The 72,089-nt window shown below is 40.9% G+C and overlaps 4 protein-coding genes across 9 annotated transcripts in view; 2 read left to right on the top strand and 2 right to left on the bottom strand.

Moving 5' to 3' along the window:
* Window positions 1-7,055, bottom strand: part of LOC123765275 (translation machinery-associated protein 16) — a 9,116-nt gene extending 2,061 nt beyond the window's left edge. The window contains exons 1-3 of one of the 2 annotated variants that reach the window (XM_045753806.2): window positions 6,917-7,055; window positions 1,742-1,833; window positions 1,298-1,438 (exon numbers count right to left, since the gene is read on the bottom strand). In XM_045753806.2, the coding sequence (XP_045609762.1) occupies window positions 1,298-1,438; window positions 1,742-1,833; window positions 6,917-6,970 (287 nt within the window). In that variant the 5' untranslated portion in view covers window positions 6,971-7,055. Of the gene's footprint in view, window positions 1-1,297; window positions 1,439-1,741; window positions 1,834-5,103; window positions 5,261-6,916 lie in introns of those variants that run through there. The other variant, XM_045753808.2, reaches the window with a different exon arrangement.
* Window positions 7,056-31,025: 23,970 nt separating this feature from the next.
* Window positions 31,026-38,151, top strand: LOC123765274 (peptidyl-prolyl cis-trans isomerase). Its single transcript, XM_045753805.2, has 2 exons — window positions 31,026-31,185; window positions 37,468-38,151. The coding sequence occupies exons 1-2, from the start codon at window positions 31,117-31,119 to the stop codon at window positions 37,891-37,893; spliced, it is 495 nt and encodes a 164-aa protein (XP_045609761.1). The 5' UTR covers window positions 31,026-31,116; the 3' UTR covers window positions 37,894-38,151.
* A 3,411-nt stretch (window positions 38,152-41,562) lies between these two features.
* On the top strand, window positions 41,563-58,553 carry LOC123765273 (methionine-R-sulfoxide reductase B1-like). Of its 2 annotated transcripts, none has more exons than XM_045753804.2 (4): window positions 41,563-42,006; window positions 45,214-45,356; window positions 51,450-51,567; window positions 55,223-58,553. In XM_045753804.2, exons 1-4 carry the CDS (start codon window positions 41,952-41,954, stop codon window positions 55,276-55,278), a joined length of 372 nt encoding a protein of 123 aa, XP_045609760.1. In that variant the 5' UTR covers window positions 41,563-41,951; the 3' UTR covers window positions 55,279-58,553. The 2 variants fall into 2 exon arrangements, with proteins under 2 accessions (XP_045609760.1, XP_045609759.1); XM_045753803.2 differs by lacking the exon at window positions 45,214-45,356 and adding an exon at window positions 50,333-50,481 and having other exon boundaries at window positions 41,733-42,006.
* Window positions 58,554-62,228: 3,675 nt separating this feature from the next.
* LOC123765271 (WD repeat-containing protein 18) overlaps window positions 62,229-72,089 on the bottom strand; it is a 17,098-nt gene continuing 7,237 nt past the window's right edge. For all 4 annotated transcript variants that reach the window (XM_045753799.2, XM_045753800.2, XM_045753801.2 and 1 more), the window contains exons 5-9: window positions 71,941-72,089; window positions 68,858-69,097; window positions 66,404-66,646; window positions 64,523-64,680; window positions 62,229-62,428 (exon numbers count right to left, since the gene is read on the bottom strand). The exon at window positions 71,941-72,089 is cut by the window's right edge and continues 90 nt beyond it. In XM_045753799.2, the coding sequence (XP_045609755.1) occupies window positions 62,287-62,428; window positions 64,523-64,680; window positions 66,404-66,646; window positions 68,858-69,097; window positions 71,941-72,089 (932 nt within the window). In that variant the 3' untranslated portion in view covers window positions 62,229-62,286. The remainder of the gene's footprint in view (window positions 62,429-64,522; window positions 64,681-66,403; window positions 66,647-68,857; window positions 69,098-71,940) is intronic.

Here is a 72,089-nt window from a genome sequence, read left to right as displayed (position 1 = left end):
AAGGATCTACTAGGATTAGTAAGTATGGGGGGTTATAGTTTATTTTCGAGTAGGGTATTGATCTATTTAAAACCTTTAAATACATTTATATCCTCCACTTTGTTACACCCTTTAATCCATTTACATGCAGTAATATTCAAACATGGGGAGTATATCTAAAAACCAGTTGAGTCTGAATAATGTGTGTTGTTATAGTTTGTCAGGAGTGCAAATGTTACTATGCAGTTGATAATTCTGAGGTGCTCTTCTTTTCTGGTGCCTTTTCTATCTTGTCCTGGGTAGATTTAGTATCCCCAGACTCCTTGCCTCTATTGAGGGGGAGGGGCCACATTCTGGAGGAGGGTACTTTAGTGCCTGGAGCTGACCATGTGGGTAGCTTGGGGATCCATCGAAGGGACCCCTCACAGAAAATAACTAATGTATCTAGCTACAATACTTTGTTTACATACATACATATACTGTATATATATAATATATATTTTTTTTCAACCTGCCCCATGCATATAATTTTGCTCTTAAAAAATGTATTTCCTGTCAATGTCTATACCTGTATCATAAAATATTTACACATTATCATTCAGTGAGACCCTATTGTCATTACATATAATAAATCACTAATAACATCGAATAAACATTGATATCCTGCCTCATGGTCACTGGGACTGTGGTGGGGGCAAGATAGTATGGCAATGTATTCTTCTTACCATGGTTAGGTGGGCACTGATTATTTCCCAAGTTCATCTAATCAAGATCAATCACTATCACCAGAGACCTCTGATGGTCAAATTGCCTAGTAAACATTTGCAGGCTTTTTTTTACTTTTCCCCGTGTCTTGGTGCTCACAAACTTAGTCTGCACACGTCCCATAAAACTCTGAATTCAAAGGCTAACCCTGCAGTGGAAGGGTTAAAGCCGGAGAAGCACTGTTGGATCTGACCAATAATTGAACGAGTGATTACACAAACAGCTTCACCCCTTCACTGGTGACACTTTGATAAGTGTAACAGGCTTACTAGTCCCAACAATGGTATATTAGAAGTGAAAACAATATGACCTTAGGAGTATCGGAGTGATTGCCTTTCCTCAAGACTGACTGAATACATTTGTGTTACCAAGAAAAAAGATCTACTGTATACAGTGCCTGTAAAATATATGAATACACACACAAAAGTACATTTGACAATTATGCAAGTACTGTATACGCACAAGTGCATAAGAAATTTATGAAAATACACACTACAGTATACTACTGTATATACATTGTTACATGTAAACACACCTGTACTATAATACATACTTTTGAATTAATTCAAGTACATCTTTGGGTGTAAATTCCTCTAGTTGTTGATCCATATTTTCTTTGAACCAAGCCAATTTATCTCCCAGAAACTGAAGCTTTACATTGCTTTCTCCCTTCCGCTTCTGGAGCTTTAAGTCTCTGGAAAGGATAATTTGTACATTATATAATACATTAGAGAGTACTCGGTACCACCAATACAAATGTATCAATACACCACTAATTCTATAAATACTCTACTTTTATTCATACACACCACTGTACTACAGTTGTGCATATGAACTACTTGTGTGTACAGTTGTGTGCATGAACTGTACTACTTGCAATTTACTATTACAGTACATGTATATAACTTTGTATGAATTACGGGCTCACCATAGCCCGTGCTACATGGATATTTCGTTCCGAGTAGCTAAATCTAAAACAAACAACTTTGTATAATACCTGCTGACTTTTTTAGACAACTGCTTTGCCTTTCTGCTCTTTGGATGTATAATTTTCTTGTTTTCCTTGATAACATTCAATTTTGGCTTACCCTGTGAACAAAAAGTAAAAATATGTATACTGTATGTATTTGAAAATTAATCAGAAATGAACCTTATTTGAAAGTGACATTATTTATTAGTTTATTAAATAATTATATATTTATATTTAAGATATTATTAAAGGTCCTACTGGGAGTGGAATCTTGTGGCCAATTTTGGGTGTCAAGAGCCTTGTAAAGGAAAAGAAACAAATCTGCAGAAGAAATCATCACCGGGTATTCAATTTGGTTTGACTTTAACATACAGTATATACAGTATATCAATGTGTATATTGCTAAAGTATTTCAATGTGTTCTAAGGATGAGGATTGCCTCCAAGTCAAAACAAGTGGGATGGTAATTAAAAAGATGCATTAAAATACAGTAAAAGAAAGAAAAACAAAAAACAGAAACTACAGGGTAAAAAACCAACATTGAATGAAATGAAAAGCCTCTTTCTAGATAAGCCCTGGTGGCTCCCTGAAGCTATTTGACTGAGATGACTCCCAACTACTAGGTTGCATCAGTCATAGAGTTCTGGTTGGCCTACCGGGGACCAGAGCTAGAACTTGGCAGCCTCACAGAGGCGCAGAGAGCAGGTGGCATTCCGCCACTCCACCAGGAAAGCATCCAGGATGTTAGTGAACCAATACAGACCACTGCTGTGTTGAAAGAGACTGAAGCCTCAAAACTGCCAAACAAACTACCCCAAACAATGTAAACAAATGATTGAATCTTTCAAAGTTATCACAAGCTCATTAGCACTGGCTAATGAGCTCGTGCTCATTAGCCAAACTGCCAAACAAACTCGGTGAGTTTGGCAGTTTTGAGGCTTCAGTCTCTTTCAACCCACCAGTGGTCTATATTGATTTGCTGACTTTCTGGATGCTTTGAGGGTAAGGTGGCAAAATGTCACCTACTCTTTGCCTCTGTGAAGGGGAGCCATGTTCTGGCTCTGGTCCCTGATAGACTAAACAGAACTTCACAGCTAATACAATCTAGTAGTTGGAAGTTAGCTCATTGAGATAGCTTCAGAGAGCCACAGTGGACTCCCACAGAAAAGAAACAACAGTCACTATGATTATTTATAAGCTGATAAAATGTATCCGATAACCAACTGGAACTGCAGCATAAGTGTAGTCATAACTTACCATAAAGAATTAATTTTGTTCCAGGCTCATACTGTATTATTAATGTTGAATGATAGTTGTAAATGCAGACATACAGTGTTTAAACAGATGAACACACAAAAGTAAGTTAGATAGGTTATGCTAAAGAGATTTGATAGAGTAACTAAAGAATGATTAGGTTATTTTAGAATAGCAACATGTTAATCAAGCAGAAAAGGAGGCAATCTAACAAGTGTCTATAGACACTTGTTAAATTCTTAGTAAAACAAGCAAGCAGTGAGCCACAACCAGGTCCTAATGGTATGCCTGCAAAACAAGAGAGTACATCCCAGAAATGTCATCACTACAGTTATAATGAAAGGGGACTCCCTTTCCAAACACGAACGCCTCCTCCCTGCTTCCTCACTGTCTTCCATACGCCAACAAGAGTCTCAATAAAGGTAAGATATACCTGTATATACTGTAGTACAAAATATAAATACTATAGTAGTACTGTATGTATAAAATGTATTTTTATGTTAATATTTTTGGGGGTGTGGAACAGATTAATTCTATTTACAGTACATTATTTCTCAGGGGGAAAATTTGTTTCTGTTTTTGAACCGTCTCTGGGAATGGATTATATTTGAAAACGGAGGTACCACTGAATATGTACTGTACTATATTAGGTCTCAGAGAGTGTATATTAGGCCAAGGATGATTAGGTTAGGCTAGGTTTTATTAGCAACAAATACAAAACCTTTTCCTCGTTTGTCCAAATTATATAATACCAAATTCTACTTCCTACTTGTCCATTACATCAATGTACTGTATATATGATGGTCCACATCATTATTATAGGTACTATCTGAACAGGAGGATGGGCTGTCGGTCTGGACTTGAGCTCAATGGGTGCTGCTTTACAGTAATTGAATTAAGGTCCATGGAGCATTTAATTATTTGAATTAAGATCTATGGAGCATTGCATTATTTGAATCAAGGTCCATGGAGCTTGCTTTATAGGAATTAAGGTCTTTGGAGCATTGCATTATTTGAATTAAGGTCTATGGAATATTGCATTAGTTGAATTAAGGTCTATGGAGCATTGCATTATTTAAATCAAGAAGGTCCATGGAGCATTGCTTTATAGGAATTAAGGTCCCTGGAACATTGCATTATTTGAATTAAGTTCCATGGAGCATTGCATTATTTGAATTCAGGCCCATGGGGTGCTATGCTATTTGGACTAAAGCCCCTGGGATGCTGTATGTTTTTTAATTGAAACTCACAGTACTGTTATTTGTGTTTAATGCCAGGTAATATAACTTGTCTAACCTGTAAAGAGCTTGCTGTTTTTTTGCACAGCTGAAACTTGTTTACTGGAATGGAAATCAATATCCCAAAAATTAAGCCAAGTGGCAAAACTAAATGCCTTGTCACATACTACCCTGGCAGAGCAAGAGCCAGATGCCTTCAACGACCACAAAACACTTCAGCAGTTTTCAGGACTCGCCGACCTGTGGCAACTCTCGGCCAAGCCGGCACGAACCACACCCAAAGATTTAGCCAGAAAATGCCCAAAAATGCAATCAACTCTCCTGTGATCATTGGTGATACATGCACCTATATGCACCAAGCACCTTATCAATTGCATCATGGGGAGGGTCAGTAATTCGACCCCTAGTGGGAGGGGGGAACCTCGAAATAAGCCTAACATGTACTGTATGTATAAACTGGCTGTTTGCAGATTTGGCAGTTCCCGTGGTGTAGTGGTTAAGACGCTCGCCTGGCGTTTCGCGAGAGCTTTGTCCTGGGTTTGTATCCTGGCCGGGGTCCATGGAGGTCGGGGAGGATTTACTGGGCGCTAATCCTTAGCTGTAGCCTCTGTTTAACTCAACAGTAAAATGGGTACCTGATTGTTAAAAGATTTTTCGCGGGGTCGTATTCCGGGGAACATAGGATTAAGGACTGCCCGAAACGCTACGCATACTAGTGGCTGTACAAGAATGTAAGAACTCTTGTATATATAAATAAATAAATAAATAAATACAATTAATTAACTGCAACACATTTTCCCCTGGCCTCTAGGCGGAGGTGCTTGCAAAACGTCATGGTTGAACTATGCTCCCACTATTTTAATGGTTTACAACTTGATGAGAATGACATTGACTTGCCATTTTGATTAAACACGGCTTCTCGTGTGGCCAAGGGAAGTCTTCTTTATGCTACGTGCACCTTAGGCAAGGAAACTACCACACGTGGAACGGTTTGTTTATATTTTGACGCTCACGAACGCAGGGACTGAATGTGTGTGCTGATGACGTCACCCGACACCTTCCCTCATACCCTGACACCAGTGATTATACGTTCTAAAAATAAATAATAATAACAATAACAATAATGATAATAATAATAAGAAGAATGCACAAAGAAATCACATTAACGTGATGAATCAATGAGAAAATCCGCAAGTACCCAGTAAAATCTTGGAATTCATTGGAGTATCCAGAGCATAGCTTTTTAAATCCTCTATACAGTTCCTACTGATTTTCTCAACAACAAAAATAGATAATTGGGAGGGGGGTAGAAATAGCTTAAGCTACTCTATCCCTTTGAGATATATTTTTGTCTTGTCTCAATAAACATATTTGAACGTGACCTTGAACTTGAATAAATAATTATAATCAGTGACAGTAATTTCAGAGATAATAATAATAATAATAATAATAATCTTTATTTAGGTAAGGTACATACATAAAGAGATTTACAAAGTTTGTTGGCTTTATAGATAGAGCTAGTACATACAATGCCTAAAGCCACTATTACGCAAAGCGTTTCGGGCAGGAAAAACATTAATGACTACAGCTTAAAACTAATGGGTAAAAAGAAAAGATGTGATGAGTACATATAAAAAATAGAGGTAAAAGAGGGGGGAACATTGTTGAAAAAGCAGCACAAATACAATTACAAATTATTACAGAAAATTACATTCAAACAGCGTTGATTTGAAAAACAAAAAAACAAAAAATATACATGGGTTGACAACAGGGGGGTAAGGTGGGTTACATGGAATTTATTAGGTATAGCTTCGTTTTTAACTTAAACTGGTTGAGAGAGGTACAGTCTTTAACATGGTTGGGAAGGTCATTCCACATTCTGGGCCCCTTGATTTGTAGAGCATTTCTGGTTTGATTTAGTCGTACTCTAGGAATATCAAAACTGTATTTATTTCTGGTGTGGTGCTCATGGGTTCTGTTACAACCTTCTATGAAGCTTTTGAGATCAGGATTGGCATTATAGTTTAGCGTTTTATATATGTATAATACACATGAGAGAATGTGCAGTGACTTAATGTCACTGCACACTGCACAATGTCACTAATAATATAAATTATTTAATAATATTAAATAATATAAATTTGTAACAAATTAGATGGCAAATTCCTTGGCCAAATAACTCTATATTTGTTATATAGGGTATAACAAATTATACCCTTGTATAAATAACTCTATAACAGAGAGAAATCACTAACGTGTTATATCAATGTCACCTAAGTTTCGCGTCATCTAAGAGCTTCAATTGATTTTCGCATTGATATATATCATTGATATATATTTCTCTCTGTTTAATTGATGTTGCGGCGTACGGTGTTGACCTATTTTACCCACACCCGGGTGTCACGTAGAACTTGCTACGGCTTCAGGAGAGGCCTCCAGACTTCTTGTCGATTCAGTAGAATCCCAGGTTGTATAACTTTTAGCACGGCAGGGGTGGTACAGTGGTAGAGGTTGCGACTGGCGGTACGTTGGTTGCGAGTTCGAGTCACCTAAGAGTTTCAGTTGATTTTCTCATTGATATATATATATATATCATGTTAGTGATATCTCTCTGTGTAATTGATGTTGGGACGTGCCTACTTAACCCACACCCGGGGGCCAAATAATAGTAATAATAATAATAATACAAATAACAATAATAATAATTTACCTGAATTGACCTGCGGGTGGCCTCGACGAAGACATGAACCCAGCGGCTTGTCATAGATTCCCCATTTGTACTAATAGCCACATATGCACTCGTCTACTTGAGTGAAAAACCTACAGAGTGGCCCACCTGCATTCTTCTACTGGAGACGGACACCTACAGAGGAAATGTCAGCACTGTGGAGAAATGCCCGACAGACCACTGGAACATTATCTAACACAGTGCACAGTTACAAACCCATTAAGATTTCAACTTAGATTCAACAGAGCAGAAGAAGTTGTTAAACACATATGGCAAAATCTTACTGAAGCGACCATACGAGTCATAAATATTCATACTCCGCCCAAGTAAAACAGAAACAAGCAACACTTAGTGGGCCAGCCAGAGGCTTAGGGCCCACGCAGGAATATCCCTGAAAAAATAAACCTACAGAGGGCCCCATTTGCATTCTTCTACTGGAGAGGGACACCTACAGAGGGCCCCATCTGCACTCTTCTACTGGAGAGGGACACCTACAGAGGGCCCCACCTGCACTCTTCTACTGGAGAGGGACACCTACAGAGGCTACACCTGCCCTCTACTGTCGTGACTGTGGCAACAAAGCCTGGTTGCTCCAATTTATTAATCATTATTAAAATGAAAATTATTCATGGTGCTGGTCGCGAATCTCTCGTTTTTACACACCTGTATGGATCTGTGTGTGTGTGTGTGTGTGTGTGTGTGTGTGTGTGTGTGTGTGTGTGTGTGTGTGTGTGTGTGTGTGTGTGTGTGTGTGTGTGTGTGTGTACTCACCTATTTGTGCTTGCGGGAGTTGAGCTCTGTCTCTTTGGTCCCGCCTCTCAACTATCAATCAACTGGTGTACAGGTTCCTGAGTCTATCGGGCTCTGTCATATCTACACTTGAAACTGTGTATGGAGTCAGCCTCCACCACATCACTGCCTAATGCATTCCATTTGTCAACTACTCTGACACTAAAAAAATTCTTTCCAATATCTCTGTGGCTCATTTGGGCACTCAGTTTCCACCTGTGTCCCCTAGTGCGTGTGCCCCTTGTGTTAAATAGCCTGTCTTTATCTACCCTGTCAATTCCTCTGAGAATCTTGTACGTGGTGATCATATCCCCCCTAACTCTTCTGTCTTCTAGCGACGTGAGGTTTAATTCCCGTAGTCTCTTCTCGTAGCTCATACCTCTCAGCCCGGGTACTAGTCTGGTGGCAAACCTTTGAACTTTTTCAAGTTTGGTCTTATGCTTGCCTAGATATGGACTCCTTGCCTGGGCTGCATACTCCAGGATTGGTCTGACATAGGTGGTATACAAAGTTCTGAATGATTCCTTGCACAAGTGTCTAAATGCCGTTCTTATGTTAGCCAACCTGGCATATGCTGCTGATGTTATCCTCTTGATATGGGCTTCAGGGGACAGGTCTGGCGTGATATAAACCCCCAGGTCTCTCTCTCTCTCTCTGACTCTTGAAGAATTTCATCTCCCAAATGATACCTTGTAACTGGCCTCCTGCTCCCTACACCTATCTTCATTACATTACATTTGCTTGGGTTAAACTCTAACAACCATTTGTTCGACTATTCCTTTAGTTTATCTAGGTCTTCTTGTGTGTGTGTGTGTGTGTGTGTGTGTGTGTGTGTGTGTGTGTGTGTGTGTGTGTGTGTGTGTGTGTGTGTGTGTGTGTGTGTGTGTTGCAACAGGTGGGGCAGTGTGAAGAGTACCATCACCAGGTGCGGCTATAGAAGATACAGGTGCTGGAGCTGTTGTAGCAGCCACATATGGGGCAAGAGGAGCAATAGCAGCAACAGATGGGGCAGTAGGAGGCGAAGAAGCAACAGGTGGGGGCATGAGGGGGCAGCTGTGTGTAGTGGGAGTATTGTGCTTGCGAGAGTGCCCTCTCCCCCTCCACCACGGCACCAACACCCGGTCTGGTGGACCTTGTCTATGTTTCCTACACAACTAAATAGTATCCTACACCCAATACATCAGAGTAAACACACACACATAAACATCCAAAGGGTATCATCAGCGGCATATGCTAGACAGGCCAACATAAGAACTGCCTTTAGAACTGGCAGTTCTAAAGGCAGTTTAGAAACAATGACCTTAGAAACAAAGTAGATGAGAACACTGCCACCGTGAATATTATAAAAAATTCTTTTGCAAAGTGGTAGACAGTTGGAACAAACTAAGTGAGAGGTGGTCAGGCTAGGCTACTGATTTATTTAAATGTCGCCTTATATTATTATATTGAAAACTTATTAATTAATCAGTACAAAATACAAATGTGTGATATGTTTCCCTATCAAGGTAGGTTTTTGGAGATGTATTTTTAGTTAATAGGTTGTGTAGGAATGTGAACTGTAATCTCTAAATACCATTGTTGAGTAACGATAAGACTTTAGTGAATAATATTATTTAAGTTGTAAGTTAATTTACGTAAATTATAAAGAATTAACATATTACTGAATCTATGGGTTAAGCCTTTTGTCAGTGCAGCTAGCCATTAGCGGTGTGAATTATTAATGCTTCACTAGGCGTTGCGATGTTGTCGGTTTTCAACTCTGTTAGACATAGAGCACCTGCAGGGAAGTGCTGTTTATTATTAGAATGTATTGATTATGAAATATAGGAAAGTTTGTGACTAGCTAGCGGAGTTAATTGATATTGTAATTATAGTGACAACTTGTCTATAACTGATGGTTAGAGTAAGCTGGCAACTAGTATAGAGTCGCCGCCAGCTAGGCTACTCCTAGAATTCAAGTTAATGGTGTGCAGAATTTCATCAGAGTATTTCATACGAGTTGCACATCATGACCACCCTAAGTGCACTTTTCACTCGGTTGTTGTTGCTGTTAGGAGTAGGCAATAAAGAAGCGCCCTCTAGTTAGCATATTCAGTGTCTAGGAATTATTATTAATTAATGAACTAAAGTGCTGCCGGCCATTTGCCTGAGGACCACCATCGGTTTTACGGCTTTGGCAGGTAGGTGGTTCTATGGGTTTATAATTGTATAATAATTAATACAGGTATGGGAGATAAATACAGGTATGGGATACATGAGAATTGCATACATGGATGGGAATTAATACAGGTATGGGAGATAAATTCAGGTATGGGATAAATGGGAATTGCATACATGGATGGGAATTAATACAGGTATGGGAGATAAATACAGGTATGGGATAAATGGGAATTGCATACATGGATGGGAATTAATAAAGGTATGAGAGAGACACATCTGTTTTCTGCCTTACATTGTGATTTGTTGAGCTTGAAGCCGTTGTTCTTTGTGTGGGTTACATCTGATGTTGCCAAGAAGTGGTCTGGATCAGTATCCTTCAAATTGTTCAGTATTTTAAAAAGTTTCGATGAGCTCATTTTCTAGTTTGCAGTGTTATTTGCATTTGTATTTTGTATCCTGTGGCCCACAGTGTTGGTGCACGTGTACTGAACAGTGTTGGTGCACGTGTACTAAACAGTGTTGGTGCACGTGTACTGGACAGTGTTGGTGCACGTGTACTGAAGTGTTGGTGCACGTGTACTGAACAGTGTTGGTGCACGTGTACTGAACAGTGTTGTGCAGGTAAATTAAACAGTGTTTGTGCAGGTGTGCTGAGTATAACAGTTTAGGGGTTGCGAAGAAATTTATGAGTGGGTGATAAAAGTATATGGACGGAGGCCGCGTCTCTCACCTGCTCACCTTTAACTGAACAAGTTAACAGGTGTGCTACCTGTAGCGCGTATGCGCACGCACACACACACACACACACACACATACACACATACACACACACACACACACACACACACACACACACACACACACACACACACACACACACACACACACACACACACACACACACACACACACACACCTAAATTAATTCAGCCTAAATTGTTGCATAGCCACATTAGGAGAAAAACAACAGTAAAGGAACAGGTTATGAGATTAAGGATAGGGGCGGAAGGATTCACTACAAATGACAAGGAAGTGTGTGAGGAATTGAATAAGAAATTCCAGGAGGTCTTCACCTTAGAACAAGGAGAAATTCCAGAGGTAAGTGAGGGAATAGCTAACCAGGAACCACTGGAAGAGTTTGAGATTACCAGTGGGGAAGTAAGGAAGTGTTTACTAGAGTTGGACGTGACGAAGGCTATAGGCCCAGATGGAATCTCCCCTTGGGTTCTAAAGGAAGGAGCAAGAGAACTGAGCCTACCACTCTCCATAGTGTATAACAAATCACTGGCAACAGGGGAACTGCCAGATATTTGGAAAGCAGCTAACGTAGTCCCGATATACAAGAAAGGGGATAGACAGGAGGCACTGAACTACAGGCCAGTGTCCCTAACCTGCATACCATGCAAGCTGATGGAGAAGATTGTGCGAAAAAAACTAGTGGAGCATCTGGAGCGAAGGAACTTTGTAACACAGCATCAACATGGGTTCAGGGATGGCAGGTCCTGCCTCACAGGGTTACTTGAATTCTACGACCAGGCAACAAAAATAAGGCAAGAAAGAGAAGGGTGGGCAGACTGCATATTTTTGGATTGTCAGAAAGCCTTTGATACAGTACCACACAAGAGGCTAGTGCGAAAGTTGGAGATGCAGGCTGGAGTGAGAGGGAAGGTACTCCGGTGGATAGAGGAATACCTAAGCAACAGGAGACAACGAGTCTGTGTGAGGGGTGAGGCCTCAGATTGGCGAGACGTCACAAGTGGAGTCCCGCAGGGGTCAGTCCTTGGACCTATACTGTTTCTGGTATATGTAAATGATCTCCCAGAGGGTATAGATTCGTTCCTTTCAATGTTTGCCGACGATGCAAAAATTATGAGGAGGATTGAAACAGAGGACGATAGTAGGAGGCTACAAGATGACCTGGATAGACTGAGTGAATGGTCCAACAAATGGCTGTTGAAGTTCAACCCGAGTAAATGCAAAGTAATGAAACTAGGCAGTGGAAACAGGAGGCCAGGCACAGGATACAGAATAGGAGATGAAGTACTTAATGAAACAGACAGAGAGAAAGATCTAGGAGTTGATATCACACCAAACCTGTCTCCTGAAGCCCACATAAAGAGAATAACGTCTGCGGCATATGCGAGGCTGGCTAACATCAGAACGGCGTTCAGGAACCTGTGTAAGGAATCATTCAGAATCTTGTACACCACATATGTAAGACCAATCCTGGAGTATGCGGCCCCAGCATGGAGCCCGTACCTTGTCAAGCACAAGACGAAGCTGGAAAAAGTCCAAAGGTATGCTACTAGACTAGTCCCAGAACTAAGAGGCATGAGTTATGAGGAAAGGCTGCGGGAAATGCACCTCACGACACTGGAAGACAGAAGAGTAAGGGGGGACATGATCACAACCTACAAAATCCTCAGGGGAATCGACCGGGTAAACAAGGATGAACTATTCAACACTGGTGGGACGCGAACAAGGGGACACAGGTGGAAGCTGAGTACCCAAATGAGCCACAGAGACGTTAGAAAGAACTTTTTCAGTGTCAGAGTAGTTAGTAAATGGAATGCATTAGGAAGTGATGTGGTGGAGGCTGACTCCATACACAGTTTCAAATGTAGATATGATAGAGCCCAATAGGCTCAGGAATCTGTACACCAGTTGATTGACGGTTGAGAGGCGGGACCAAAGAGCCAGAGCTCAACCCCCGCAAGCACAATTAGGTGAGTACAATTAGGTGAGTACACACACACACTATATCCTGAGGCACATATAAATAGGATAACGACAGCAGTGTACTCTACACTGGCAAAAGTTAGAACATCATTCAGAAACCTAAGTAAGGAGGCATTTAGGGCGCTTTACACTGCCTACGTGAGGCCAGTCTTTGAGTATGCCGCCTCATCATGGAGTCCCCATCTGAAGAAGCATATAATGAAACTGGAAAAGGTTCAGAGGTTTGCAACGAGACTCGTCCCAGAGCTACGAGGGATGGGGTATGAGGAGCGCCTGAGGGAACTGTGCCTTACGACACTAGAAAGAAGAAGGGAGAGGGGGGACATGATAGGAACGTATAAGATACTCAGAGGGATTGACAGAATGGACATAGACGAAATGTTCACACGGAATAGTAACAGAACGAGGGGACATGGATGGAAGCTTGAAACTCAGATGAGTCACAGAGATGTTAGGAAGTTTTCTTTTAGCGTGAGAGTAGTGGGAAAATGGAATGCACTTCAGGAACAGGTTGTGGAAGCAAATACTATTCATAATTTTAAAACCAGGTATGATAGGTAAATGGGACAGGAGTCATTGCTGTAAACAACCGCCGATGCTCGAAAGGCGGGATCCAAGAGTCAATGCTCGATCCTGCAGACACAACTAGGTGAGTACAACTAGGTGAGTACACACACAAGAAGCAGCAGAAGCAGGCTGGCGTATCGGAAAGAGTCCTAAGGTGGGTCAGAGAGTATCTCTCAGGAAGGAAACAGAGGGTTACAGTGCAACCTGTCCTCTTACAAAGAACGTCGCATTTCGATCGTATGCGTTACATAAAACCAACAATTATTGTACTAGAAAATGGAAGCGCTTGGCGAAAGTGACGTACTGTCCCGTTTTCTGTTTTGAGTCCTCTGGTAGGTTAGGGGAGGACAATTTAAATTGACCGTTTTCCTAACGTTGGAGGACCTAAGGAGGATAGGCTGTACAGTAAGGGCGTTACGAGGGGTCGGTTCTAGGGCCCAAACTGTTTCAATGTTTGCAGATGATGCAAAACTGATGAGAAGAGTCAGGACAGAGATAGATCGTGAGGCATTACAACAGGATTTGAACATACTCCAAAAGAGTGGTCTGGAAAATGGTTGCAAGAGTTTAACCCAGCCAAATGCAGGGTTATAAGGACAGGAGGAGGAGTGCGAAGGCCAGTTCAGTAATATAGGATGAAGGGAAGACAAATTCTCCAATCAGAAAATGAGAAAGAACCTGGGAGTGGACACCGCCACATCTGATGCCAGTGTAGGTGGGAGTGGTGTAGGTGGGAGAGGTATAGGCGGGACGCTGTACGTGGGAGAGGTGCAGGTAGGAGTCGTGTAGGTGGGATTTGTGAAGGTAGGAGCTGTGTAGGTGGGAGAGGAGTGCATGCTGGTGGTCGTGTGATAATATTAGCCCAGGAATACTGGGCGTGGCAGGCAGTGTTATGGCCAGAGTAAAGGGCTCCACCCTTCCCGTCACGCTAACACACCTCCCGTCACGCTAACACACCTCCCGTCACGCTAACACACCTCCCGTCACGCTAACAGGTCTACCGTCACGCTAACAGGTCTACCGTCACGCTAACACACCTCCCGTCACGCTAACACACCTCCCGTCACGCTAACACACCTCCCGTCACGCTAACAGACCTCCCGTCACGCTAACAGGTCTACCGTCACGCTAACAGGTCTACCGTCACGCTAACAGGTCTACCGTTACGCTTCCAGACTTTCCTTCATGGTGACAATTCCCTCCTGTCACGTAGAAATCCTCCCGTCACTGTAGAAATCCTCCCGTCAGTGTAGAAATCCTCCCGTCACTGTAGAAATCCTCCCGTCACTGCAGAAACGCTCGATCCATAGGTATATAACAAGCAGCAGCCGCACGTACAAGCAGAGGTGTTGTTGCAGGTGTTGTTGCAGATGTTGTTGCAGGTGTTGTTGCAGATGTTGTTGCAGGTGTTGTTGCAGATGTTGTTGCAGGAGTAACGGTGGCTGGTGGCAACTCCCCCCCGCCCCCGCCCCTCCCCCCCCGCGAGGGCCCCCCGGCGCCACTGCTGCATCACCGCCAGTACACAGTAATACTGAGTCACCACCACGGACAGAAGCACCACCACCACCACCACAGAGAGAAGCAGCAGCACCACCACCACCACCACAGACAGAAGCACCAAGATCCCCCATATACAGAAGCACCACGTCCACACCACAGACAGAAGCACCACCACCGCAAACTGAAGCCGTACCACTACAGACAGAAGCACCACCCCCACCACCACAGACTGAAGCAGCACCACCACCACAAACAGAAGCACAAACACCACCTCAGACAGAAGCACCACCACACCTTAGACAGAAGCACCACCACACCTCAGACAGAAGCACCACCACACCTCAGACAGAAGCACCACCACACCTTAGACAGAAGCACCACCACACCTCAGACAGAAGCACCACCACACCTCAGACAGAAGCACCACCACACCACAGACAGAAGCACCACCACCACCACAGACAGAAGCACCACCACCACCACAGACAGCAGCACCACCACACCACAGACAGAAGCAGAGGTTGGCAACCCCTGACAACAGGGTGGGCAGTAGTGCGTGTGTGTGTGTGTGTGGCGGCCCACCACACAGGAATGTCCAAATGGAGACCACCGGAGACACTACTGGCACTGACCCTACCCCCCCCCCCTCCCCTGTGCCAGGGCCACGTGGCACTCAGTCCTCTACAGTCTATAATATTAATAATACCACCACCATTCACCGAGGAGTTCCAACGTGTATTGATCCATTGTTTCCAAGTCGCCCAGAGTGCCCCACGCACATGGCCGTGCAAAATTTGATAATAGATTTTTGCATTTGTAAAAATGTTTAAACTAACGTATAAAACGTGATCTATTGTTGAAGGAACGTATTGAGGGAAAAGCCAAAGTTCCTCAAGACAAATTGTAATAATGACCTAATAATAATATTTTATTTACAAGATGTACCGAGGATAAGATTGAAGAGGCTACCTGGCAGGTGTTTGTATATATGACAAAGACTAATTAGCCGCAACGTCTCCTCCCATAATTTAAAATAATGAGTGAATTGAATTTTACATCTCTGAAGTAATATTTAATAATATATGAGAAGTAAATTAATATATATGAATGGTTAAAGAAACTTAAGTAAATTATAATGCAATTAAGTGCACTAAGAGTAATAATTACCTTCCTACATGCCCCAGCATGTAGGAAAGTAATTAGTTGCTTTCCACCTAGTTAAAGAGCACGTCTGTCTCACCAGCCGTTACCGGACCACTGCCACCGGGACCAAGGAGCCAAAGCTCAACCCCTGGCAAGCACAACTAGGTGAGCACCGGCTCTCAACAAACCACTACTGTATAGCCATCATATCAAATATACTGACAAGCTAAACACAGTTTGGACAACTTCGGTCTGAAGTTAAACCATCAACAGTACATTTCCTTATGCACTTTATCTGCACATATTATTACGATAAATATTCACTTGATAAATATTCCTGTGTAATCTATAGATATAGATCACAGGGTAATATAAAACATGACTTTAGTCTACTCAGCTTATACTTTCATTACATATCCTTCATTTGTTCATCCTTTTTGTTGTTTTAAGATTCAGCTACTGGAAACAAAAAGTTCCAAGTAGCACGGGCTATAGTGAGCCCCTAGTAGACTTACCTGGCACAAGAGCGGGACTGTAACTTGTTCTTCACCCTTATATAATCCGATGAAAATCGTCTATTTGTCGATGCCGTACAAAGCAAGACAGTACTCGCGCTCAAAATTTAGCTTGAAAAAATGCGTTGCAATGATAGGGAACTCGTGGCAAGCCGCCAGCTTCCTGTCCCTGTCGAAGCCACTAGAGATAGACTAAAGTATTGCCCTAAACAGTATTATTTAAACCAACATGCTAATGTAACCCCCTGACTGCATAGGCTATATTCATGCATTGTCCGTCATGCGCATTAAAAAAATCCTTTTAACATTGTAAAACATATATTTCTGATGCCAGGGGAACTTTTTAAAAATATTCTAATTATTTTAGTTTGGCCATAGTGAGGTAAAGAAATGTTGCTGCTCCCTTGAACGTTGCCTATTGAACAGACATGCAACAGGAAGACTGCACCATCCCATTCCTTGTTGAAACAGATGAGACAGTTGCAGCCCATACGTGCAACACCATCGTTACTGATAATATCATACTGATAACCACGTACCCGACATGATAGCGCCGCCTGGCTGAGACCTGTCACAGAGCGAACCAGCAAAAAGCCTAACATCCCCAGATAACGATCGAAGACCCCCAAACCCACTCCTACCCAAGACAAGGCTGAGGTTCTAGTACGACCTCCACGCCCCACAGACAATGTGATGACACCTTAAATGGGTCCAACTGAAACATACTCTACAGAACAAGGTTAAATACAACCGGTCGTTGTTGTTGTTGTTTTAGATTTAGATTAGCTACTCAGAAAGAAATGTCCATGTAGCACGGGGTATGGTGAGCCCGTAAGGTTACAACCGGTCATATCTGTATGATTGCTTGATTGATAAAGATTAAGCCACCCAAGAGGTGGCACGGGCATGAATAGCCCGTAAGTGGTACATTTTTTTTTTCTCAGTATTCTGAGGTTGCATTTAACCATCAAGCTGTCATCGCGGGGGAGGATACTGCTTCACAGTCTTTATGAGGGTGTCCAGCTGCTGAACACCTTTGTTGACCAGGAGAGTGGCTGTGTTGATGCTCTCAGGGTGGCCACTGCATGATTCAGGAACTCTTAAAGCTCTTCTAAGGTCATTGGTTGCTTCACATTCCAGAAGATAGTGAAGTAATGGCTTTTCTGTGACAGTTTGGCAGAAGATGCACTCTCTCTGTCGGGGTTCACCAATTTCCCAGTTGCATCTGTAACCTAGACGTAGTCTATATAGCCTAACTGCTATTTCCCTGTGGATTCCTTTTGGGATATTTAACCTTTCTAATTTGGTTGCCTGAAGATACCATGTTGCAGATGGCGAACCTTCAGCTTATCTGTATGGTTATGCATGGTTGGTAGAATGCTCTATGCCTCTCGGGTGGGTTGAAATGAATGAAGAGAGTCAGGCGGCGGCATCACACCTCTCCATGTCTTCACAGGCGTCTTGAGGTCTAGGTTAGGTAGAAATAGCCTAAGCTACTCTAACTCTTTGAGATTTGTTTTTCTTGTCTCAATAAACATACTTGAACTTGAACTCTTTGAGGTCAAATGTGCTGGTCGTCGTGATAAAGGTTATCTTGAGATTATCTTTAGATGATTTCGGGGTTTAGCGCCCCCGCGGCCCGGTCCTCGACCAGGCCTCCTTTTTGTTACCCCCCCCCCCCCCACAGGAAGCAGCCCGTAGCAGCTGTCTAACTCCCAGGTAGCTATTTACTGCTAGGTAACAGGGGCATCAGGGTGCAAGAAACATTTTGTATTTTCTCCACCTCCACCGGGGATCGAACGGAACCTCAGGACTATGAATCCGAAGCGCTGTCCACCCAGCTGTCAGGCGCCCTTGAAGAGAAAGGCTCATGTTTTGAAGCCAATCCGTATAAAAAACTGACTTTCCAACCTTCAGACCTTGCACGCAATTGTGTGCAAGGTCTGAAGATCTTTCCCCCCCTTCCCACTCTTTCCCTCTCATCTTCCCATTTTACCCCTTTCTCCCCACCATCCCACCCCTCTCTCCCCCCTCATCCCTACACTCTCTCCCCTCCAACCTTGAACAGACATTTTCATTTATAAACATGGAGGAAGATTACCCAGCTGCTCCCGGGTCTCTTCCCCCCTCTTAATTTCCACCCATTTTACCTCTTAAACACTCTTCATCCTATTTCCCCCCTTGCCCCCCCTCTCGTCCCCATACCCTTGGTGCCCCATTTCGCCCCTCCACTCTTCATTCCCCCATCCTACCCCTCCCCATCCCAACTTCTCTCTCTTCCATTCTCTCAGAAAATATATGATTAATAAGCACTGAAACAACAGAGGAATCACATCAAATATTTCACACATGATTCCATATAAATTGCATGGAGGTTTCTATAAATACGAATATTTCTTAAATCATTTAACATAGGCTGACCCCGACCAGCCAATGTTCGTCCCATACCCCAGACCACTGCCCCTGTAAAGTTGGGTGAGGCTAGCGCCAAGCATCTGGCCTCCAAATTTGGGCAGACACAGACATTCTTATAATAAACAGAGAGAGAGAGAGAGAGAGAGAGAGAGAGAGAGAGAGAGAGAGAGAGAGAGAGAGAGAGAGAGAGAGAGAGAGAGAGAGAGAGAGAGAGAGAGAGAGAGAGAGAGAGAGAGAGAGAGAGAGAGAGAGAGAGAGAGAGAGGGGGGGGGGGGGCACATAGTCCTCAGACCCTGCCGGATATCCCTTCCAGTAGATTCAGATTATTCAAATTTTGTAAATGTAAGATGTAAACAAAACATTGTGAAGTCAGCAAAAACAAATTATCATAACTTATATATTTACATCTCTTTCTGTCTGTCTGTCTCTACGACTCTGACGTCCATACTCTCCCCAGACCACTAGCGGCGGGAATCTGGCCTTATCCACTATTATCTCCCTCACCACCCCGAACCCTCAACCACGATAACACATATCAGAACACCATTCTACTGCCATAGTTACTATTGTTAGGGTGGTTGTGGTACTGGTGTGGGTACTGGTGTTGGGGGTGGTTGTGGGTACTGGTGTTGGGGGGTGGTTGTGGTATTGGTGTGGGTACTGTTGGTGGGGTGGTTGTGGTACTGGTGTGGGTACTGTTGTTGGGGGTGGTTGTGGTAATGATATAACTCCACTAAGATATATAGAGTTATTTTGTAGAACTTCAGATTGCATTACGGGAAGCAAGACTATAGGATCAGGTACTACAATGAGGCTGTTAGCTACTTCTTTGTATTACTTTTAAGTAACACGCACGTTGATTGAGAAGGCAGGTGCGTATCTTCCTTCATTAATTATTATTATTATTTTTCCGGGATGGAGAAATGTCAAAGAAATACTTAATTTCTGTCTGAACATTCATAGATGCTGCAATAGTTGATACATTCAGGATTGGAATACCTGTGTACTACACCGGCAGCCTGAGAAAAAAAGAGCAGTGAGGAACATAACAGCTGTTTTTAATACTATGCCGAGTGTTTGTTTTAACATTTTTGTTATATGATGTATAAGAGAGTTGACGTTTATTGTAGATATTTAGGCCAAGAAATCTCACCACATTTAAGAAAAAACGGAGTTTAAAAGACATGATAATATAAGATTCTACTGGAATCTTATATTATCATGGAATAAGGTTAATAAAGACAATATGTTCATTGTAAGGTCTGAGGTGCAGAAAAGTCACAGAGATGTTGAAGTCATTGACGAAATGGAATGAACTAATTGGGAAAATAGTACAAGCCAATACAGTAAATATTATTTGGAAATTTAGGCCTCGGCCCACGTACTGGAACAGGATCCGTTATTCAGCGTCGTGTTTTGCACAGAACGCGTTTCCTCAACAATTTTACGTCCTAACGGTGCACAGTTACTGCTGACTGCACAAGAGTGGAGTGATGGAGTGCAGTTGTCCTACCTGCTTAGAACATGAACCCGGATTATCTGGCTTTCGGGGTATGTTAACCACCTAAAACGAGTGGATTTGTATCGTCGTTCACTTTAGTCTGATAATAAAGGGTAAGCTAGGATGGCCCTCATGATGTTACAACACGAGAGGTATATAATATCTAACTTCTTTACTTGTTTGTAAAGTAAACTATACACTCTCAGGTTTGTGTACAGATATTTTTAACCAAATGTCACATTACCTATTGCTTAGCGTTGGTATTTAACTCCTAATCCATTACTATCCATCGTTAGCAGCAGCTGGTTTAAAGATACCTCAGATTTCTGGGTCTGTAACTCTAGGACTCCACTACACCATCGTAAATATATATAAATATATATATATATATATATATATATATATATATATATATATATATATATATATATATATATATATATATATATATATATACAAACCCTGGAAGCAATACTTATAAGAAAAAAAAGACCAACATTAAATAAACAACATAACGACTTCGCTTAGCAAACACTCACACCCAGACCTCACCAAACATCACCACATACATCACTGGTCAAACACCACTGGAGGGAGAACTTACTGTGGAGAAACTCAATACATTGTGCACATTCCTTTACATGCTGCTATGGCGGTATATCCACTCACAGGATGAGTGGTGCTGCCCAATAAACTCGCCCCTCGGGGCAAAATTTACAAAAAAAATTAAATTGTGCACATTTTTCTGAAGCAGATACAATTACATAAATTAGAGATGGACATGACTGGATATATAATATAATATATAGGGGAAAATATAATGAATGTATATATTTATTTATATATACAAGAGTTCTTACATTCTTGTACAGCCACTAGCACACATAGCGTTTCAGGGGGGGGGGGGCGGACCACCATAAAAGCCAAAACGTGTATGAATACACTCTGGCTTCTGTGCCCCGACACACTGAATTATTATTATCATACGTGTGCTCTACTAGGCCTAGGAATATTTTACTACTATCTAAAAGCTAAGAAGGTACGAATTCTGACCACTGACGATCATCACAATAGGTACTATCTAAACAGGAGGATGGGTTAATTTTAATGCTGGCGTCAAGGGGAGGCGTCCGCAACTGCAGCCGGCACCAGCCAGGCTAGACTACTAAACTTACATCAAGTGCTCCATTCTTCCTCTCCCACACGAAAGAGGGAAGACGAGTGAAGGGACGCCCCAGTGGTACACAGGAGGGGAAGAGAAATACGAAAGCTTGCAAAACACACCACATAGAATTCTCATCTTTAATCTCGCTCAATCATGTGTTAATAGGGGGGTAGAAATAGCCTAAGCTACTCTATCCTTTTGAGATGTATTTCTTTCTTGTCTCAATAAACATACTTGAACTTGAACGTGTGTTAATATATAATCAACCACATATATAGAGCAATCGCCACCCAGTTTAAAATATTTTGACAATATTGACGGAAACAGGCCGATATAAGGAGTAAACAGGAAGGTGTTTTTTCAGGGATATTCCCACACAGCCCTAAGCCTATGGCTGGCCATAATGCAATGGCCACAACATAGAGTTACGGAACGTGTGACACTTAATAGATGTTGCTGCAAAATGAGGCAGACGCAGCCAGATTTCGTGGTCGTGGTGATTAGAAAAGCAGCAGAACGGTAACCTAGGCTGCTTTATAAGGTCATTCATTCATCATGCAGTTTACCAGCCGTGTTGGTGGACGAGCAAACAATCGCGCCATGCGCTACCTTCCTCCATCTCCAGAGTCAGAGAGAGAACTTTCGTATATTATTTAATCATTGAGAGTTTAAGGCTCTCAAGGATTAAGGCACGCTTAACATCAACGTGGTCAGGAGTGTAACACCAACGTGATCAGCAGTGTAAGATGAGGGAGGACAGGGATGTGAGACTAAGGATGACAGGTTCGCCAGGGCAGGGCATCCACTCTTTAAGGTGTAACTCGGACAGCTTTAGGTTGAGAATCTCCGCCATGGGACTCTCCCCCTCCTTCCCTTCCCCCCCCCCCCTCTCTCTCTCTCTCTCTCTCTCTCTCTCTCTCTCTCTCTCTCTCTCTCTCTCTCTCTCTCTCTCTCTCTCTCTCTCTCTCTCTCTCTCTCTCTCTCTCTCTCTCTCTCTTCTCTCTCTCTCTCTCTCTCTCTCTCTCTCTCTCTCTCTCTCCCTCTCTCTCTCTCTCTTTGTTTAAAATACGAGAAAGATTCAATAAGAATGGTTTTGATGTTCCTATTGAAACTGAAGCTAGCTCATATGAAGCCGGACCCTAGCAACTCATTTTATTTCATGTGTGTGTTAATGGCTGAGTGCCTTGCATTGCAGTTTCAGTCTTTTGATTTTCTACGAACAGTTGGGGGGGAATCGTGAGAACATTGCTTTGTATGTAGCAGCAAGACCACTTACATCTCTCCGACGTTGAAAGCTCTGACGTATTGACTAGTCCCTCCAGAATGGGTCAAGACTGGAAACCTTTCGCTCAGTTCTCTACCTTTTTCAGAATTCGGATAACTGATAGGAGGCAGGTCACCCCAGAAGGGTGGTACATACTAAAGATTGGAGCAAACATGCGCTTCATGTAAGAAGGTTTTATAAGATCTTCTGTCAAAAATAAATTTAAATGTTTAAGGATATAAGTTTCTTCGCTGCCTTGTTTGCGAAGCTCAACACGAGGCTCTTCGCGGTTCTTAAAGATTCACATTTCATGAAAGATTCCCATGTCATTAAATATTCACATGTCAAATTCATCACCGAGCACTAGGGTTTTCCAACTGCCCAAGTGCCTGTCCCTGGTTCAATGCCAGGCAGTCTAGTTATGATCATCGCCAGTGTTTTCTCTGCACCAAATATAACCTGCCATTCTCTACTCCAGAAAAAAAATTGCTGCAAGTTGTCATTATTGAGCCTTGTAGCAGCCAGAATTTCCTCTTTTGTATATGTAAAGGCTAGAGTGTAGGTGTTAGACCACACTAGAGTTTCAGAAATGAGGAGTAGCAAATCGTTGAAGTTGACATTCCACAACCAGGGGTCACGCACACTTCCCTGTTGTATTCCGACATTAGTAGCGTAGCTTTCAAATCATATTCCATTAAGACCTACTCATAGAGTCTGTTCTTGACATAGTCTCTAATTAACTGTAAGATGGAGCCAAAGATATCCACTACCAGTGCATGAAGTTTAACAAGTAGACCAAGGTGCCATACCTGGTTAAAAGCAGGTAAAAGCACCTGTCATTAATGATCCTCGTAGCATTTGACATTTTTTTCTTTTCCATGTATAAAGAATAGAGTCATCAACATAGGTCTGAGCTTCAGGGATGGCCAGGCAGACTACAATACAGTATCTTGACTAACAGTGAAGCGGCTTTCAGATTCTGCTCCATTGAGTGCTACCCTCAGAGTTCATTCTTGAAGTTATCACGTTATTAGCTGTGCTTGAAGCTTTGCTAGTAAGCTACAATGCTATACGCGATCAAAGGTACCTGTAATGTCCAGTGCAACAACTCCTCTGGTCATGAACTCATCCAATGACTGATGCTGTTCAGTAGAGAGATTTTGTAAACGATCAGCAGCAGAACTACCTTTTTCTTCTACCATATTGCCGACCACATAGCAACCATGATGGTTGCTATGACCAAATTCGACCAAAGCAAGATTGTCCAATGACCAATCCTGTCCAATGACCAACTGTCCTGTCTGACAATGACCAACTGTCCTGTCTGACAGTGACCAACTGTCCTGTCTGACAGTGACCAACTGTCCTGTCTGACAGTGACCAACTGTCCTGTCTGACAGTGACCAACTGTCCTGTCTGACAGTGACCAACTGTCCTGTCTGACAGTGACCAACTGTCCTGTCTGACAATGACCAACTGTCCTGTCTGACAGTGACCAACTGTCCTGTCTGACAGTGACCAAAGCTGGACCAAATTCGTGGAATTAGTTGAGTCCACACAACTGTGTAAGTCTTGGACTGACTTTACCGCCCCCCCTCCCTCCTGCCTTACTTATGTCGAGTGTTTAAAGGAGATGGTGAGCTTCAGCCTGTTAAATAACCACTTCAGACAACTTTGACACTGTGCCTGACTCAAGATGTGAAAGTTGTCGTTCACGATCATGGAGTTGCATCTTGCAGCCCCATCGTTCAGGTTTAGTGGCGGGATTGTATCCTCAGATGAATATCACTGTCGATCTTTAGCCAGAGTCCACCAGACCTTGAATCCAACTCTTCCTGTTGTAAGTTTTCTTCGAGTTTCTGATACCCATTTGGATATACTTTGACACCGCTGCTAGTATTCCATAACATCGTCTATGAACGTTCTTTTTGTGATCTGAAGATTAAATTTTAAACCTCTCTCTCTCTCTCTCTCTCTCTCTCTCTCTCTCTCTCTCTCTCTCTCTCTCTCTCTCTCTCTCTCTCTCTCTCTCTCTCTCTTTCTCTCTGACTTTCTCCACAAGTTTGTAAATCAGCCACCTGTGTGCCAGTGTCAATGGTTTTATGACAGTCAAGGAAGATGCAGTCGGCTCTTCCAATTACATTATGCTTAATTAATATCATCTTATTGTAAAACTCCGGCAAGTTAGTCAGGCAAGACTTCGCTTCCAAGCACCCAAGTTATCGAATTGAGACAATATACCATGCGGAGAGACTGTCTCACGTAGTTCCTCTCGTCAGGGCTGTTTGTCCGAGTCGAAAAACTGGAATAAAAAGCTGTCCTTGCTTTTCATAGATCCATGGATCTCCAAATTCAATGGAGAGAGAGAGAGAGAGAGAGAGAGAGAGAGAGAGAGAGAGAGAGAGAGAGAGAGAGAGAGAGAGAGAGAGAGAGAGAGAGAGAGAGAGAGAGGGGGGGGAAGAGAGAGAGAGAGAGGGGAAGAGAGAGAGAGAGAGGGAAGAGAGAGAGAGAGAGAGAGAGAGAGAGAGAGAGAGAGAGAGAGAGAGAGAGAGAGAGAGAGAGAGAGAGAGGGGGGGGGGAAGAGAGAGAGAGAGAGGGGAAGAGAGAGAGAGAGAGAGAGAGAGAGAGAGAGAGAGAGAGAGAGAGAGAGAGAGAGAGAGAGAGAGAGAGAGAGAGAGAGAGAGAGGGGGGGGGGAAGAGAGAGAGAGAGAGAGAGAGAGAGAGAGAGAGAGAGAGAGAGAGAGAGAGAGAGAGAGAGAGAGAGAGAGAGGGGGGGGGGGGAGAGAGAGAAAGAGAGAAAGAGAGAGAGAGAGAGAGAGAGAGAGAGAGGGGGGGAGAGAGAGAGAGAAAGAGAGAAAGAGAGAGAGAGAGAGAGAGAGAGAGAGAGAGAGAGAGAGAGAGAGAGAGAGAGAGAGAGAGAGAGAGAGAGAGAGAGAGAGAAAGAGAGAGAGAGAGAGAGAGAGAGAGAGAGAGAGAGAGAGAGAGAGAGAGAGAGAGAGAGAGAGAGAGAGAGAGAGAGAGAGAGAGAGAGAGAAGAGAGCGGAAGGACATGGGAAGGGTAAAGAGAGTCAAGAGGGGGCCGGGACGACCGGGTGCCGGGTTAACGCGACCTCCGCCCTTCCTACCTTTCCCTAATTTTTATCTTGACTATGGCCCTTCCTTCCATCATGGCTGTCATCTTTCTTATTCCCATTCAGTAGGGCTGTGACCTCTCTCATTCACATCTTTCAGGGATGTGACCTTTCTTATTCACATCTTTCAGGGCTGTGACCCTGTTATATTCATCCTACAGGGCTGTGACCTCTTATGTTCATCCTTCAAGGCTGTAACCTTTCGTTCAGATCTGTATCAGTTCTCCAGGACTGTAACCTTTCCCCACCTTTCACACCCTTCCCTTCCTTTCACCACCTTCCTTAATCTTCACCATCTTCCATATTCGTCACCACCTTCCTTACCGGTCATCAACTTCCCTACACTCCACCGTCCACACCCTTCACCAGGCAGACATTAATTTATAGATGTAAATAAGAGAAGGGAAGGAAACTCTCAAGGGAAAGCGCCAAGCCATTAGGACTATTTAGCACTTGTGAAGGGGTCAGGATAAGGGTTTGGGATAGGACGTAGGGGAAGGAATGGTGCCTGATCACTTGGGCGGTTGGGGATTGAACGCCGATCAGCATGAAGCGAGACCGACGCTCTACCGTCCAGCCCAAGTGTAAATAAGAGAGAGAGAGAGAGAGAGAGAGAGAGAGAGAGAGAGAGAGAGAGAGAGAGAGAGAGAGAGAGAGAGAGAGAGAGAGAGAGAGAGAGAGAGAGAGAGAGAGAGAGAGAGAGAGAGAGAGAGAGAGAGAGAGAGAGAGAGAGAGAGAGAGAGAGAGAGAGAGAGAGAGAGAGAGAGAGAGAGAGAGAGAGAGAGAGAGAGAGAGAGAGAGAGAGAGAGAGAGAGAGAGAGAGAGAGAGAGAGAGAGAGAACATATATGGAGATACGACAGAGAAGCCTTGCAATTGCAGACAAACCGCAAGCAACAGGGGGGGGGGGGTAGCTAAGCGATTCACGTTGGTGGTATTGTTGAGGTGGTGCTTTTTTGGTGTTGTAGTGATGTTGTTGTTTTTGTTGGTGTTGTTATTGTTGGTGGTGATGTGGGGTAGTGGTGTTTTTGAGGGAGATTTATGGTGTTGGGGGTAGTGGAATTGTAGGGGTGGTGCTGTTGTTGGAGTATTGGTTTTGGGCTGATGGTGGTGTTGGGGGTGATGATATTACTGGGGTGGTGTTGGGGGTGCTAGTTAATTGCTGGTGGTGTTGTGATGGTGGTGTTATTGATGTAGTGTTATTATTGGTGGTGCGGCGGTGTTGTTGACTGAAACACACAGACATGAACGTTGGCAGGCAACACTTGAGATAGATAAATGTATTGACACTCACTCGGCAATGACAAGGAATATTCGTCTCATCCCGTAAGAAAATGGAAGCGAAATGCAAGTCGCCTGGTTACAGGGGAGCAATAACTTTCGCCCACACGGCCTCTGACTCGCCCTTAACTGGACAGCCAAAGCGGCAGTCAACACCCGGAGGTAATTGTGTCTTAAAATGAGTGTCAACGTAAACATTGCAGACAAAATCTCCAACCTAGTTATTTCGTGTTTATAGTATCCATTGTATAGGCACACGTAGAGAGTTATGGCAGGCAGGATCATTGCTAAGAGGTATAGGCAGTAACAGATGGATGGGCGTGGAAGAGGTGGAACGAGTCGTCCTAGTGAAGTGAGACAGGCAGTGCGTGGTGAAGTTTTTTCTTTATTGTAAAATAGCATATAAATACAAGTAAAAGTCAAGGTACCAAAGCACCATAACATGGTCAAACACCACAGGCTACAACACCAGCAACGTAGCACTATTCCAATAAAAAAAAATACTCCAGACCAATACATAAATACAAAAATATCATAGAAATACAAGTACACAGACCAGGGCACCGCGCAAATGCGCGCATAAAAGGGGTACAAAACAACACCAGGGAAACACTGTTAAGGCAGGACCACACGTGTAATTGATTGTCCGTTGATTAATGTATATAGAAACACTGAGATAAGGACTGTTCCTGAACAAATAGCCTGGATGTGTCACAACGGAAAGGTTGATGATATTCTTGAGATATAAGAATTTTGCACCAAGATTGTAATATTTTGTTGAATTATCTGCAGGTGTCTTGCAAATTGTCTATACAGTATACCTAGGTCATAAAAGTATTTGTGTGTACGTCTGATACCATACTACTTGTGAAGGAGGAAATGTATATGTTTACCTCTCAGAATGTTCGGTAATATGTTTATTTGTGATGTGTGTCTATGTATATATTAACACGTTGTACTGAATGGAGTGAGAATAGCTTGAGCTACCTCATCCCTTTGTGTGTATTTTACCTCAATAAACTTATTTCAATTTCAATTTCAATTTCACACGTGTAAATACAGAATACACAAAAGAAAATTAAACACACACAAAGACCCACAACAAACGGAGGCCGGCACCTTCACCAACTCTAGAAAATACATGGAAGAATATAACACATAATAAGTCCCAACAAGGGAAAGCGTCAAAAAAAAAATACAAAGATAAATAAAATAATACAATTGACCGCGGTCAGAGGATGGTGTCACACAAGAACAGAATGAACACATTCCAAAATCAGCAACTGCATCATACAACACAGCTGTGTCGAAGCAAGCGAGAAGGGAAGACACCCTCCGACCCCTCGCAATAGGACACAAATCACACAGAATATAACAATAAACCAGCCACAACCAACTCTCATGACATACAAAGCAAGTAAGTAATTATCAAAAGAAGGCACTAAGCCGGGAAGGCTAGCGGAGGCACTGTTCCAGCACACAAGCCAGTAAACCCTAACCAACATGCAGCGGAAGCCCCGATAGTACCGGAACACCACCCCGGAAAACACTCACAAATCCAAGAGCAGGGGGGGTTGAATTAGGGAAATCCCCTAGAGGAGGGGTAATAGACCCCCAAAGCAACACCAACCTCAAATCAAGTCCATCCGGGAGGCGGCCGCGACGGTACCGGACGACCAACAATGTAAACACTCCCTGAACCCTGAACAGCAAGGGGGGAATTCAAGCGCTTTCCTTCTGCCTTACCCATAAAAGTGGCGACGAGGATTATCATCGGGTGCTGGGAGTAAATGTTCCTGACGATATTCACCTGAATTTGCATGAGGACCACTAACACACTAGTGGCCTCGACGAGGACAGGAAGACGGCGGCTTGTTAAAGGTTCCCATTTGCCATGGTATTTTTTTAAAGCTGGATTTTAAAGTTCAACAGAGTTCTGACATTTACGGCTTTGGCGGGTAGGCAGTTCCATGTGATTATAGTCGTGGGTAAAAAAGCATATCCTGCTTTCAGTCCTACATTGTGGCTTGCTGAGCTTGAAACCATTGCTTAGTATTTTAAAAGTTTCGATGAGACCATCAGCTCTTATCACGTCTGGTTAGCAGTATTGTTAACCCTGTGTCCCTCAACCGGTTTTGGTATGAGCTATGACTTAGTTCGGGAATGATTCCTATTGCCCGACGTGACATTTTCTCCAAGAAGCTATATCTTTCTGAAGATGAGGTCTCCATGCTTGGATACAATATTCCAAGTGACGATTGTTGAAGGCACCAGATATTTTTTGTTTTCTTTGAAGTTGTATTCAACCTCACGTCCATGGAAGACAGAAGAGTAAGGGAAGACATGATAACTACCTACAAAATTCTCAGGGGAATTGACAGGGTGGACAAAGGCAAATTATTTGGCATATGTAGAACACGAACAAGGAGACACAGGTGGAAACTTAGTACCCAAGTGAGCCACAGAGACATTAGAAAGAATGCCAGAAACGCTTTGCGTAATAGTGGCTTTAGGCATTGTATGTACTAGCCCTATCTATAAATCCATCACTCTTTGTAAAATCTCTTGTATGTATGTACCTTACCTAAATAAACATTTGATTTGATTTGATTTGAATGATTTCAGTGACAGTAGTTAACAAATGGAATGCATTAGGCAGTGATGTGGGTGGAAGGAGACTCCATACAGGTTGAAATGTAGATTTGATAGAGCCCAGTAGGCTCCAGAATCTGCACACCAGTTGATTGACAGTTGAGAGGCGGGATCAAAGAGCCAAAGCTCAACCCCCCCACCAAGCACAACTAGGTGAGTACCTAGTATGCATCCCATACCACAGAATAGGTACGGGGTGAATAATAAATAAACTAATTATTGTTCACAGCTGTTGCTAATATGTAATCCAAGGTCACATCGTCATTTCTTTGTAATTAAACTTTTTGATTAATTTATCAGTTCTATCAGACAATGGATGGTTGAGTGATGGGACCAAAGAGCCGAAGCTCAACCCCTCCAAACACAACTATAGGTGAATACTAATTATAGTCTGATAAAACTGACATAATGCGGTTATTAATAATTTATCTGTACACCTAGTTATTATTTAATTACAGTGATAGCTAGTAACAACATTGCTTGCAATATAACTACTTTGCATGATAATATAATATTAAACACTGAAGGCAAGTCATTTGAGCCAAACTTAATAGTTGTAAGTCAGTCAGTATAGGAATCCTAAGGTTAAGCCAATCAATATTGACGAGAACTGCTGACGCACGTACCTGTCTGTACACTAGACCTTATCTGATAGTGTTTTTTACGTGTTATTTTTTATAATGTCAGTATTATCAGCACAACTGTTCTAATAAACAAATAAATTGTAGTTACAAATTAATGCAGTTTAACCAAAATCTTTATTACGAATGTAACATGTTGGCTTAAAGTTGGCGCCTTGACCAGTAGCCAATCCGGTTACAGGTCCGGTATTGGCGTGGGCTCTCCTCTCACTCTATTGGTTGTGATCAGAAGAAGTTACTTAAACATCTATAGTATGAGGCGTTTATTCGATTACTCAGTAATAATTCTTTATGATCATTTTATTGCAAATTGATTTAAATTTTATATTTGAATACTGAATTTATATATTACTTATATGCTGAATTGTTATACATATAATAGCAAAGAAGGAGTGGAATTTTCCATTCCACCATGCACACTAAAATGTATCCGCGTTAGAAACTAGTTCCATGAAGTTGTGTATATTAATTATAAGAGAACTGTTTCTCATATTACTAAAACCTATAATCTTGTTAACAATAATATAAGTCATTTATATCAGTATTGATGTTAACATATTTAATAGCAGAAAAATAAAAAAACTAGCTTGAGCCATGAAGGCATATTGGTCCGCGGGCTGGTGGGAGGGGGGCACGAGGGAGCTTCTTTCACTCTGGGACTCCCTGCTGGACCAGAGCCGGACTGCTTCTCTCACCAGCAAGATTTAAGCGTCTCCACACCATGGGCAATCCTCAGGTCTTCTTCGATATCACTGCCAATGGCAAACCGCTGGGCAGGATTGTCATGGAGGCAAGTGTTTGAGAGGTGGACGTAGTTACTGTATAATTAAGGTGTGAAAGATTGTAAATTTTGGGTGTGACAGTTGCTGTCAAAATGCCGGTTTTGTGGAATTTTGTGTGTGTGCTCTTTAATAATTGGACCACCTTTTTAATTAATTTTTTTAACACTTTACGCTTCTGCTATACTTGTATTATTATTCTAGAATAATTTGTATAGTTTGAGATCCATTAATTGTTATATCGGTGAAAATAATTTATTATAAATTAAGGGTAGTTGTTGGGTTCGTTCTCGACACTATGGAGATTTCTGGGTTCGCATCCCGGCTGGGACCGAAATGGTTGGGCGCTTTTTCCTTTCCCTGTTATAGTAAATTGTTATCAGTTTGTTAGCTGTGGGGCTGCTTCCCGGGGCGGGGCTGACCTCTCAAGCCCAACGTGTTTTGTGTATAAACTAGCTGCCTGTAACCAGATATAATGAATTGAGTGAATGAACTGGAAGTGAGGATTTTGCCTTGTAATTTCATTTACTTTCGGCTAACGTAAATGTAATCTACCCATATTCTTGGGATATAATGAAATGCATAAAATTCAGGAATGTTAACTTGATCTGCCCTAAACCCCCCAAAATGTGCAAAAAATTTATGAATAGGCTTGTAGATACTTGGTACATGACTTTTAATTGTTTAGGCTATTGGGCTGAGGTAGGAAAGTTTTTTTTTTATAAATATTGTAGCATTCTAACTTACAAATTAGCTTTTGTTCATGCTTTAACCATTTTTAATTTAGATTATCCCCTAATTAGTCAAGACATGGGTATAAAATTAACATTTGTGCAAAACAATTGTGGAAGGAGTTTTATTGGGCTGTGCCACTCATGCTGAGTGAACATGCCTCCAAAGCAGCGCACACTACCCCCAATAGGAAGAACACCCACTGGTGGTCATCCTGTTGCCTGTACTTGGACACGGGTCTCAATTGAATAGCCTATAAAAAAAATTGAAGTTGCCAACCTTTTAAGTTATCTTGTATGTGCAAGGTGGGGAAATCTTAACACTATTTTTTAGTGTTTTCTTAACAGTAATAGATTCTAATTTCTCTTAAATGGACATATCTGGTAGTGCTAGTCTTGCCAGAGATTCTGAAATTCTGCTGCTTTACTCCCGAATTTCCATGGATATCTCCTTGATTAATTTCATGAGGTCGTGTCGAGATGATTTCTGGGCCTAGTGTCCCTGCGGCCTGGTCCTTGACCAGGCCTCCTTTGTTACATCCTAGGAAGTGGCCTGTAGCAGATGTCTTAACTCCCAGGAACCTATTTAGTGCTAGATGAATAGAAGCATCAGGGTAAAAGAAACTATCTCCACCGGGGATCTAACCCAGAACCCTAGGACTACGATTACAAAGTGCTGTTTGCTCAGATGTCGGGCCCCGTACAGGGTCATGGTACTTGTTTAATGAACTTTCACTATTACCGATTCTCTCCTGCAACCACCTTTACTTCATCCATAATGATTGAGATTGCCAGCTGCACTCGCATTGTACCAGCCTACAGATATGGTGTTTTGTTCTATTCTTTAATTTACCTTATCACTGTGCTGTTGCCTGATCTCTAATTTGACATCTTGGGTATGAGTTCAGTATGGTCTTATCAAATTCCCTCAGCAGCCAGCACATGTGCTTGTTCATTTCCATGGTTTCCAACATGAGGGGATGCACAGGAATTTCACCACTTTCCAGATTGTGAAGTATTGACAGTTCTTGAGGGTTTCGGCAACTATTGCGAGGTTCCTGCCAGTTTTTTTTTTCCTAGGGCTATGTGCTTTTTGGGGGGGGGGGAGGGGGGTGTCCAGATCGGTGCTTCTAGTATTACTTTCTAGGAATCTTTATGCCATAACAATGGCAGTTTTCCAGGCATGCATTGGAGGTATAGTTCTCGATGCTTTTTCTAATTTCCACTAAAGTACTATTCCTAATTGGAGTATGGTCTTGCAGCCCTGTCATTAGGAGGATTAGATAAACCATCAGTAGATTTAATGCAACTCATTTCTGGCTTCAGGAATTGTGTACTTTTACCTTACTACTTGTGTATTAGGCATTTCTTGTATATTAAGCTTTTTCATTGTCATCTTGTTTAAAAGATTCTTGAGGCTCATCCTCCCAGGGAGGAAACATCCCTACAGACTTGCTAGACCAGGTGAATTAAGAGGTAGAATACTAAGATCTTTCTACCTATATCCAAAAAAATTAAAAGCGGTCCAATACCAGATAAAGCAACCCGTCCTCGACTAAGTCCATTACATCCAGCAGTCTACCCCAGACACGTTTGTAAATTTTTACATGCTCTTCATTCAAAACGGGTATTTTCTCAAATATAGATAATAGCATATGTTAATATAGGCATAGGTGATTATTTGTATTACGTGGGTGTAGCATTTACAGCGTTGTGGTTTGAACAGAATGTCAGTGAAGCACTTATTCCGGAAGGGTTCGAACGGAATCAGCTTTAGTGTAAACTGCTTTTCATAAACGGGGTTTGTAAGTGCATGCAATCACTTTTAGGTCTTTGTTTGGAGGACGAACTGGATAAAAGCATTTCCCAAGGATGTTGATGAATGAGCTTGGCTCATCTTTCATAATTAAATCTTTAACTATTGGCCAAGTATGGAAAATTTTAAATTGCAAAAGTCATCCATTCCTTGTACCTTGGAAATCAAATAAGGAAAGATGTTAACATGGTAACAGTTGCTAAAGTTTAGGAAAGTTTTGTCTGGCTCATTTGAGGCAAATTAATTGTATACCATAACTTGGTAAAACCCTTAAGTTTCCTAATTTCAAAACCTTGTCTACATAAGGTTCCCAGTAGTAAGTTGAGTTTGTTCTAGATTTGCAATAGAGAATTGCAGGTGGGACAAATGGTTGGGTTCATTTCCTATTGCCTAATGGGACTATATTCACCTAGCAGTAATAGGTACTCAGAAAATCGTAGGCGATATATTTTAGCTGCAATAGGGCGAGGAAGTCTGGCAAAATTGAGGTGTTGCGTGTCGGAGGCAGTCTGCTCTGCCCAAGCTGTCGGGTGAGAGTTGCCACAGATATTATCTAATTTCAATGTCCAATTGACTTTTTAGTTGAATAATACTTACTGCGTAGTGATATATTTATTGTGTAAAACATTGCCATACTCTAAAGTATGGTGTGCATGTTAGTGATTCAATTATTGTTCGTAAAAACAATAAGCAAAGTTTTGCTGGTATTACACAATATGCACAGGTTATGTATTAGCATCTGCATGTTTTGTTCACCATAAACTTCTAAGTTGGTATGGCGAATCAAAAAGATGCGTGGCGACAACACCAGCCAGCAAATGTCGCCTAAATGCCTCCCTCACCAACCACATTTGCCAACATTCCTCCTTCCACCATACTGCTTTTATTTCTTAAGTTTGTAAGTATCTGCAAGTTTTGTTCACCATAACTGTACAATTAAGCTGGTATGGAGAGTTCAGACAATATTGCCAGTTGGCTAATGGTCCCTACCTCCCTCGCCAAAATGGCTCCTCCCAACATATTCCTTTTGCTGTTATACACTATACACGTGTTACATAAATCTCTACGTTTTTCACCATAGCGAACCATTAAGCTGGTATGGTGAGTCCAGACTAACAGGTTGCTGCACAGTTTGCAGACACTGCTGCATGCCTCCCACACAAAGATTACTCAGACTGTAATATGCACAGCAGTAATGACCAGAATCATGGTAATTTTTTTAGTTTGGTCTTCTGTAATACTATCACCACTAAATAATAGCAGTTACATGTATATTTGGACACTTTTAGGCAATGCTGTAGTCAAAAGCTAAACAGCAGTGCTGTTTGCTCGTGCTGTGTGCCAGCCTTAGGTGCTCACTCAGTAGTGAGGCTCTCGCATACAGTACAGAATGTTACCCACTTTTTAATGGCGTCTGTTTACTAGAGCCCTGAGGAAGCTGATGTATACCCAGTGTAGCTGCGAGACATTTAAATTGTGCACGGCACCCTCAATAGTTATATACAGTACAAATGTGTAAGGTTTTAGGGTTAAAATCAGTTTGCAAATTTTCTAAATACAGTACAGTATAACAATACTGTACCTGCCCCCTTCCAGTTGGTTGGGAATCCTGGGTTAGTCGGTCATGAGCTGGACTAAAATAGTTTGGCATGTTTCTATTGCCTAATTGTTTGCCTAGCAGTAAATTGGTAATAAGGAGTTAATATTGTGGGGTTGCATCTTGGTCAGTTTGACCTTGCAACAGAGCTGCCTTCATCTACTGCTTCCAACAGACATTATCCTCTAAATAATTCTCAACTTCTGGTGTTGCTGTGGATTCCCCCTCTTACCACTCCTTTTTATAGAGTACCTTTAAATTCCTTCTTTTTCAAGTTTGATATTTTTGCTTGGTCTCTACCATTTTTAACAGCCTTTCCTCTTAACAATCTAATAAAATTCAAAATTAAATGTTAATAAAAATTACCTTTAGACATTGATGTTCAGTCTGGTTAATTTACTGTAAGCCTGGGCAGTGGTATATACATTATTTTCTTACCCCCTCATCCTTGTGTTAAGCATTCTAGTTTAGACTACCTATTCTAGAGCAAAAAAATTCAACCCAAACTTGTTCCAAACTAGTAACACTGCTGTGCTTTCCCTACATATGAACTAATACCCCTTGCCAATACCCTTCATCCTCTTGATATAGAACTTGCCTTTCTAAAACTAGCTGTAAAGTGAATAACATTAAAGGAAGTGTTAAGTCTGCAGGTATAATCCTGTCATATTAGAACCTAATCATCCTATAGATTGGTCTTCTAAAAATTTTTCTACCTCTACTCATTCTTGTCAATAAAGATACTTGCCCAACATGGACCTTAGTCATAGCTTTGTCATTCCTTTAACAGTACATGCTTAAATGATGTAATCATAACATGATCTAATTTAAGGTTTACCCCCTCTATCCTTTAACTTGTAAGCCAGTAGGTTTTTCCCTGCCATTTAGCCTTTTACCATTTTTATTTTTCCCGATTTTCTAGCTTGGTCTTATTGATACTTCTCCTTATTTACCTTAAATTTCTCTTACCTTTCATCTTTCTTGCTCTTACATATTCTCAATTTTGTTACACGACTTGATAATAGTAAGACATGTTAATTTTTTTGATTTGGTAATACCTATAGCCACAGTCTGCTGGAATTACTTAGTAAAGTACAATAAGTGGGGGCAACATAAAGCTGCCTCATTGGTCAATAGGCCTTTTGTAGTTTCATAAATTATTGTGCTTTATTAAACCTTTATTGCAATATACAATACTAAAATTTGCATTAAGAAAAAGATGTTTGATTTAGCTTCAGAATAGTTCTGAGGAGGATTGGCGGGCTGGTCTTAAATGCTTAGTGGTCATTGTACTGTAATTTATTGCCTGGGCCACTATAGGTACTTATTTTGAAGATTGCCATGTTTGTATATCTGCGATAGTATGGTTATAATGATGAAATTGAGAACATGTGAATGTTTTTATTTCTTACCATGTGATAGTATGGCAGGGGGTGCCATAACATTGCCTCAATTTTAACAATTGTCTGAAAGTTAAGTCGGCATGGCTTACTGAGGCTTACTGAATAGGTTAGTTTTCTTGTCATCTTTAATTTGGTAGAAGTTTTAATCTCAATGCTGGTGGGTAGAGGGTACTTCATGGTGTAGGTGGGAGTTAGCCCTTCCCCTCTCTATCTAGCAGGGGAATATTACTTAGCCTTCCCCCCAGTTAATTAGCAATTACTGTAATTGAACCTTTCCATGCCAGTGCAATGTGTTGAAAGACTGGCCATGGCGATTTGCTGAAGTGCATTATTTTTGCCCACTTTGTGAAGTTCATATGTTGAAAATGCTTTTGTAACTGCTGGTTCACTGCATTGTAATAATGACCACTGCATACTTTGGTGTCCTATGCTCGCTATAGGATAGAGCACTAAATTCTAGAATTGTTCGAAAGTACCTTCCCTTTTCTGAGACAGTTTGCAGTTTAAAATATCCCACTTGTCCCCTTGCAATTAAGGTTATTGCTTTATCCACTTAGTGGGTAATATCACCCCTTTCATCTGGTTCACTTTCTTGCTCTCATCTGAGCATCCATTCAACTGCCTCTAGTATCTTGTGAATGGTGTGCTCTTATTTCTCTCCCAGCCTACAAAAAAAAAAACTTGGTTAATGTGAGATTAGCTAAGTAACAAACGGGGAAACTAATTAGTTTTTTTTTGTTTTACAGTTGCGTGCTGATGTAGTTCCAAAGACTGCAGAGAACTTCCGTGCATTGTGTACGGGCGAGAAGGGCTTTGGCTACAAAGGGTCCACTTTCCATCGTGTCATTCCAAATTTCATGTGTCAAGGTGGCGACTTCACTGCTGGCAATGGAACTGGTGGGAAGTCTATCTATGGCTCAAAATTCGCAGATGAAAACTTCCAACTTCCTCATGATGGCCCTGGTATTCTGTCCATGGCCAATGCTGGCCCTAACACAAATGGCTCTCAGTTCTTCCTGTGCACAGTGAGAACAAATTGGCTTGATGGCAAACACGTTGTCTTTGGGAAAGTCACTGAAGGCATGGATGTTGTTCGTCAGATTGAAGGCTACGGGAAACCCAGTGGCGAGACATCTGCAAAAATTGTTGTTGCAAATTGTGGCCAACTGTAATTCCAACATTCCACTATTTTTGCCCAACCTAGATCTGTTCTACGTAGCTAGTAACGTGGGGCCAAGATGCGATACGTGAAACTACAGTAGCTGTTGATTAAAACTTGTGGTATAAATACTTAAATGTCTGTGGAACTTCTGTCATCTAGAAGTTTTTTTTTTTTTCTTTACATGAATTTTTCATTGTATTTGAATGTAGACGCCAGGCTGATATTCAGTGTGTCGTCTTCTCATAAATAAAAATTGGAAGCATTGCAATATTCGTTTTAAATTTATCATAACATTGAAGTAATTGCCTTTTTTCTGGTGCCGTGTGAATCATTTGACACAGCGGCGTTAAAATATTCATACCCCCAAATAACTTTTTCCCATTCTGCCATCCCACGTTCATGGTTTGTCCTTCCTCTACCGTTGTGTGCACACAAGCTGTTTACTGTGATACAGCTTATTTTGGTAAACTTGTATGAAAGTTTGCAAGATAACACTGGTTAATAAAGGAAGGGCATTTGTAAAATATACAAAGTAGCATTTGAGTAAAATTTGCCTGTAGTGTGCTGTGATTGTACTGTCGTTAGAGGTGGACAATAATTGTACTCAACAAATCACTGGTGCTGTCCAGTCTTGATAACCCCCCCCCCCCCCCCTCCTTCAGAGCAGGAGAGATTGCTGAAATATAGGGAGAAGAGAACATAGCCGCACTAAAGCGCGTAACTTACTGAGATCTAAATGTACTCGCTAGAAATAAGGTAAATTACTGAAGGGCCAGGTCCAAACCTACACGGTAAAATAACCTTGACATGACCTAAATGAAAAAATGCAGAAGACTAGTGAAGAGCTAGGGTGCTAAAAGCACAATCTGAGAACTAGAAATCAGAGGTCCACGGTTCAACATCCTCCCATAGTCAAAGAAATATTGCGTGAACAACCGTAGACAGAAAGTAAAATAGATTTGGATAGCCCCTCACCCCCTCAAGGAGTGCCGGACCAACCGGGCTGGGACGGATATATGGGCCTGCGGGCCGCTCCAATCAACAACTTGAGCAGCAAGCTCACCCAGGTAAAGCCTGGCCTTTGGCCAGACTACTTGGGTGAAGTGGTAAATTAGATTTAGATCATTGTTTCATGGAGTTCCAAAGTGTACAGTTACTAATTTTAATGACCCTGCTATAACAATGTAAAAGACTCCAACATTTGTTCGGTTCATTCTAAAGTTACTTGTATCAAAGTAGGAATATACCCTTTCATTGAGTGGGTTGCCCCTTTCCTAAAGAGGGCTCGTATCGGGTAAGGTGACCAATAGATAAGTGCCCTTGAAATTCTTCGCAGAGAAGACTACAATGGCAGAACGTTACCGATGACATCCCGCGGATCTGGGACATACTACTACAGTACTTACTAGGGTTGGTAGTTGGTTGGCAAAATTTATCTTGTTAGGATCCTAACATTTGGTGACCTTTGAATATCCAGCGACACGCATGGAGTGTGTTCTAGGCTTGGTGCTTTTGATAATTAAATTACTATATCTACCTCTAGAAAATATTTAACATTAGTTTTAAAAGTACCCCCTGGAAATGAATTTATTAGAACATTTGCACATAAAATTAGTGATCTCATGGATTCAAAACAGCTGTGTATTATTTTATTAAAATATTTAGTGAAAGATTCAAATGTGAAAAAAGTTACATTACTATCCACCAATGGTCTGAAATGCATTTACATGATTCCTACATGCCTATCAAAAAGCTAAAGCACACTGTCCTTGTATACTCTGGTTTCTAATAAATTAATGGGTCATTGTCAGCCCAGCGGTAACAATTAAAAGGAATGTCAATATAATTCGTAAAAACTATGACTTGAAAGATGAGGCCATCCAGGTTGTATGAAACTGGCAGCCAACGTTGATGACTTAATTTTGCATCGGTTGTCACGATAGAATTAAACATCCCAACACCCATAGATGCTTAAAGTAAAGGAACAGATCCAGGTGTAGATGGAATCAAATCCAAAATGGCAACAATCTGACAAATCCACTACTGGCTCTCCATAGCCCGTGCTACTTAGAACTTTAGTTCAGAGTAGCTGAATCTTCAGCAGCAACCAGAAGTCAGCAAGGCGGACAGCCCGTCTGCTTTCATACCTCACTGTATTTCCCACTTCTATACTTCCCTTCACCTATGCCTCTCCTTCCTCTTTACTCTCCCCCTCCCCCCCCCTAAAATAAAAGGCAACCAAAAAGTCGAGACGAGTGTACAGCCTGCTATAAACTATAGTAACCACTCCCACTGGGTTGATCTAGCATTTGTATTCAGATGCAGCTGAGACTTTCTGAACAGTCTCAAGTGAGCAGTCAACCTTCCTCTCTCCTGCGGATGCAATTAGAATAGTTAAAAAAAACTGAAAAATTTAGTTTTCCCAACCCGATGTGGGATCTATTCTGATTGTTTCTAATCTCGAGCAGTGGCCAAGGCTGTCAATCTTCGGTACCAGTGATTTTGCAATACCGGGGCTCTACTGTCGTTAAAGGATGTCCTGAATCTCCATGGGTATTTGTAGCTATCTCGATCGCTGATAAAGAAGCTCGTCCTTAAAGCAAATCGATCACCATGAACAACTTCATCCTCCCTCAAACCACCTGGATTGTCTAGATACTGTACTACCGGGATTCCGGTAGTACAATTAGTTATCAAATCAAATGTTTATTCAGGTAAAAGTACAGACATACAAGATGTTACAAGCATAATGTTGAATTACTAGATAGAGCTAGTGCATACAATGCCTGAAGCCTTGTATACGCACTGTGTTTAACGCAATGCATTGCGTTATGATGCCAATTAGTATGAGTAGCCACTCACCGGTTTTTAGGTTTAGGATATTTACCCTCATGGTAAGCACTTCAAAACCAATAACTACTGCTATTATCTGCTCTCTGTCCATGGTATAGTTTGGTTAGATTAAAACAGTATTATTCATGGTATAGTTTGGTTAGATTAAAACAGTATTATTCATGGTATAGTTTGGTTAGATTAAAACAGTATTATTCATAGTATAGTTTGGTTAGATTAAAACAGCATTATTCATGGTATAGTTTGGTTAGATTAAAACAGTATTATTCATAGTATAGTTTGGTTAGATTAAAACAGTATTATTCATAGTATAGTTTGGTTAGATTAAAACAGCATTATTCATGGTATAGTTTGGTTAGATTAAAACAGTATTATTCTCAAAAGTGAAATTCACAAATTATTTGAGTATCCCACTAGAATTTTCCATTAAAGAAAATTAAGGTTCAGGGCTTATCAAAGAGAGTGATAAGTTAGTCATAGACTATTTTAAACCCTGGATTTACTTCACTTTACCTAAATTTATTTATAATACGAGAGTTATAACTTTAGAATGCACTCTGTTTAGGACAAAGGTTTATTTATTTATTTACAGGTAGATTATTTTTGGAACCACTATGCTTTCAGACCGTCATATATCTATAGAGACTAACCATCCTGTGAGATGGGAGGGAATATTGGATGAACATATTAAATTATAATGCAGTATTCTAAATTCTGAAATAAAAAGTAATGTTGCGTAAAAGAAAATGTAAGTACTGAAATCTGAAAGAGCAGTCACATCGTACAAAAGACGATTAGCCATCGGACTTTGAAACACTGCCTAATCTAGCTCAGCCCAATCTAACCCAATCCAAATCGACCAAACCTAATCCAACCCAACCCAATACAGCATAAGCCAATACACCCTAGCATAACAATATGATAGAAATTTTTTATGGTAGAAAATATGCTAGAAATTGCTAGGTTTTTAACAAATGGAAAACGAGCGTGGTGGAATCGTCTCGTGTGGGAAACGACCAAACTTCGAGGCCGGACCCCCAAGGCCGGACGCCTGAGGCAGGACCCCTGAGGTAGGACCCCTGAGGCAGGACCCCTGAGGCCGGCCACCACCACCACACTACAGGAAGCTGTTATCTTCTGAGGACGCCATAGACCACACGACAAAGGAACATCAAGGAGGAGAAATCTTGCAAGACAGCGCATCAACCTATAGTTATGGCATTTTGCTCGTGGTTTAAGGATGAAGTATACAAGGACCATTTTGAGCCAGGTTAGTAGGCCTATGTTAAGGACAATCTAAATTGTACAGGAGGCTAAGAAAGTTGTTAAAGATATATATGCAACTTAAAAATAGTTCTGTGTAAAAAGCTCTTGATTCCAGTTTTCGTGATACGAGGATATATAGCATTGCTTGACCTAATTATTTATGTGTTTATCTATATAAAAGAAGTACATTAGGTTTGTGAGAGTACATAACTTTCATACATTATTGTAAGGCCACTAACATGTATAGCAATTAACCAAATTTAACCATCCACAGTCATGTTAAGTTTAGTACCATAATGCTCATGCCATTATCTATGTGCTCATTCAAAAATGTACAATAGTGTTAGTGTGAGGCCTCTGCAATTTGTATTGCCTTCGGAGGGTCCACGCAAAATGTCAAGTGTTCCAATTCATGATTGTAATGCATTTTAACCAATGCACCTGTACCAAAAGGGGTATGGTCCAATCGTACACAAGCATTTCGATAAAATTAATTTTCTATTTGTCAAAACCAAATATTGTACACGTATATAGTTAGGTTTGGATGTATTAGCCTATGTTAGGCTGTGTTAAGCTCTAATGGGTTAGGTAAGTCTTAAAATCTGTTGAACTATCTTGTGAATGGTATGACTTATTCATTCCAAACCCATATGCTTATATGGGTTTTATATTGCCAATATTTTACTGTGAAAATGCATACCTGCTGAAGTCTCTATGATTATTTAGTTATTCTCACATCTAGGCCTTGCATTACCTTTGTGCTGAATCAAGGTTTTTAATTTTTGCACAACCCTAACTTGTAAAGTGAAGATTTTTACCCTCCTTTTTGTCCTGATTTGTCTTTTCCTTTAAATGTTTCGGCAACACTTGTATGCTCATTCCTTCTGAGACAAGAACCATATGCTTGGGGATAGCTTCTGTCCTCCACTCGAGGCAATGACCATTAATTGTTGTTGACTCTAGGAGTGCTTTAATGGCCCTGGAGTTTTTTTTTCTAATCGTATAATCCTGTAATAATGGAAAATTTAACATTGGCTACAGGTATATGTTAAATCTTTCAGGTAGTTCATCTTTCTGGTTAATCTTTAATATTGATGTTACCATCAATATTTTAATAGATGCACTATTAAAGAATCCACTTGTAGGTAGATGATAAGTCACAATATTGTGGGTGAAGTGTTGAATCAAAACCCACACATCTGAAAATGAAGAAACGACAATGTTTTGGTCCATCCTGGAGCATTATCAAGTCATATAATGGGGTCATAATACAACTTAATACAGTAATGGTTCAGAATGGACCAAAATGTCACCGTTTCTTCTTTTTCAGATGTGTGGATTTTGAATCAGTCCATTTGTACATGTTCCGTCTCCCAGAAATCCATCCCTCACCTGAAGTCTACTGTCATTCATAATGTTATAAATAGCTGTAGCTGTAGATAAGTTATAAATAGCTTCTACCAGTTTAATGCATGCTACAGCTACAGTTACTGTAGCTACTGTTAGCTACTACACTGTACTATGCTACAGCTGTAGCTACGTTGGCTACAACTACCAGTATACTGCTACCAGCACTACCAAAAGGCTATTTTGTGGTTCTTCCGTGAAAAAGAAGAAACAGTGACATTTTGGTCCAAAAATGTCATTTAAGAGGATAGATGAGAGCGCAGTAAAGCATTGCCAGTGCAAAGCGAGGTACATAACATCTGATTTTAGAAAGAATGCCATTTTATAATTTTTTTAGCTGTACAGTATTTTGTACGTGGCACTGGAAATTCATCTTGTCAGTGAGAACACCAAGGAATTTACCATCATCTGTGTTATGAATTTGGATGTTGTTAACTCTTGGATTAATTTGACCTGTGGATTTATTACCAAACAAAATACAGAAGGGATTTATCAGGGTTAAGGGTGAGTTTGTTAGCAGTTAGCCAAAGATGGACTTTATTTAGTTCAGTATTCACTGTCATTCAGAATAAGAGAGTTAGGATGGGAGAAAATGAAGGTTGTCATCTGCATATAAAAATGGCTTGGGTGTCGAGATGCATTCAGAAGATCGTTAATGTAGATGAGAAAGAGGAGAGGCCAAGTATACTGCCCTGTGGAACATTGGCAGCAACATGGACAGAGCCACTGAAGTTGATACTGCAGGTAACAAGACGGCAACACTAAGCACTGAAGCCAAAGAAGGCACAGCGCAGGATGATTGAAGCCTCCAGATATATGATGCACCTTAGGGGTCTAGTGGTACATGGAAGCTAACCTGGGGGGAAGGGGCAGCCGAAGAATTTGGCTCATAGACTGGGAAATAGGTATAATGCTGCTCCTGGAGCAAAATGCCCTCCACAGATGGAATTAAAGACCAGGAAGTGTTTAAGGGCACTCAAGCATCCTCCTTGGCCTCCCTCCCTCTCGTCAACCCCTCTGAAATAATGCACAAATAGGAAGACATCGTCCCAAAGAAAACGATCGGAGTATACATACTCCGCATACACGCCCTGAGAATTAGAAGACTCCACATCCCTGACAGGAGGGGATGGCTCAACTGTCTCTGCAGTCAAGGTGGATGGGGGCAAACCCCCTGGGGTTGCCAAGCTACACCTATAGCTAAATTTTGTCCAGACTCTGAATGAGCCATGCCCAAGGCCTGCCAGGCTTGCTATGGCTTGAAGGTAAGGACCACGCAGGACACTCAGGCACTGGGACACTTGTCAAAGGAACTGATGTTAAATGCAGACCTAAGGATAAACATGGCTGCTCCCACAGGACAGAATCCAAAGAATGGCCAACTTATAAAAAATGCCTGGATCCCGCCAAACCTGGCAACTCAAGAAGTGGTCCAAACAGGTGGATACCAGCGAAAGAACCGAGATGTGTCGTTATGGGAGTTTGCAGCAACTAGTGGTGCTACCACCTAGCGGTGATGAGCTATAACTAGAGGTGGTTTGAGTTGATTGCTAAGTACTGTAAATCATTTGTAGAGTTGTTTCCTGCTTCACTTCTCATTTCTCTGTGAACCATGCAGTTGCCTGTTTTGCTTCGCTTACATTCCAGAGGTTCCCTTTAAAGGATGATTGTAACAATCCCCTGCTCCTCCAGAAAGATTCATCTGATTGCTTACAATGTTAATACTGTATCTAAATAAAATACTATACAAAAGTTAATATTTTATTGCTTGAATTAATATTTGTTATTGTAACTCCTATTCCAGGCATTTATGTTTGTCGTAAATGTGGCCATGAGCTATTTTCAAGCAAAATGAAATACAAGCATGGAACACCATGGCCTGCATTTGTTAATACTATAAAAAGTGATTCGGTTCAGAAAAGAAAAGAGAGCAAATTTGCATATAAGGTACTGTAAGTTTTGTTATCTTTGTACATCAATGTGCATGTAAGCAGTACTGTACTATAAAATGAGTGGCCATTACATTGGAACCAAGAGCATGATTTTTTTTATTATGATACTCTGTTAAAGTAGATATACAGGATATTAATTTGTATTAAGTTGCATGAGCTTAACTCTTTGGGTGCAGTTTGTTTTAAAGCTTTTACGTACAGCTTTGCCAAGTGAACCTGAATATGGAAGTTTTTATAAGTGATGAAACATTAAGTTTTTATTTACCTTGGCATAATACTATATTGTACAGTATTTTGTTTTTAGTTAAATTCATCCATACTACTGTATAGGCTTTCTATATTGTATTGCATATTTTGGCCATACACTTATGAATCTTAAATTTTAAAATCATTAATATGTGACTTGCATCCAATTTTGATGACTACCTAAAACTCATAAGGAGTAACTAGGTAAATTAGGAAATAGAAACTTTATTCGTAACAACTTACAAAAGTCATTATAATAATGGCTTGACTTAACAGGTGTACAGCAGTTTAAATCAGACTTAAATTTTTGCCATAAATTGAGTAACAATTAGCTTACAATTTACAAGGTAATTCTGTATATCAGTTAAAGCAGTATATAGTTTTCATTTGAATAGCGAGTTGATTATTGGCAAAATTTACATCTCAAAATTAGGACAAGATAATTTGAAGGCAAACTAATATAAAGTAATCATACTAAGAAGTTTTATAAATTTAAACACCCTCAGCATTCTGTGTTGACAAAATCTGGGGCTATTCCTGGATCAAAATCACTGAACACACAGTTCATGCAACATAGATCTAATTTCAATAGAACTTAAAATGCTTTTTTTATGAATGATATCCAAACCCTTGACAATAACCAAATTCACTCGTAATATTTATTCTGACTTAGATATCTGATAGGATCATAAAAAATTGACAGTAGGCCCTTAGAGGATATACAGTACTGTATATCCTCTAAGCCCTAGATGCTTTTCAGAATACTTTACCAGAATCTCTGTCTAGTAACATTAATTTAGGATTTGGATAAAACAAATATGTTAAAAGCAACTACAGTACATTGGACAGGATTGAACATTAGGTTGTATTCAGCATTTATTTCATATACATGTACAGTACAGCAATTTCTATCGTTTTCTATAGCATCTGTGGTTGGTGCGAATAAAACTAGATCAAATCATCAGAATAATAGAAAACATTGGCCTTAGTACTGCCTTTATGACAACCAGTTCTTTTGGTTCTTTAATCTTTCAACAATGAGTAAAGATAAATAACAAATACAGTAATGGAGGACTAAAAACAGCACCTTGTTTGATTATATTTTTTGGGAAGGCTCCAATGGTGGCTCCTTTTTGGCTATAAAAGTGGAACTATCAAGGTTAGGGCCCTTGGTAGTTCCACCCAATTCAGTCCATGCCAGGGCCTCACGAGTCTTGTTCTTGGTAGGCTTACAACGGGACCAAAACCTGGCTCCCTCTATAGAGGCACAAGGAATTGGGGTTATACTAGATAACCCTAACAGGAAAAGGCTACTAGAAAGGTGGGCAAGCCAAAGCAGACAATCGGCAAGGTAAACAAATAGAAAAGGAGACCTCAAATAGTGAACCATCTATTCGTGAAGCAGTTCACTCACTAATACACCTGCACACCGCCATGTGCTTAGCTTGTCAATCTCTCGACTAGGCAGCTTGTCATTTTCTCTGCTGCGGTGCAATAAGACATTGTTGACACACTCCTTCCCACCACAGCATCTTCAAGTCTTGGTTTTTCAGGCAAGTGTTGACCATCCTTGACACAGGTTTTTGTCTGGCAGGGGCCATTTGCTTGTACTAGTTCTGTATTTTAGTTTTTGTTTTATATTCATGGAATATTTATGTCAGTTACTGGCTTTCAGAAAAAACAGGACACTGTCACATTGGCCTACTTTGCAGAATTTGTACTACCGCAGCAGCATTTCAATTCACTCATTTAACTTATCATATTGGTAGTTGCTCCCATGTTAAAATGCATCTTGATTATATTATGGAACCCCTCCTCTTCTGGTTCATATTAATATTTATTTTACGCTTCACTGGTTGTCTTATCTTTTTAGTTTTTTAAAGTCTCAACTAACCAATAAACAGTGTGTGTGTGTTTAACTGAATGTGGGGTAGAGAATCTAATTGCAAGAGATCCATTTTCCATTAGTAAAAGCCATCAGCTCTCATCACTTCAGATATTGGCAATTATAATTAAACACTTTATACTTGGTTAAACAAACCACTTAAATGTCTGTGTGTGATTTCCTCACTATTAATTGGCAGCTATTTATGATTGCAGATACTGTACTTTGTTCTACCCGATTTTTTTATTTATTTATTTAGTTTTTATTGTCAAAGATTTGTATATACAGTACTGTAGTAAGATACAGTGCAGTAATAAATTGGAAACATACTTAGATGTAATTTGATGTAAGATAAAGCTCTGCTATAAATATAAAATATAATTTAAGTGATGTTTCCATTCTCTTTTCATATGAAAGGTTAACCCTACAGCATAATAAACTTTAAAACAAAAGAATGTATGTAATTGGAGTTTTTCCCCTTCTTCCAGTCTGCATACACAATTTTCAGGCAAAGACAGCTGTTAGCTATTAACTGGGAGGAACTCTTCAGTAGCTCCCCAAGCATCAACCTCGGAAGTGAATCCTATGTTGACCTGGTGCTGTTGAGTATGGATCTCATTACACACAGAAATCACAATTGCGTGATGCATCAAATGAACAAATCCACAAGGGCCGTGACGAGGATTCGAACCTGCGTCCGAGAGCACCCCAGACGCTGCCTTAATTGACTGAGCTACGACATGGTCAAAAGGAGATGAAACCAAAGTTCTACTGAACTAACTGGATCCTGCAACCTCTCCAAAGCACAAACCAGGGTTTTTTATGGGAAAATTGTGTAAAACCCTGGATTGTGTCTCGGAGAGGCTGCAGGATCCAGTAAGTTCAGTAGAACTTCGGTTTCAACTCCTTTTGACCATGTTATAGCTCGGTCGATTAAGACAGCGTCTGGGATGCTCTCGGATGCAGGTTCGAATCCTTGTCACGGCCCTTGTGGATTTGTTCATGGATCTCATGTCACTTCTTGACTGCAGTGTTAGGTTGTCCTCGACTGGCTTGTGGATTTTTTTTTTTAAGGGGAATGGGGTGTTTTAACAGTCCTGTTGCTCCCAGGTCCTAAGGTGAAAAGAGGTTTTGTGTGTGTTTAGTGTACAGTGGTACCTCGGAATGCGATTGTCCCTGTATGCGAGGTTTTCGGAAGGCGAGCAGTATTTACTCCAAAAATTTGTCTCAGAAGGCGAGGGTTACTTCGGGACGCGAGTTTGTTGATACGCGTACAGGCCGACCTAGTGCGTGGTGGTTTGGCGATCGTCGCCCCTCCGCCCCTCAGTTTACCATTGTCTCGCGCTCAGTGACTACCCCCACATCAATTCTTCTCGCGGATTTTCAGTGTTTTGTTGGATTTTTGGTGATTTGTCTATACAATTTGTTATTATATATCTCACCATGGGTCCCAAGAAAGCCAGTGGTAAGGATAAAGGCCAGAAAGCTCATGTGAGGATGACAATAGAGGAGAAACAAGAGATCATTCGGAAGCATGAGAACGGTACACGTGTTGTTGAACTTTGTAGGCAGTACAACAAAGCCACATCAACAATATGCACTATACTTAAGAAGAAAAATAAGATTATGGGTGCTAAAGTGGCAAAAGGAGTAACAACATTAACGGCACAAAGACCACAAATACTTGAAGAAGTGGAAAAGTTGTTATTAATTTGGATACACGACAAGGAGTTGAGGGGTGATAGTGTTTCGGAGGCCATTATTTGTGAGAAAGCCAGGGTGTTGCACGAAGACCTTCTAAAGAATACCCCTGCAACGAGTGATGCAGATAAGAAAGAGTTTAAGGCAAGCAGGGGCTGGTTTGAAAAATTTAGAAAGAGAAGTGGTATCCATAGTGTTACAAGGCATGGGGTTATGTGATGTGATTATGGAAGGGGACTCCCCTTCCAAACAGTAACTCCTCTCCTCCTCCCCCCTCCTCACTATCTTCCATACGCCTACAGCACTCGACAGCAAGGTAAGTAATAACTGGAACACAGTTTTGTAGGTTTATTTAGATGAATTAGGTAAATTAGGTATAAAAATTTAGTTTGATGTGGGGTTTTTGGGGTTGTCAGGAACGGATTAATTCATTTCCCTTTATTTCTTATGGGGAAATTAACTTCGGAATGCGAGTTTTCGGAAGGCGAGGCGTCTCCAGGAACGGATTAAACTCGTATTCTGAGGTATGCCTGTATACCTTGTGGAGTTTTTTTTTACTGATTATCAACAAGGCTCCTGTCCTGTTCCATGAGGACAAGGCATGGGAGTTACATGTCTAGGTTTATCATTTTCCTGGAAGTCATTTTCTATCTTTCTGCTCAGAAATTTACTGCTCAGCTACAGTCAGCTGGTGCTGCTGTTTTACTATATAATGAAAGATTTCTACAAGATTTTTATAATTTGTGTTAATTTTGAAGAATTATTTAATCTATCACTTTTGTATTTGTCATTCATAGTTATGCCAATTTTGTGCTTCTTAATTTTCAATGGAAGTACTGTCTGAATAGATAAATTGAGAATTTATTTTTCAACCCAAATTATACTAACAAATAGTTAATGAACATTGATACCAGTAGTAAAAGGGTATTAAAATGGAATTAATTGTGGTTTGGTTAAGTTACTAGTATGAGTGCATTACAGTACTGCATTATTAATTTTTACTGATATTAGTAACATCACCATACAGTATTATTTTGGGATCTTGCTTGAGATTTTCCCCCCCTGTATCGTGATGGATAAGGAAGGTAAGGGGCTTACAAAAGTTGCAGTTGTGTACTTAACAATTAGGGTGATTGCAGGTGTGTACGTGTGTGTAGAGTGTGGTTACAAGCTGTTCTCCAGCCGAGCTAAGTATGAGCACAACACCCCTTGGCCAGCATTCACTCACACTGTTTACAAGGACTCGGTGACCAAGGTTCCTGAAGATGGTCGACCTGGGGCACTTAAGGTTAGATGGCTTAATTATACTGTATAGTATTATGCATATACAGTATGGGTGTATGTATGTATGTACAGTATATGCAGAAAATTGTACACTTTGATTACTGTTTTGTGATCATTGTTACATGTATGCATATACCGGTATATATCTATGTATGTATGTTGTACCTAATAGCCAGAACCTGCACTACTTGGCCTAGTATGCAAAGTACAATTTGCCTAACAGACAGAATGATAGTCATTATTTTCAAATATTTATTTTCAAATTGGTTCTTTTCTAATAATAATAATACATTTATATTAGGGACTTGATTTACTGACAAGTTATGCCAGGTTAGGTTTCATCACATTTCTATGTTAGTTTTGACTCAAAGTAAAAAGAAATTTAAATCATGTATAATGTAATGGAAAACTTTATTATTCCATAAGAAAAAAAATTGAAAAATATAATATTTCAGGAAAATTTGGCTTCTTGGGCAACTTGGCCTATTTGGTAATATGTACATAAATACATACACCAGTATATAAAATGTAAGTCATTACTTTAGTTTATTCTGGAGGATGTACCTTATTGTCTTTACCTTTTCTTTATTCTTGGAAAATGCGTTCTGTATATTTGATTGAAGCTCATTAGCACTTTTACATAAAGTTTTGTACTGTATACGATATTGTGCACGTTTTTGTGTTTCGTCATACGAAAGCCATATTTTACTTAGCGAAGAATTCCTAAGGTCACAGGTTGTATTATACACTGTATGGGAGGCCATTACTTATCAAATAAACTCAAGGGAGCTACTGAGGCAAAGTAGCCTCTTTTAAACTAGTTTAAAAAATATATTTAGGTGTGTGAGAGAGAACTTAAATGTGAATTGCTGCCTGGTCAATTAAATGATAATGGTGTTTGTGCAAAGGTTAACATACCAATTTGTAACTTATATTAACATGTGTAACTATAGTGTGTATTTTATTTTATAGGTATCGTGTGGGAAGTGTGGCAGTGGGTTGGGACATGAATTCTTGAAGGATGGCCCTGATGGAAAGACGTCACGCTTCTGAATATTTTCTCACTCCCTTAAGTTTGTTGATAACAAAGGTAAGATTACAATGTGGTTTAGAATCTGTAGTGTGTTTATATATATATATATATATATGTACAGTACTCAATGTAATTTTTTTCTTAAGTGCTAAAAGTGTTAGTCACATAAGCTGTGGATAACTCTGGCCTACTGGGGACCAGTCAGAACCTTACCCCTCTCAGAGGAAGAAAACAGATGATAATCTGCCATCTTGCCAGAAAATGCCTCAAGAAAATCTGTAAAGCACATCTTCACAGATGGTTAGTGTGTCACAGAAAATGAATCCCTCTAAAAACTGCCAAACAATTACTGTAAATGAGTCACATGGAATAAGGGATTTAAAAACTGCCAAACAATTACTGTAAATGAGTCACATGGAATAAGGGATTCACTCAAACGAGTGAGACTCATTAATACCGATTACCACCACCAGGCGGATCAGCCCCTTCTCCTTGCCAGCTCCCTTAGCTAGTTCTGTTACTGATGTTAGTGTAACTACACTGACTTTTAGTGTTTCTGGTCATGCCAGCTCGTGGACAGGTCCCAGAACGTCAAGCTAAGTGCTGGCCATCCATGGACTTGCTTGTTCTATGAGGGGCTGATTACTTTGTTGTATTGTTTCCAATTTTAGTGTAGCATCATGTGCATGTTTTGATTCCGGCTTGTTGTGTGGGCTTAGATCTTTGTGTGTTTTGAACTGCATATACTCGGAATGTCTTCCCTGTGTGCCCACTAACACTGCCCTTGCACAGCCAGAGTTCCCCTCTCTAGTGTGTTCAGGTGTTCATACCTGTGAGGCCAGTCCACCGGGGTGGAGACCCTCACCTTGGGTTGTTGGGCCTTCAGTTAGGAGTGTTCCTTAGTTGTGTTTGGGCGCACTGGGGGGTTTGCGTGCTTGTTTACATAGCACACCGTGGTTGCCTCCTGGTGGTTAAGTTACAGTTGGCGGTGGAAATCTCCAACGGTCTCTGTTGTGGTTCATATGGAGGGGCCGTGGCAAGCCTGGTTTCACTGTTTGCACATTTAAGGGATTTTTTTTTAATTATTGTTTTTGCTATTTAACAATTATCATTCTTTCTGCCCCCACCATGCTGCCTGTTGGGTCTGTGATGTTTATGACCCCTGAGTTCTGTGAGGCATGTTCTCACCGATCTCTGCTTTGAGAGATTCTGCCTTCTAGTTGGAGGTTTTTCAGACGGCTGCCGGTTTACGACTAAATTTGCCTGTGTGAGGCGTTCGCTGCATATTAATTGGCTGGAAGTCCTCAGAGTTGGCCCCTGTGGCCTGCTACTGGGATGTTGTCCAGAATTTTTTCATTGCAATCATTTTATTTTTCAGGGTCTGTAGAGAGGAGGCAGAGATATCCGTGATACTGTAATCCTAGAACTTAACACTTTCGTGTGGGGACGACGCAGTATGGCATCAAAAATTTATTAGACGAATGTGCGGGAATGATGCATCGGTGCATCAAAAAATTAAAAAGTTTTGCTTTCGGCTTGGCTGCAGGTGGGGCACGCCACAGTTTTGGACATTAAATGCATGTACAGTGGCACCTCGACTTACGATAAGTTCGAGTTACGATGTAAATTTCATCGAAAAAGGGAACTCGACATACAATGGTGTTGTCGACTAACGATATTTGTTGGTACTGTACATGTTCGGGTCGACCGAGCGCATGGTTCCCGGTCACGCGGCCGACCTGCCTCAGTTTACTACAGCTGCCCGCTTAGTGACAATCGCGCCTGTAAGAAATTCCGCTTTTGTGGTGATTTTTTGCATTTTGAACATTAAAGTAATTATTATATATCACGCCATGAGTCCCAGGAAAGTCAGTGATAAGGCTCAACATATGAAAACCCATGTAAGGATGACCAGGGAGCAGAAACAAGAAATCATTCGTAAATATGAAGACGGTGTGTGGGTTGTTGAACTAGCTAGGCAGTACAACAAATCTCCGTCAACGATATCCACCATACTGGCTAAGAAAAAGAACATTATGAGTGCTAAAGTGGCAAAAGGCGTATCAATAATCACGAAACATAGAACACAAACACTTGAGGATGTTGAACAGTTATTATTAATTTGGATACACAGCAAAGAGTTAGTGGGTGATGAGTTTCAGAGGCCATCATTTGTGAAAAGGCAAGAAAATTGCATGAAGACCTTTTAAAGAAAACCCCCTAGAACAAGTGTTGCAAATGCGAAAGAGTTTAAGGCGAGCAGGTGATGGTTTGAGAAATTTAGAAAAAGAAGAGGCATTCATAGTGCTCTGAGTGTTGTATGTTGTGAGCTGGTGGAGGAACACAGCGAAGAACTGACCACCGAAGAACTTCACTAGGAGCAACAACAAGAGACAGCCGAGGAAATTTCTTCAGGGGAGGAGGAGACAGTACAGAATGTCCCTTCCTCATTAATTCAGAAAATGTGTGCAGCATGGGAAGAATTGCAAACTTTTGCTGAAACGACTCGCCCAAATCACGTTGCAGTAGGCCGTTGCCTTAACCTTTTTAATGACACTGTGATGCCTCACTACAGACAAAAATTAAAACATATGGAAAAACAAAAATCTCTGGAAAGGTTTTTAGTGAGACAAACAAGCAGTGAATCACAACTAGGTCCTAGTGGTATGCAGGCAAAACGTAAGAGAGAGAGTGTACCCCAGAAAAGTCATCACTGCCTGATGTTATAATGGAAGGGGGACTCCCCTTCCAAACAGTAACAACTCTCATCCTCTCCCCTCATCACCATCTTCCATACGCCATCAAGAGACCTCCATAAAGGTAAAATAAACTTATGTCCTGTATTGTAGTTAGAAAAAAACATTGTATTCAATATAAAATGTATTTGTAAGTTAATATTTTGGAGGGTGGGGAACAGATTAATTCAATTCCCCTTTATTTCTTATGGGAAAAATAGCTTCGACTTACGATCCATCTCTGGGAATGGATTACCATCGTAAGTTGAGGCCCCACTGTACTCCTGTAGGGACTTCTATTGCGAACTGATACCAAAATGAAAGACCTAGGACGATAATTGAGGTGACCAAAGTGAAAGGAGTACACACATTTTATTGCTCTTGTGCACTCGCGGCCAATTTCTCAGTTTGGTGCAGGTGGTACGCGGGCTTTTGAACTTTATATGCATATACTCCTGTAGGAATTCTATTGCAAACACATTGATACCAAAATAAAAAACCTAGGATGAGAATTAAGGTGACAAAATTTAAGAGTATACACACTTTTCAGTATTACCGTGCTCTCACGTGGAATGTCCAACCCACCTTGGGGTGTTCTGGCACTCGCTCACCCAAAGCGCGAAAGTGTTAAATTTGCATAATAAGTTTATATTCTAATTATTTCTTTGATTCATATTAATCCATCTTTAAATTGTTGGTATTCTTAATATTATTCGGTTGAAACTTATTTTTTTCACTCCACTGAAATTATTTATAAAGGCAATGACAACTGCAGAACTTTCTCATTAATGTTATGCTGTGTAGATATTTTTACACTACACTACTGTATCTCATAAAAGAAAAAGAAATCTAAAAATGATTACCCACAAGAAGACATTAAGCAAATGATATAAAAATTATAATAGGCTAAAATAATACAATATTTATTCTTATACAGTATTAATTTGTTAAATTTATATATTTTATTTTTTACTTAGAGGGAGAGAAAGATCCAGCCATGAATGGTAATGCACAAGATGTTGGAAATTCCTGAGGGCAGACAGGAAGCTGTAGCAGACCACAGCAGGCTAATACTAACACAAAAATATGCAGTTTGCTCTAGAATTGTTTTACCCAAGTTGAGATTTTAAAAACCCATTATCTATGAGTGATAATCAAAGTTAAAATTTATTTTGCAGCATTATCTCTTTATATTCACAACAAAAGTACAGTATGCAAGTATGTACAGTGTGTATGAAACTACTGTATACATACTGTATACAGTAGTTTCATACCCAAAAATTCTGGAGGAGCTTCTTGTGGCTCCCTGAAGGTATCTCTCTGACATGGCTTTTGACTAGGTCACATCACATCACCCATGGAGTTCTGTTTGGCCTACCGGGGGATCAGAACCAAAACCTGGCCTCCTCACAGAAGCAGAGAGCAGATGCCACCACACCAGGAAAGCATTCAGAAAGTCAACAAACTAATATAGGTCACTGCTGGGTTCAAAAGAAGCAAACCCTCAAAATTGCCAAAGGAATTCTCCAAACAATGGAGACAATCAAATCTCTCGAAACTAGCACAAGTTTGTTAGCACAAACACCCCCCCTTGCCGTTATGGGGGTGAGGGTTTGGTGGCCTGGTCTCATCATGCCTGTGTTGCCTTGGGTCATCTCTCTTGTCCAGTTGTCTCTGCTTTATCCTGATTACATGCCATCTCTCCTCCCTGGTAAGTCCCTTGTGTTTCTTCTCCATGGGTAGCTAGCTTCAGGAAGCCACAAGGGGTTCACCCCAAAAGACCAGCTTGGAATGTAACGAAACTCCTCTTTCTGGGCGAGTCCTGGTGGCTTTCTGATTCCATTCCTCCCTTCCAGGTTCACTGGTTATTGTTTGTGGTCTTTACATATGCTCCAGAACTGGCTTGGAAGGTTAGTGCTCTGGGCCACCATCCCCCTTCCCTGTTACTGGTGGGGTGGTTAGTGCTAACAAGTTCATGTTAGTTTCGAGAGATTCGATCATTTGTTTACATTGGTTGCGAGTTTTTTTGGCAGTTTTGAGGCTTCAGTTCTTTTGAACCCAGCAGTGGTCTATATTGGTTTGTTGACTTCTGAATGATATCCCAGTGGGGTAGTGGAGTGTCACCTGCTCTCTTCACTTCTGTGAGGGGGGCCCAGGTTGTGGCTCTGGTCCCCAGAAGGCCAAACAGAACTCACGACTGATGTAACCTTGCAGTTGGGAGCCATCTCAGCAAGATAGCTTAAAGGAGCCATTGGGGCTCATCCAGAAAGTAATTTAATTATTCAATGCTGGTTTTATGTAGCCTATTGTGGTAAATATTCTAATACAGTATTATGTAATTAGTTTTTAAAAATTACTTTGCTTTACTCAATCTTAAAACGTGTTCTTCAGGTAACTACATTGTGTAAACTATTGTGTATTTATTTAATTTATCTTGATTTACACTCTGTATTATACAAAATACCTTTAGCTTCCTATTTTGTTTATTGTTTATTAATGTAAATACTTCTTGGAACAAGTTATATGAATCAATTTTATGAAACTATAAAGATAAACTTGATGCCAAAGTCTTTATGGTGGATGTTTCATGAAGCTTATTACTTGCTCCTCTTGCTTTATGGGTTGTATTATTTTATCAATCAAATACTTATAATACTCTACTCCATTCTTCATTATTGTATGAGTATTTTATGCAACAGTCTGGCTCATTGTTACAAGACTCTTATATCAAATATGTAATATATTAGTGCCAGGAAATGATTTTTCATGTAAAATGTTGTTTGGTTGAACAGAGCACAAAGTGCTGACTAAAATGTTAACACACCAAGATGAGAGAGTATCACCCTTAGGAGTTGTATAAAATTTAAGATACACCAGGCAGTTACTTGTAAAGTGAAAAGGTGAGGTATTTAATATTTCAGACTACAGTATATAAATCTAGTACGTAGTAATTTTGGAATGGGGCAGCAATATTGACCTTTTCTAGACTGTTTGATGGCTGCAGATTTGTTATTCTTTCTTCTAATGTTTACTACTTTAATAAGTTTGGCAGCCATCAAGTTCACAAGACTTAGCTTGTGGTTTGTGTGTGATGCAGTATTGTTAGCATACTTTGTCACAATTACTGTCATGCACTGTTTGTACACCCCTGCTATGGTGATCATGATATCTTTAGTTCTGAGACCAGTCCAGAGCATCCACTACAATGAACACACACACTTGTCAGAAGCAGATCTCGTAACAAAAACTCGCTACAGCAATGATGTATGCAGTATGTTGTAGTAATTGTGACTATATAGTATACTCTGGAGAACTTTCAGAAACTTAAATGAAAGGCTTATGAACATAATTAATTGTGAAGCATTTACAATAAGAATGCATATATTACTCAGAAGCCAGGAGCAATAGCTGGCGAACTTTAAGGACATCACACTTCTTAATGAAAAGAACATTAGAAGAAAGTGCATAAAATTTTCAGCCATCAAACATAATACTACCATTAACCCTTGGGCAGTGGCTATGGAAAAATTGTCATACTGCCTATGCATAAAAATTAAAACAATAATGCTTAAAAATCTTTCTTTATAGAATTATTAATTTGTATGAAAAATTTAAGAAAACATGAAAATAAGTTAACATTTCTCATTTCACTGGGTGGAGGCACTCTGGAAGGGTGTGTGGTGGCTGTGTCCAGCACCTGTCAACACCTGGTGCTCAACTTTGCCTACGCTTCCTGTGTTATCCTTGGATGTTTCACTAACTGTTTTATTACTCGTTTCTATTTATTTATATCCAGAGAGCTATTATATCCATATTTGCATCATATATGTAAAACTCAGACAATAATTGTTTTAAATTGTCTTGTGGCGATAACAGCATTGCCTTTTGAATCAACATTTTACGATGACTGCTGCCCAAGGGAAAGGACATAATGCAGAAAATTTAGCACTATATTAGTTTCTGACTTAACAACTATCTTGATATACAGCACTAATGAAAAGAAACAAAGTTGAGCATAGACTTCATTGAAGATATTTTGTCTGTAAGAACTTAATCAAATCTAGTAGATACCCAGGGTTAAATGCTTATGAAGAGAGATGTGAAGGTGGGAGGAAGCCAGAAAAACAGACTATCAGCACAGTACAGTTTATGTTTCTTAGGTAGCAATCTATTAAATATACAGCAGTTTTATAAAAAGCTAATTATGCCCATTCTTTATATATTTGAATCTGCACATGTCAACTCTGAAGATAATATAAAATTGTTACAAATGTATTTAAAATTTGTCATAAATAAATTTTGTATTACTGTTCTGTCTATTACTCCTTTACTATGGATATTTCATGGTTTTTGTTGCATGAAAAAATTTACTGTACAGTACTCTCCCATACAGGTACTGTACGTCAAATGACCCGAGTCTTAATAGTTTGTTTACAAGCCTTACTTGTATGGACTTTGGAAACTATTCACTTCAAGCTTCATGTAATTAGAGCAGCCTCTTCTTTGGGTGTTTGTCTAGTAATGCCCCTGCCCTGACAGGATAACGTCCCTGGTGGGGTTTGGGAGTTTATCCCTAGAGTTCAATCTACCATGTAGGATGCCTCGTCCAGAATAGCACAAGGACCATCGACTTCCTTGTGGTTGGGGGTATTCGGTTTATTAATTAAGGGGTGCACTAGGGTTCGCATGCAGCTGACACCCTTACATCCTTTAAAGTAATATCTGTCCACAGAAATGCATTTAGTGTGTCCTTCCAGCAAGCATTCCTAGTGCCTGGGTATCCTCCTTGTTCCTTACCTTTAGGCACTGGCAAGCCCCATGGGTCTTTAATGTGTTTCATTATGGATCAACACACCAATCTTGCAAGTTTGAGGGAATGCCCATCGGTTTTGCTACAAACTGATGTCATTTGTACTTTCTCCCACTGCAGTTTGTCAGGTGGATATTCGGCTTGCCCTAAGATTTCACAACATCAAGAAAGCAGTTAATTTAAAGTGTCTTCTCCCAACCTACCAGACTAGGCCAGAGAACCCAAAATAGAAAACAGGGCACTGTGTCACTTTCGCGAGCCGCTTCAATTTTCCAACATGTACATCAATTTTTGGCCTTAGTTTTTTGCTCGTAGGCAAATTCTGTTCTTTGTAGGATAGATTGGGGTTCACTGGACCTCTATTTTAGCTACAGCCTCCATCTTTTGGCTTTTTGTGTACAGTATTTTATTTTACAGTGATAAGGAATGACAGGTGGCAGCTGTTTCAGGTTCTTTTGCTTTTTTTTTTTTTTTTTTTTTTTCAAAGAGGAGCCTCTTGTGACTCCCTTTAGTTCTTTTGCTGAAAAGGCAAATGAAATGGATGTTTTGCCTACCAGAGTCAGAAACTGGTATTTATTAAAATATAAATATTGTAAAAGAGAGACCCTTGTGTAGGGAGAAATAGCAGTGTTAAATGTTGAAAAACAGTCTGGAACTCTGACCCCTTTCAGATGCACTGAGCATCATCTCGACAGGAAAATGTAATCTCTTAACCATTTTATTCCTTTTGTTTAAATTTTTTTAAGAAAAAGCAGATTCAATGCAAGAAAATATAGAGAAACAAGTGTTAAATGTAGAAAAAGAGCCTGGAATATTATAAGACATACAAATGAAGTATTGGGAAATGTGTATGACCTGTATAGGGAGGGGGCATTATTGGAACCAGGCAGGCAGGGACATGTGTAAGGCCCTATCAGTCACTTGGGAGACAGAAGCAGTGAGAACACCACCAGTTTTGTGGATGGTCTCCAACAAATACGATAAGTGCAGTTTTATAGATATTTATAGTGGTGCTTCCCCTTTTCTTTATGAGTTAGAGATAGGAATTTGTGGAAATAAGGATTTTTGGAACTCAGTGTGTAGGGAGAGGTGTGTTAATTCAGGTGTATGTGCTCAGCTGTGTGTCACATGGGGGTTATCCACATTTATTTTGTATATCCATTTGTAAACCCAGGCCCTTTGTAGGGACCTAAGAGGAGTGGAATAGAGTAATGACCTTAAGTCCCAGGTTGTAGAGGGAGAAAGGAACCTCCCTCGCGCCTTTTGTTGTATCAATCCTGTGGTGGATCCAAGTACACTCCCTCCCCCCCCTCTTGTTCTAAGAAGTGCAAGGAAATCTGGTAATTGTTAAATAAAATCCTTTTTTGTAAACTTGCACCTCAAGGTGTATTTCTTGTCCCATGTAGTTAAAACTGGTGATTACTATATAACCCCTGCACTTCCACTATTTATAAGAAAGTAAAAACGGGAGTTGTTAGCGATACTTTAGGGTACGGCTTTCAATCTCGTACCTTGCAATATACAGTACTGTATACAGCATGTGTGTTTTAATAACGGCAAAAAGCAGCTTCATTGATATAAGAATGTGTCGCTAGCTATGAGCACCATATTTTTTTAGAATAGCAATGTTCCACACATTTAACCATAAATTCCTCAAATTGCACACTATCGAATAACATTACTGCAAATAACTTGGATATAAAACCATTCAAAGACATTGAAGTAATTATGTAAAAAATGTACTGGTGGCAGCCCCCACCATACTGTCAGCTGGCATCTTCTTGAGGTTATCTTGAGATGATTTCGGGGCTTTAGTGTCCCTGCAGCCCGGTCCTCGACCAGGTGAGGCATGAGGCATGTCCTCATCCAGGGAGTGAATATTGCCAGGCTTCTCGTCCCACTACAGCAAGAGTATGTCACCTTTTTTTTTTTTTTCAAGTTTCCCCATGATCAGAATGTAGAATGAAAGGTATAATTTTTTCTTGTGCACCGAGAGCTCGTCATATTTTATAGCTGCGCATTAGTGGTTAATGTCCGAGAGTCAATTCATTGTTTTCTGCCAGGGATCCGTAGCCATTTCTTTCTCTGGGCGAAGTATTTGGTTTGGATCATTTTTAAGAGTTACCTCCCCACCTGTTCAGGCACCAGGCACAGAACTCTGCTTTGCCCTGGTGACTTCATGGCCTGGGAAGGAGCCCAAGGTGGATCCCTAAGGGTGCTCTTCATTCTTTCTGGTCTAGTTCCCTCTGCAGGATTTTTTAAGCTCAAGTTGGGAATATCCCCCATGCTCCTTTGATGAGTTTGAGCTCTATTTCTTGGCTGCTCCTCACTGGGCTCACTTTTGTATACACTTTTGTTAGTGTCTTCAAGTGTCATATTTCAGTAGGATTCCACCTTGGTCAGCCTTTTTCCATTTCCTCCCAACTCTACCTCATTTTGGGTTTGGGTTGGCTTTGGCCATGTGGTTGGGTTATGAGGTCCCTGTTTCTTTCTGGCTTGCAAACAACTCCATTTGGCATGGCTTTTGGAGTACCTGAGCACTTGAGTAGCCAGTGGTGGGTTCTTTCAGGTTCTTTGGGCTGTGCCTCTTTTACACCACTAGAATCTTGACCATTTGCTTCAGTCCTGCCTTGCAATATGGTCTTGTGGCTGCTCTGCAAGCATATGCCTTCATTTTCTAAAGCCTCAACCTGTTCTCAGACCAAGTCCATTCCATCCAGCGGTCGACCCCTAAGACGCATTCATAAATTTTATTGTGCTGTTTATTCAAAAGAGGAATTTTCTCAATTATAAATTTCTATTTTATATTACCACTCTACATATTTAGGCACTGGTTAGGTTTGTATTTGTAGTACATGGGTGAAGCATTTACAGTGGTTTGAACAAAAGTTGTCTGTGAAGCTCTTTTTCCGGAAGTATTCGAATGTCATCAGTTACGAGTCGTCTGTAAACCGTTTTTCATTCCTTAACAGGGGGTTTGGCGAGTGCATGGAATGGACTTTGGGGTCTGTTTGGAGGACAGGCTGAAAGCCTAGACTATATTAATTTAAATATTGTCAATCCCATTTATCATACATTATAATTAGAATTTATTATCTTGCTTTTTTCACCAAGCAAATTATAAATTTGTTTCATTTAATTAAGGTATAGGCCTTTTTTATATTTAAAAGATATTCAAAACTTTGAATTTATTGCATATACAATTACATAAATAATAAAATAAATTGATTTTCACAAGTCTCTCTCTTCATCAATAATGTGCCTGAGAGCAAACTTGAAGAGCTGTGTGTTTGCTGTTTGAAGCTGGTTGATGCTGCTTTGAAGATCATCATTGGTCCCTGAAATTCCCTCCGATATTGCATTTTGTTGGACACTGGAATATAAAAATATAACTATTATAGGTAAATACTATATACTTATTATACCCCCATTCCATTTTCAACCACCCCCTTGTTTTCCAGTGAACTGGAGAATAAACTTCGTATGCAACACTACTAAAGCAAAAGGGAAGTTCTTAACTCCGTAAAATATCAGAAAGCAAGTTATACATGTTCTAGTTTTGCTGCAGACAGAATATCAGTTATTATGGGAAGGCATTTTCTATGGTGCTCCTAGCCTTGAATGCCTAGTAAGCTAATTATGTCTCTGATGTTTAAACATCATATTTTTTCTTAAAAGTTGTGGATGGACATCAAATTAGTGCATCTCATTTACCACTCCAGAGTATGAGAATGTCACTTTGTATTACCCCTCAGTTTAAATAGGCTTCCCATTTTCACCTTGTTTAATCCCCTCAGTATTTTTGACATAGCGAAGAAACAAATGGGCCATGATCGCTAAGATCGTGAGGTCGAGTTCTCCCTAACCAATTCTCATAGTTAACCCTTTAGGTGCTCATATTAACCAGGGTTATTTCATTGGTGGTGTGAATTGACCCTGGTTGACCACAACCAGGGTCAATTCTAGGTCTAGTATGAGATTCAAAATTTCCCCAGGTATGCAGGACTCGCATTCACTTCAAGCCAATAATAAATCAAATTCTGTCTTGGAAAGAAGAGTGGGCCATCCCTCTCAAGTGTAAGGGCTTCAGTACTAACACATCAGCTCACAGCAACATCATGCAGCTTATGCCCACAGTGTCACTGAATGATAATGAAATAGCATCATCATTAAATTATTGCTTGTAATACAGAAGCTCTGGATAGTGATACAGACTATGTACAAGGTTCAGATATCAGTGAACCCAATGCAGGTGACTATGTTTACAGTGTGAGGCACACGGTTGCAGTTTGATGTATCATGCAATGGGACTTCACTTTCTTTTAGAAAATGAGTAATTTAAAAAACATTCCATATTCAAGATTTAGTGACCAGGATCTCTTCTTGAGGTTATCTTGAGATGATTTCGGGGCTTTAGTGTCCCCGCGGCCCGGTCCTCGACCAGGCCTCCACCCCCAGGAAGCAGCCCGTGACAGCTGGCTAACACCCAGGTACCTATTTTACTGCTAGGTAACAGGAGCATAGGGTGAAAGAAACTCTGCCCAATGTTTCTCGTCGGCGCCTGGGATCGAACCCAGGACCACAGGATCACAAGTCCAGCGTGCTGTCCACTCGGCCGACCGGCTCCCACTGGTGGTTTTGAGCATCCCAACTGGATGCTCAAAATAAGAGCACTGTTTTGGCTGGTGCAAGAGGTGTGCACACTACATCAGATGGTACTTTATTTTGTTATGTGCCTTTGGCACTTGACTAATGTGTGGGGCTATACTGGGCTTGGATCAATAGTTGGGAAATTATCCCCCCCCCAACCAAAGCTGCTTAGTAGTTCCTAATGATGCATAAGCATTTAGTTATGTATACTGTTGCATGTGTATATATTATAATAATAGAAAAAAATAAAAATTCTTCAGATTTGGATCCAAAATTCTGGATTCAGACCAGCTGCCACAATGGCCTCAGGAAAGAAACACTAGTGGCCATTGATCTTTGAAATCCGTGACAATAAATTGTGCCACTGGAACAGGCTGAAGTGATTTGACAGTTCAGAGACAAATTGTCTCTAGACTTTGCCAATCAGAACTTGCTGAAGTATTCTGGGCTTCACAAAGTTTAAACTGTCAAGACTGGGTTTCTGTATGTCACAACAAGCAGTAAATTTGGTGGTAGTGTGAATAGTCTCATCTACCTACTTTCCCAGCTTGGTGGCAAAACATCTAAGACGTTACTACTCACTGGACAAAAGGTCAACAGAACCTGACAAGAATGTGATGTCCTGGCTTGGAAATCAATTGACTGAGGGGTCCTTGATCAGAAGGAAATATGAGAAATGTTAGGTATCACTACTGGTGGTACCTAATTAATAACTGACTCATGAATTGCTGAAGCTAACAATTCATTACATTAGGTTCAAAAGATAAGCCTTAATTATGCAGCTCATGGAACATTAAATAACATCTGCTATTCTTACCTCAATTCTGGAGTAAAATTAATCAAATCCAATTCTTGGAGATGTTGTTTTCCCCGTCCTCGAATTGGAACTATAGTAGGTACAGCTAATGGAGATGAATGGTCTTGACTAAATGGTGCAATGACTTCTTTTATGTCCAGTTCTGCAGTTGTTAGTGTCTGTTGAAAATAAATTAATGATAATGATAAATTAATAATAAAAAAATTAATGAATACATGAAAATTGCTAGAGAAAAAAACCCAGCATTGAATGTACTGAAATGCCTCTTTCTAGAGAAGCCCCAGTAGCTCACTGAAGCTATCTTCAAGGGAGTTTCTCCATACTAAAGGATCCCATCAGTCATGGAAGTTCTGTTTAACCTACTGGAGACCAGAGTCAGAACCTGGCCCACTCACAGAGGTGCAGGGAGTGAGTGACAATCTGGCACCCACCAGAGAAAGTCCCCGTCATTTAGTGAATTTTTTGTGGACCCTCCAGCTGTCTGTAAATAAAGCCTCAAAACTGCAAAACAACTCTGCAAACGATTCACACAAAAGGGATTCACTCAAACTAGTTAAAAACTTGTTGGTACCAATTACTGCCACCAGGCAGCCTGGCCCCAATCCTCAACTGACTTCCCACCAAACAGACCCTGGGAAAGCTGTGGCTAAATCAAACTTGTACTGATCAGGATAAGAGAATCCCTTCCCTGAGCATACAACCCTTCTTGAAAGTAACAAAATACCAAGAATAATCTAAGGCATCCCAGGGTCTAATTCAGGCTTCCACCAGCCCTGGGAGCCTGCCATGAAAGCTCCGGGGCAAAGCCAAAGGTATTGTCCATTGCCTGGGAAAGAAAGATGTCATCCCAAGGAAATGGTATGGAAGAAGTATTTAGAAGAGTGCACTTGTAAAAAAGAAAATGCCATAACCATGATAAGACTAGAGCGCTTAACTACCTCCACGCGTAAGAATGAAGGGCAACCCCTTGTGTGGGTCTCAAACTGTGGATCCCCCCATGCATGTGAGGCAGACACACTCTCAACTGGGCTATGAGCAGTCTTAAAAAGAAAAGTTTTCAGAAGTAGCATCCTGCTGCCAAACTGGAATTTTTTTACTTTCCCTGACTACTGTACTAGTAGGAATTTTCGAGTTTCCCTGACTACTAGTCAGGAAGAGTAAAAAAAATTCCAGTTTTTCAGCAGGATGCTACTTCTGAAAACTTTTCTTTTTAAGACTGCTCATCGCCCAGTCGAGAGAGCATCTGCCTCATACGGGGGTCCACGGTTTGAGACCCATACAGCCCAGGTGAATGGAATGAAATTTTCTATCCAGTATGGTTGTGTATTTTTTTGGTGTCCAGCAGATACTTTCCTCGAGTTCCATCTAGAGCTACCCTTGCACTGACAGTGACTTCTCTGGTGTATTTGAGAGTTTGCCTTTTCGAGGCCCAGCCACTGGGGTAGAGTGCTTACCTTGGGTATTTCAGGGTTGTTTGACCCTATTGAAACCTGTGGTTGGGGGCATTCAAGTGGGTTATATAAGGATACTGTGATATTTGGAGAGGTTGTAGCATGTATAAAGTAAGCAGCGTGCGTGCACTTTACCCCTTATCGTCATCTTGCCTGCTTGCTTATGTTCTCAGGGTGATACCCACATTTAATACACTAGCTCTTGTTTATGTGACCATTTAACTAGCCATTATAATGGGTTTCAATACTATCACAAGATCTGAGGAAATACAAATGATTTTGTTCCTAAATTTTACAGCTTCAATTTTGATTTGTAATACTATACTCGGATATGGCCTTCATCTACTGTGAACCAACATCCTTGCACACTGCATGCAACACTTAAATAATTGAGCCAAGACAATGACGGCTGAAGCTAAAAGCAACTAACCTCTCTCTCAGTGCGCACAATGGATAGGTTGGTAACTGGGCCCCGACCCATGTGCACCACCCTCTGCAGTGCTATGTGGGAGTCATTAACTTTGTTACTTCCAAGAGTTCCCTGCCCTCCACTGATAACGGACCAAACTTTGACTTCACCATCATCTCCACCCGTGACAAGCTGATTACCAGAAGTAGTGACGGCTAAACATTTCACAGCTTTTTGGTGACACTCAACTCCCCTACTGGTAACCTGAAAGTAAAAGAAACAATTATTTACAATAATATAGAACAGCAGCACCTTATTCGCTAATTAGGCCACAAAAATAAGAAAAAATGAATTAGCTTGTAATTATTTATATAAATAATTATGTATACATTTACATGTACATTTATATATATTTATAAAAAAGCACAGGTAACTGTACATGAAGCTGCCACTTGACCATGACCCTGGGAGTCCCCCTAGAGTAAACAGACAGCCCTCGAGCACAGAATACAGAGAGCCGCCCAAGAACACCTGAAAGCTTACTTCCCGCCAATCAAGTGTTTGGGTTCAAAAGGACTTATTCCAAGTCTCCGAGAAAGAGTTGTCAACCAGCTAGGATAAATCCAGGATCTCATGTGGCCAATAACCTAAAGCACACCCGTACTCGAAAGAAGCCAGGCCCATCAATAAAGCAAGGTCCAAATTCCACAGTAAGTACTGGAATAGGTTCACACGAGCCAGGGATGGCATAATGCAGACGACAAAAACCTAAAAACATAAGGTAAGTCAGAAGCTCCATACAGCACATGGAAACAAGTCCTGGGGAGAGCTGCCAAATAATCAGTTTGTTCTCTCTGGAACAAACAAACTAACAAGGAAGCTGGTCGGCCGAGCAGACAGCACGCTGGACTTGTGATCCTGTGGTCCCGGGTTCGATCCCGGGTGCCGGCGAGAAACAATGGGCAGAATTTCTTTCACCCTATGCCCCTGTTACCTATCAGTAAATAGGTACCTGGGTGTTAATCAGCTGTCATGGGCTGCTTCCTGGGGGTGGAGGCCTAGTCGAGAACCGGGCCGCGGGGACACTAAAAAGCTCCAAAATCATCATCTCAAGATATACCCTACTCTGAAGGAACCAACATCCAAGTAGAGTTTAAGTGCACCAACTGATCCTCCTCTGGCCTCCCCCAAGAAGTACAGGCACACAAAAGTACAGTACAAAGTACAAAGTACTCCCCCAAGAAGTACAGGCACAGGTCTGCCAAAAGTACAGGCACTCAATTCAGCCTACAATGCCTTGAATAGGGTGTCCATGGTGTGCCATATAAACAAGCACTTATGTACTCTGTTGCACCACACACACGCAAATAGAATGCCCCCAATTTAGGGCCTATGCAAAGGATTCAAAGACTTGTACACTGACCAAAGCAAGGGGGGTCCCCCAACCCTGATAGTCAGGGTGGGTGGGGCCCTCCTCAGGCCCCTGAGGAGAGAACTCCTGAACACGCCAGAAAATAAACTCTGTCAGTGCATAGGCAATACTAAATGGGCATATAGGGAAGGTCACTCCTAAGCATATGCAGCTCAAAGCATAAAAATTGCCAGGTCCAAGCAAGACTGACAGGAAGCAAACATATGCACATGAAAAAATATTAAAAGAAAAGAATGAAAGATACAACACGCAAATAGCCCCTGCAGGACAAGGTCTGAAGGATGGCCTGCACTTAGCTAAGAAGCTATGGGACTGTGTGCAACAGATGGCGACCCAAGGAGCATATTACTGGATTCAATCATATCAGTGGCACAACTGACCTTGGATCTGGTTGTGGGGGGTTACAGGCTGCCTGGTGGCAGCCATTAGAACTAAGGGGTCTGAGGTAGTTTTGAGGGAACCAATTGTTTAGAATGAATCGCTTGGACATTGTGATGGTTCATTTTCTGTGAACCTTGCAGTTGTCTGTAAAGCTTTGGCAATATTATGGATGCTTTCCCAGTTAAGGTGGTGATAATTATCCCCTGCTTTCAGTACCTCTGTGAAGGGGAGGGGCGCTAGGTTCTGGCTCTGGTCCCCAGTCCTGTGACTGATGTGACCCAGTAGTGAGGATCCACCACAGTGAGATTGCTTCAGGAAGCCACCAAGGGGCTCCTCCCAGAAAAGAGGGGCAAGGCTCCCAAATGAATGATTCTAACTTGAGCAACATAATTCTCTATAATGATAATTAGGCCAACATTGTTAAGCAATTTTGTCAAAGATCACCAACACATGAAGGTACCCAGCCCTGTAAATGGATATTAGTTAAGTATATATATTGATGACAAATAGTGAATGCTTAGAAAATGAAACCAGTAGATTCTTTAATAGCTATGTAATTTAGTTCAATACTTTTTGTGCCTTAAAATTTGTTTTATTTCATCAACGCTGGAGATGAGTACAAAGTAATATGATGCAAGCAGTTAATCTTCAGCTCCACTTACTTGAACATCTCCATGGGGAGGGGCAGGCAGCAAGTTCACTATGTTGACCGTACCATCATTGTGACCCAAGAACAACTGAGAGCCTAAGGTGTTACATGCTACACTTGTCACACCGCCAGAAGTAACCAGATTGTACATTGGACGTCCAGTCACCAAGTCAAACACTCTAGCAGTGTGATCCAATGATGAAGATACGAGGAATCCTCTTATGCCAAATGATGTCATGGCCAAATCTGTCACCTAAAATAATTAAACAAAATTAAAAACCAGGTTTCAAATGTACTATATATGAAGAGCTTTCTGAAAAAGACATGCAGTTGCTTTCTAAGAAAAGATTTTAATGATCCAATGAATAGAATCTTGATCAGTCAGACCAGGTCATCATACTGGTCTGGTTTTCTTATATCAAGCAGGTATCCTGGATCAGTGTAATAGGATCATTTGAAATGTCCCTGCCCAGTCATCATAATTATGGGGACACAATCTAGCAACAAAAGACCTGTAGAAAGATACATTAAAACCCACCATTGAATGTAATAAAATGTATGTTTTCTGGTAGAGCCCTGGTGGCTCTAAAGCTATCTTGCTGAGATTACTTAATGCTAATAGAACCCATCAGTTGCATATGTTCTGTCTGGCCTACCAAGCACCAGAGTCAAAACCTGAACCCCCTCACAAAGGCATAGGGGAAAAGTGACAATTCCCCACACCAATTGAATGGAATGCACTAGGAAGTGATGTGGTGGAGGCTGACTCCATACAAAGTTTCAAATGTAGATATGATAGAGCCCAGTAGGCTCAGGAATCTGTACACCAGTTGATTGACAGTTGAGAGGCGGGACCAAAGAGCCAAAGCTCAACCCCCGCAAGCACAATTAGGTGAGTACACCACCAGGAAGTATCCTGAAAGTCAGTGAAGCTTTACATACACTTGGAGCATTCACAGACAATGAAGCCTTGAAAAATGCCAAAACTATGGAAATAATTCACATGCAACAAGGGATTCACTCAAACTACCTCGAAAATTTGACAAAGAAGAATTTTTTAAAACTTCGAGAACAAGAGGACACAGGTAAAGGAAAGACTAAGGAAAAGGAAGGTTTCCTAAGGACTAAGGAAACTAAGCTTCCCCCCCCCCCAAAAAAAAGAGCATTGATGTAATGAAACGCCAATTTCTGAGCAAGCCCCGGTGGCTTCTTTAAGCTACAATGATGATACAGTGCCAAACTACTAGATGCCATCAGTCCCAGGTTTTTTTTTTGGCCTACTTGGGACCACGAGCCAGAACCGGATCCCCCTCTAAAGAGACATAGAAAGCAGTGGCACATGATAAAACTGTCAGTGAATTTTAATCATGTCTGCCACTGCCGAGTACGCAGACCAGGTCAGCCGCCTGCTCCACCCTCAGTTTTAAGTTGGGAAAACTATCCCTGACCCCATAGGAAAAGGGAGGGAATCAGGGGAAGCCCCCAGGACTCGCCCAGACATTGGTGTTTCATTACATTAAATGGTGGTTTTCTGGGGGAAGCCTCTTGTGGCTCTCTGTAGCTAACTACCCATGCAGAAGGTAAACAAGATGACTAACTAGGGAGGAGAGATCTGCAGATATCACAATGAAGAAACTACAGGTAGCAAAACACAACCCAAGGCCACTCAAGAACAAGGAGAAGGAACATTTACAAAATATCCATCTGTCAGAACCCTGTTTGACCACTAAAACTTCCATGCCCAAATATTGGCCCAAGACACATTGGCAAACAGAGCTGAGAGTGGCAAACTTACGAACATCATGGGCACAAGGGCTGGCTAGGCTAAACACTGAGGACGATCAAAGAAATACAAGCGCTAAAACAGGGAACCAGGGAAACCAGATCAATGCACAAAAAGTCCACTGATGCAGAAGCTGTGGCATGAAGATAGCGGAGCAGAGCTGCCACCAAACCAAACACATGATGCACCCCCGGCTGAACCAACCAAGCATCAATCACCAAAGAACCTTTCCAGAAATCAAGTGACTCATTGCTTGCCAGAAAAGGAGCCAGCTGCAGTAGAAAAAATGACCTCCAGGGTCGAAGGTACAAAATCCACAGCACTTAAGGAGAGTGTGAAACTCACCCACCCAATGACTGGAGGCGAGAGACAAAAAACAGAGCCTTAAGAAAACAATCATGAACTAAATGGGGCACCATAAAACGAGTAGAAAGGAGAAAAGAACACAATCCAAAGATCAAGCAAGCTCAGGCGGTGTATGACAAGGGTGGAGGTGAAAGCTTATGAAACAAGGCCAAGGAAGTATCGACCATGAATGCAAGCTGAAGTGGCTCTACCAATGCTACACGATACAAAGCAACAGTATTCGACATAAGACACTGATCCAAAAAAAAAAATCAGGAAAGAAATGACAGCACAATGGCAACCGACACCAAAGAGCAATGATGAAGGGAAAGAAAATGGTAAAACGCATGCCAGGAAACTTCATACTGTCACTGAGAGGAGGACCATAGGTGGGACACCAACAAACCAACCACCTAATCACCATAGAGATGGTGATAACATGCATCAGAAACTCCAGACATGAAAACTGGAGGAGAAGGCAGAACCAGCAAGGTATGTCACCAGACCGACCTTCTGAAAGAGGCGGAGCTGCGGAAAAATGGCCAGGTTCAGACACCTAGCAGTTGGGGAATGACGCCGTAAAGAGGAAGGTGCCACAGCCAAACTGATGTGAAGAGGTCAAAGTCCTGGCGCATGAACATCCAGAAAGCCAAAGGAAGGAGCCGGTGTCAAACAATCCACTCCGTGGAGATGAGACAGAACTGAGAAATATCAGTGGCCAGGACGTAGGACACTCCCTAAACATGGTGTCCTACGTCCTGCCCATATACAGTGCATATAATTAAATATTTTAAACTGGGTTGTTAAAATTAACAGCCAACTTTTATGTGAAAAATAAAAAAAAAGAGTGTTTTTCCAAGTGATATACACTAAATAATAGTTATCGATCCTGAGAAATGGAATAATGCATATAAAATTATATGAAAACTCATTTAAATTATGTACAACAAAAATTAAAACTTACTTACTTTGTCAGAATGTTGACCAAGGATAAAGTGTGGCTGCACCTGTGGGGCATCATACTTGTGTAAGGCTTCAATAAAACTGGCCAAGCTCCACAAATAAACAAAGCCATCCTCTCCACCAGATGCAAAATAGTTGCCACAAGGAGTGAATA

Source organism: Procambarus clarkii, chromosome 33 (assembly GCF_040958095.1).
Source record: "Procambarus clarkii isolate CNS0578487 chromosome 33, FALCON_Pclarkii_2.0, whole genome shotgun sequence".
Lineage (NCBI taxonomy): Eukaryota > Metazoa > Arthropoda > Malacostraca > Decapoda > Cambaridae > Procambarus > Procambarus clarkii.
Note: the sequence above shows the minus strand (reverse complement) of the source record. Positions and strands in the feature narration are given on the sequence as shown.

What these genes read in the sequence shown, in the direction of transcription:
- LOC123765274 (XM_045753805.2), top strand. Translation starts at nt 31,117, where the DNA reads ATGGGCAATCCTCAGGTCTTCTTCGATATCACTGCCAATGGCAAACCG. An exon ending in TGGGCAGGATTGTCATGGAG is followed by an intron (nt 31,186 to 37,467) that starts GCAAGTGTTTGA and finishes TTTGTTTTACAG; the next exon opens with TTGCGTGCTGATGTAGTTCC.